At 45.1% G+C, this 61777-nt stretch overlaps 1 protein-coding gene across 1 annotated transcript; it reads right to left on the minus strand.

The window, feature by feature from the left end:
* Positions 1-12065: 12065 nt before the first annotated feature.
* Positions 12066-60568, minus strand: CAB39L (calcium binding protein 39 like; the record flags this gene model as incomplete). Its single annotated transcript, XM_084273736.1, has 9 exons — positions 60533-60568; positions 51345-51493; positions 37730-37894; positions 33412-33530; positions 27110-27278; positions 24130-24189; positions 22226-22291; positions 21420-21563; positions 12066-12245 (listed from the first exon to the last, which is right to left on the minus strand). Exons 2-9 carry the CDS (start codon positions 51444-51446, stop codon positions 12066-12068), a joined length of 1005 nt encoding a protein of 334 aa, XP_084129862.1. The 5' UTR covers positions 51447-51493; positions 60533-60568.
* Positions 60569-61777: the final 1209 nt, after the last annotated feature.

Raw genomic sequence — 61777 nt, forward strand, 5'->3', positions numbered from 1 at the left:
GCTCTGTGTGCTTCCTCAGATGTGTCCCATCTGAATTAACATAGGCAAAGACTAGCTTTGCTTTTTCTCACATTCTGGATGCAGGCCTAAAAGAATTTGTCTGTGCACATCTATCTCACTGGCCTCTATGTACTACGTGAACGTTGCTAGTGTTTGGGTTTTGTTAATCTTCACTAACAGGCTTCTGGGATTACAGAAGCAAATAAAGTGCCAGATGTCCTGTTGTTTCTTAGATAGGATGGAGCCAGTGGAATAGCCTGAAATTTTTTTCAGGTGCCAATCTCTTGGATGACTACACATGGAGCAACAGTGGCTTTAAAGCAGCCACTGAAACTGCTGGGTAATGCTGTTGATAGTTTTGAGAGGGTGCTGGGTAGGTAACGGTTAACCAGTACAGAGAGTTGTACCCAGAGGTCACTCTCCTTACTCCCATCTGTTTGCTGCTTTGAGTATGACCTCTAGCTGTTTGTTTTAGCTGATGTTCCAAGACTTTCTGTTCACTCCTCTGCTCAGTTCTCAAGTGCAAACACCTTGAACCTTCTCCTGCTGCTGGTAGGACATATAAATGGCCTTTTCTCAGTTCTTTCATGCATCTGTCATTGCTGCCCTCCTTAAAGTCTTAGAGGAGGAATCATGTCTTCAGATGCTACTGTAGGTTCTGTTTGGGAAAGGTTGGACCTAGGTAGTAAAGCTGGGATTGGCTAGTCGCCTTCCTTAACGTGGCATTAATTACATGGAGTCTGTTCTCACCCAGTTTGACTACTGGTCCTGTAACTTAAGCTACAGTTTTTGATACTTTCAGCTGCAGCAAGGAGCTATGATTCCTCCCTCATGGCTCATAGAATAACTTCATTGCTGACTACCTGGACATTGGAACTGGGAAATACTTACATCTTCTTCCCACCATGAGAATTCACTCTCACTGGAGCTGCAGAAGCTGCAGTTTCTCTGACCCTTGTTAAATTGAAAGCCATTCAAGGGGCTGCTGGTGGAGTGCAGTGCCTGCAGGGTTAGCAGCAGAAATGTCACCAGGCAGCTGGCTGACCTCCTGCACCACTGCAGTCTTGCTAAACTGGGTGCGGACAGATTTGTTTCCCAGGACCTGGTACTGAGTGAAGGAGAAAAATCTGACTGTTTGTCAGCTGAGGAGGGAAGGATGGTGAAATCTCTTTTTGCATCACACCACGGAAGAGTGATTTTTCACAGCAACTCAGGAGGAAGTAGCTGGACTGCCTCTTCACCAGGTCCTGCCATCTGGTGAGGAGGAACCCAAGAATTTAGGACCAGCAGATTCACCTCCAGGACCTCTGTGTTTCCCCTCTCAGATTCAGAATGCAGGGCCTGAGGAATACATTATTGGTCTGGATGCTGTACAAACCTCAGAGAGACAGTTTTTCCCTTCTCATCAAGGATTATACAGTTTTGTTGTTTGCAACTGACATATGAAATTGAAGTCAAATGTTGGTGTTTCATAAGAAAGATTATAATCTGGTTTTAAATCATAAATATTTTGCTTTGGCATGTTCTCCCCCTCCCACACACTGCTTCTTGTAAGCATCTCACATTAGAGTAATTACTCCTGGGTGTTTTTTTCTACAAGAAGAACACTGTCCAGATTAGAATAAAAAGTCTGCCCAACCCACTGAAACCTTCTTGTTTCCATAATCCATTGGCAATGCTTTACTACCTGAGGTAGAAGCAGGGGAAAAAAACAGGGGCAGGTCTCTTCAAGTTTTATGCTGATCAGTCAGCTGGAATCAAATCAGTAAAGAAATCTGTGTCTTTATAGGAACAGCTGAAATGGAAAAGTCCTGGAAGCACCGTAGGTGGCCTGTGTGCACTGAGAGATAAATCAATATACAAGTCAAATATCACACATGTTAAATAACTATGCTGCAGCGAATGCTGCTGGTAACCTGTGCTTCATGAGGAGTTCATACTTTACTTTTTATCATTTTTTAAGAAGAGGATTTTTGTACAAAACTTTCCATCAAATTTGGAATTTCTTTCAAGGCTGAAAGCTTGGAAGTCTGGCTTTATTTCTGTCTTGCTGTATTTCCCAGTTTCCTCCAAAGGCTCACAAGTTTCTGTAGGCTCTGATTGTCAGCATAACTCTACTTCTTTAATTCTTACTGGGATGACTAATTAGGGTCTGTATCCTGGCCAAAAGGAACAATGTGAATGGGGTTTCTCTCTCAAATCATGGACTCCATAGGCGCTACTATGCATGTCATCTGCCTACCAGGGAGAGCCCCGGAAGACTGGACATCTCCTGCAGTGCTTATTTTGCAAATGAACTCTTAGGATGTTTCTTACACAAAAGAAGCAATGTAATTAAAATCAAGAAATGTAAAAGTTATATATTTTATATATTGTAGGAAATTCCCATATGCATTTTGGGTCTGTTCCATTCATTTCAAAGCAGTCATTTTAATTGCAGGTATTAGCTATTAGTAATAATTTGGCCTCTTGACTGAGAATTACAGAAATTCTCTGTTAATTGTCTGCCTTACAGCAAAACATGTTTTCTGCTAATAAATTAATCCAACAGTAAGTACTAAAGTGTATTTTTAAGTGCTTTGGGTTATTAGAAACCTTACGGAGTGCTTTGAAATGCTCACAGCTTTACCAGCACAGTGCTGTCCTTGCCCATGAACTGCCAACTGTTTGCCGAGCTGTGTCACCTCCCTCTGCTCTGCCTGAAGAATTTGTCTCAACATGAGAATTTGCCTCCTGCCAGCCTGGGGGAAGGGTTAGGGTCTCTTCCCTCAGCCCTATGAGCATTAATCAGCATTAATTCCCTCCTTGGGACAGTAAGACCTGCTGCTGGGAGCATTGGATGAGCTGCCACCTCCGCAGCTGTGTTCTTGGAAGGGATACAACTGGGTGAAGCTTTGACCATCCAGAAATAAAATCGGTCCCTGCTGTGCCTCATGCCTTCTGCCCTAGGTTGCCTGCATGAGTATATGCAGGCATCTGGATTCAGAGTCACCACGGAGGAGGTGAAGGCCTGATCCATCTGGGGTTTATATCAATCTAGTTCCAGCATGGGCAAGTGGGCTGAAGGCCCATTAGCCAGTGGAGTGCGTTAGGGCTATTCCTACGTTTTGTCTTCTGTTTCACTTCATCCCAAAGGAATTTGCTCAGTGAATGCCAAGACTAGCTCATGTCACAGAGCTACACACAGTTTGTGGGGACAGATGAGAGATGCACTTCAGAAGGGCTCTTGAACTGAAATGTCTTTGTGGACACACAGCAAGCAGTCAGCGGGGCACGTTCAGCCGAGCTGGCAATGGTACAGGCTTCCCAAAACCATATTTAATTTCGGGCCTACTTTGAAAAGCTTTAGAGACTAAATAGGATTTTTTTGTTTGTTTCAGCTATTCTGCCTGCAAATCAGACTTCAAATATCTATTTGGCTTTAATTTGTTAGATCCATAAGCACTGCTTATACACTAGAAAAGGCAGCGGATGGTGTGTGCCGATTTCTAATAGATCTGTCTTGCCATATCGTTAACGAAGAGGGTCACAGTGCCACGTGTGCAGAGCTGAGCTCCATTCCACACTGAAAGCTAATTGCAGAGAATTGTTGCCGAACACTTGCTGATCTTCCTCGGGATCCTCCTGGTTTGCCAGACCTGCACACCTGCCTGCTAACGCACTGGGTTTGTGTGCTGCATACCTACACACTGGCAGCATCTGGGCTTAGGTGCTTGCAGGTGCTGGGCTGCTCTTTGAGGGGGTAGGGGGCTGCTAACACAAGATACTTCCCACTGGAACACACCTCCTGCTACTGGGATGGATACAAGTAGAGCCAAGATGGAGGTCGGTGCCAAAACACTCCCTTGAAACTGGGTGTACCCATGCGTGGGTCTCAGCCAGAGGCTAATCCTACAGCCCCGGGTGAGACGATAGGGGCAGGAAAGGCTTTGATGCGGGAAGAGAGCAGGCAATTTGCTGCCGTGTTGCTTTCCGTGGCCGGTTTAAGGAACCCGACTCGGACAAGCCCCCAGAGCGGCTCCCAGCTCTAAACGGGCTGCTTCACCACCGCAGCGGCACCTGCTCCTGGAGGGCGGGAACGACGGGGCTGCAGCGCCGCGACGTGGCCGGCAGGGGGCGCTGTTCTGAGGCGAATAAGCCGCGCTCGGGCTCCCGGTCCCGGCTCCGCAGCGGCGGCGGGCGGGGGGTGTGTGGGGCCGAGTGTCCGTGCGTCTGTCGCGGCAGGGATGTTTTACCATAGATACCGCCGGGGGCAGCCAGCACATCCCGCCGCTGCAGGCGGCACAAGATATAGGGTGTGCTGCCGCTGCGTGTGAAATGCCAGAACACCTGAGACGGCGCACAGCGCGTAACGAGGAGGAGGGGGGAAATGGGGCGGGCGCGTTTGTGGTGTAGGAAGAGAGAGGCCTTGCTTGGGTCGCAGCAGCAGCGCAGGCTTAACCGTGTTCGGGCTGGGCACACGCGGGGAAAGCGCTGCGCACCGCCTTTCCCTGGGGTGTTTTGCAGGGTGACGTTTATCTTCTGCCCTCCAAGCATCATCTCTGTGCCTGAAATTCCCCGTGCTGCTTTTTGGGGGAGCCAGGCTCTGCCCCAGCACTGGATACCCTCCTGAAGCCACAGGAGCACTGTGCGTTAATTCCCTTCACATGCACTGCTGAAGGGATAGGGTCTCTTCCAGCTGTAGATGGTGATTCGCACTGCAGCATGTTAATCACTGGCACTAGAGAGGTACATTATCGATAACGAAGCCTTTCCAGTCTGCCTGCGTATTTTTTTTCACCTTCATTGCTCAACTATCTTTACTTTGGCTCTGGTGAGGTCACCTCACTGTTTTGCCAGTGAATTTCCCCCCCCAGGGCAGCTAAATTTCTAACTTGTAGGAAAAATAAGAGGTTGAAGGAGCCTGGGGAAATCATGAAGCATTTGAACAATAACTTCAGCGAGAGCCAGGCCTTAGGGACATGTCCTACAAATGCCAGCATAGACATATTCCCTCCCCCCACTGCCCCCAGTGTCCTTCCAGAAATACCTGAAAGATGTATGTAAGATAGCATGAATGCCAGTGCATTCACCTGCAGTTACTCTTTCGTTCACATTGTGGGGCAAGACAAATTTAGCCAGACGAAACAAAAAAACAGTGGAAGCAGAGGAGCTTAGCTGCATGGCTAGAAGTGGCATTTATTAGCAGGAGAGCTGGGTCTTTTGTTGGAATGAACATATGTCTCTCCTCCCGCAATGCCTGCCATCGTCCCCTGGGACACGCTGCATTCCTGCCTGCCAGGAGGCCTGTCCCCAGTGTCACTTTCCTTTGGGCCTTTGTCAGGAAGCATGAGCCATTGCTGTCAGCCCACAGCGAGAACCTGCTCCGTCCCATGAGCTAATTGCGGCTCTGCCCTTGACACTCCTTGGGGCACAAGGCAAGTCTGTCTGTGAATATCATTTTCCCCCCCCACACCCAGCTTTAAAAGAGGGAGGAGGTGCCTTTCTCTGCTTCCCCCACGGAAGACCTGTGCCCTGCAGGCTCCTGCCTGTCCCACGCACACAGAACCCGTTGGGCATCTGACCATCTGCCTGAGCAAATGACGGGTTTGTTTGCTCCTTGCTAGCTGCCAGGGCAGGGCTGTGCCTGGGTGTGCCGCCTGCTGAAAAGCTAACCCTGGCTGCGTGTTTGCACAAAGCTCTGAACAGATGCAACGGGCTCTGCTTTGACAAGGGTATTTTTAAATGCGCTCCAAACCCTTGTCAAGCCAGCTGCTCTGCAACTGAGTTGAAGGGCATTGTCAAAGCCACGCGTTAGTAGAGGTAACAGTACCCGGTGGTTTGGAAATAAAGGGCCTCTATGCGTAGGAGCTGAGCAACACACTTCATGCCCCAAAGACAGGGTCCTGTCTTCTCTGTGCCCTCAGAAGAAGTAAGTCCATTAGCAGACTGGTAGAGCTCCCCAGGAGAGCTGCGCTGGGGAATTGGGTGTGTTGTGTTTCTTTAGCTGGGCTGTGGTGCCGTGACTTACAGGTGCTTGCTGTGCAGTCAGGTGGCTTTGTTTCTACTTGTCACCTTGGTGTTCAGGTGCTTGTTGTGAAACCTTGATGTGCTGGAGGTTCCTGCTGGCACAGCGTAACTGTTAAAACACATAGGTAACGGACACATCTAGCCATGGACAATGAGCCTTCATTCCCAAAAACTGCAGCAGGGGGAGCGGACCTGAAGGAAAGTGCCAGAAGAAGCACTACCAAGGAGCAAAACAGGCACACCAAGGGTGAGAGGAGGTTCAGGTGGCATGGGACACACATTGGGACAAACCTCATGTGCTGCTCCACAACAAGTAGCTGCAGTCTCACAGACGGCCAGGGCATGAGATACTTTTCCTGGGGCTAACGCTTGGTATCAAAGCCCTCACAGCTGTTGCCAGTGCCACAGGGTGATGTAAAACAGACACTCTTCTAGCCAAGGGGAGTTACAGTGTTTGGATGCATGGTGCAAGGCAGAATGATTTCCCACAGCCTGTGCTGGGACACCCCCTGTGCCCATCCCCAGTACCCCAGGCAATACCAAGCCCAACAGGTGTGGGTGTTTGGGGTGGGAGAACTGCCTCCCCATGGCGGCACGGCTGGGCATGGCCATGGCTTGGCCAGAGCCGAGCTGGCACTGCACCCTCAGCACAAGGTTTCCCCACACTGCCACTCACTGTGACACAGCCTGAAGTGGGAAAGGTTATTTTTACTGTGGTTTTTGCAAAGCCACTCACAAACAATGCCACAGGGAAGGGGTTGCTTGTTTGACTGTTTTTCCTCCTTTCACATTCCTGGAAAGAGGGGCAGGCACCATGGTGCAGGACCATCACTCAGGGACTGGGCTGGCCTCCTGCCTCTGGGGCTCTCCGGGGAGCCGGTCCAAGTCATAGCCCCATGAGGTGCTTGCATACAGCTGAACTACACGGCTCAAACCTCTAACCTGGGTCAGTCTGGGCTTTCTGGCAGCCTCCTCCCATGTTGCCTGCCCAGCTCAGAGCTGGCCCAGCTGCTGCTACTTCACGACTTCACGCACTGCAGGCTGAGGGGCTAAGGATCCACTTCAGCATGGCCTGGGGTGTCAGGCACTCGAGCTCTTCCTCCTGCCCAGGCCACAGCAGCTCTCACAGCAGATCTGCTTCTCTGGCTGTGGGTTTGGACCTCCTGCTCGAGGCTCTGAGACACCTCAGGCAGAGTCTTAACAGCTTGTGCTGCTCCACACTTGGTGCATGTGTATGGAGACAGCCTGAGCGAATTAACTCCTTAGCTCACTGGGCTTATCGCTCAGTGAGAGCAGACCCCTGGATTTGCTCTGAACAGCAAAAAGACTGTCTGAACTCTCTGTTAAGGTGTTGGCTGGAAGGAGGAACACGTGAGTTCCTGAGACTGCATCTGCATTTACACCAAAAACAGATGTAAAGCTTCCCTCCCTCCCCCCGCCCCCCCTCCCGACTTCAGCTTCAGCAGGGAAGGCCTCAAGGAACCTGCCTTTGTCACCAGGCATCAGTGAGTGCTGGTTGTCTCCTGCTCAGACCCCAGGAGCACTGCAGCCTGGCAGAACTTTGGCCACCCATCTGCTCTGACAGGAGAGCAACCGGTCACTTTAGGTCCATCAGCATAAGAGTTATGAAATGGGCTTTCATGGCTTGGCAGTAAATGCAAGGATCCTCATTGTCTATGCAGTCCTCAGCTGCTTGATGCTGCAGGTTGTATGTGCAAGTCCAGTGGGTGATGCTCAAGGCAAACATGGAGTAGTAGCTCCACACAGGGAGAGTGGCAGGTGCCAACATGTGCAAGACCAGAAACGGTGGAAGGCTGCAGAAACCTACATTTTAATGCCAGAGCTCTTAGACAAGAAGGGGGAGAGCTTCATACAATTCCCCTTCATGTAGCAAAGGCCAAAACCCCTATTGCTTCCCACCTCATAACAGCCTGCACCCCCAGGCATAAGGTGTTCTGCAGGAAGAGGCTTCCAGCCAAAATGTTGAAGTGCTTCTACTTCAGACAGAAAAATGAAGCGTCTGTTGGCCCAGAGAACTGATCAAGCATCACTGCACCCTGTGGAAAGAAGCCTGCAGTCTTAGTTCCAATTTCACAGACAAGACCAAATGGGATCCCCATCTCCTCTCCCTCATGCAAGTGCTTTTATCATTAGATTACAAGGTCCGAGTCATTCTTTCCTTCTGATCTTGTCCCCAGAGCATGGATTAAGCTGCTTAAGTGGCCTTTTCTTGAAGGCCAGAGTCCTGCATCCTCCCCCGGGTTCACACCTGCTGGCGTACATGCCATTACAGGCCAGGAAGGCTCTTCTGCATGTTCCTAGCCAGATTTCTCTTAGCAGAACAAGCTGCCTAAATCCCAAGACCAAGATTCCTGGCACTCTGCTGCATCAAATAAGGTTTTATGTGCAGGATAATGCATCTCATCTTGGCAGAGATTCATTCGTATGATCCAAACCCCCCTGAATGCTGGGTGGGGACTGGAATAGAGAAGCTGCAGCCTGAGTGTCCTCCAGCTTATTTCTCTCTCTCTGCAGACTACAATCTTCTTCCCTGTGCTCACTGATGAAGCATGTCCTGCAATCACACAGCTCCTCTAGGTAATAATTTCAGAGAAATTGTGAGCTCCTGGTGGGAGCAGTCACTTCAGCAGAAGAACCACCTTGATTGAATGCACTGAAGGCAATTAGGAGCTCTATCGTTATTTCAGTGTTGCATCAGAAAATACCTCATTTTCATTTAATTAGGGCTGTGTCCCCACCCGCTGTGAAATATCATTATGGTGCTTAATTTCATTGTCACCATGTCTTTTTGTTTTTTCTTTTCTAAGCAAGCTGAGCTTCGAGAAGACTGAATTCCTTTGAGGTGTGCTGCCAGCATGTACTTCAGGACTGGCTCCTGATAAGCTGCAAGGGGCCTGGCACATGTCAATTTATAGTAAAACCAATTCTCCCCCCCACCCCGGCCCCCTTTCTCTTGTAGACCCCTTTTGCACAAGTCCTCCTTACCAGCAGTGTGGTCTGTTGACTGCTTGCACTGGAAAAGGCTGCCTTTGCAGGGATGGGGCCCGTCGTCCGCGCAGCTCCCTGTTGGCCTGCCCCATCCCCACCTACACAGACACCAGGGCGTGGGTGTAACCTTGCTCGTCATGTTACAGACAGGTTTTGATGCCTTCAGAATGCTCCCCCTGGCCCAGAGCACACAGACAAGAGCGGCTCAGAGCACTGACCACCTTCATCCATGCACTGGGCACTTCTGCATGGCTTACACTCAGGTTGTACAGGGCAGGCATTCCCCAGCCATACACCATCAAAGACTTTTTTTCCATGCAGAAGGGGCTGGAAGCCCAGTGTTCTCATGTGACTCCAGAAGCTGAGGCAAGAGACAGGTGTCTCTGGAGACAGCTCCACCCCTGGAGCTCAGAGCACAGCCAAGCACCCTTCAGTTTTAGGCTCCATGTCTCAAAGGATTGGACTTAAATGACTAGCTCCGAGGACTGCAGCTCTGGAGACCGTCCTTTATCAACCCGCAAGCTACCACTGATGGTCAGCACTACCCATTGGGCTGGGGGGTGAAGATGGCAGTCAGGCTAAGCTGGATTGCAGCCTGGGGTGCCAGCCCCCCTGCCAGAAGGGGCTGCACATGTGATGCTTGCAGAGCACATTAGAACTGAAGAAAGTGATCATCTCACTCTCCCTCTCTCTCTCCATCTGCTGAAACGGGTTGGCAAAGGAGGAGAAGAATTTAGCACTGCGCAGAGTCTGGCTGTCCAGGAAGGCAAGGAGAAAAAAAGCAGAGCTAGAAATAAACGGTGATCAGTAATCATGCCTTTAATAGTTTGTAAATATATATTTTTTTTTTAATTCCAGGCAACTAAGATGTACATTTGTTGTGTATATCTGACATTTGAAAAAAAAAACCAACCCATGAGTCCACATTTTTGTCCATTGCATCCCTTTTCTAAAGCACATAAATTAAAGTGTCAGTCACCCCAATGAACAACAGTTTTTTGAAGGAAAAAGTCTTGTTCTGTGTTTACAATTCAGTCTCACCTTTTTATCTGAAGCATTAGCCAGAGTTTTAGCTAGATAACTGTCTTACAAGTAGGAAAACTCAGAACTTAGGCTGTCCAGAAAAATTCAAGAAATGTCCACTCCCTGCTCTCAAACTCCACTTCCTAATAAAGCATCAGAGTAACATTGTCATTTCCCGCCAGAAAACAGAAGACTCCAAAAGCTCTTCAAACACACCTTGGAAACACTGGACTTTAAAACATGAACAGTGCAATGATTTCCCCTCCTACAACTTCAACACAGAACCTGACTTCACAGGCGATGAACAAGGATAGAAAAATGCCAGACTACAAGTTGCCTTTGGTGCCTGGAGCTGCTGAATGGCCTCTCACACTTGATTTAGGTGTCCAATAAATGCTCTCAGCTTTGAGAGCACCTGCAGACTCTTGGACCCCAGGGCACTCGTCGGTTCAAGCTGAGGCCATCTCGGCATCCCCTTGCTGAACTCGGCTCAAGCCCGCCTCGCGCAGCTGGGGTTTGAATTCGGATGGGAAGCTGCTGACCACCTTCCTCTTGGTGCTGGGGCTTAGTGCTAGGCATGATTCAGACATGTAGCTCTGGCCACCACCCAAAATTATTCCCACCAAAGCTGGGAGCAGGCTTTTCGCTGATTTTAGTAGGTGCAGGATGACTTTATTAGCTTGGGTCTTGATGGAGGGGAGTTGCTCTTGCCTTCTTCCTGTTGGGGGGTACATGGGCACTGCACACCCGGGGCTGCTCCTCATCAGTCTGCTTTGGAGCTGGTGGGAATAGCCTGTGCTCTAGCACTGTCTTAGTTTCGCCAGGAATCGAGTTAATTCTTTTCCTAGTAGGAGGTGTAGTGGTGTGTTTTGGGTTTAGGATGAGAATAATGTTGATAACACACTGATGGTTTAGGTGCTGCCAAGCGGTCAAGGACTTTTTAGCTTCTCACAGTGGCCTGCCAACAAGGTGCGGAGGGGGCAAGAAGCTGGGAGGGGGCACAGCCAGGGCAGCTGACCCAAACTGTCCAAAGGGATATCCCATACCATGTGATGTCATGCTCTGTATGTAACTGGGGGAGCTGGCTATGAGGCATGCAGCTCAGCAACTAGCTGAGCATCAATTTTGGGTGGTGAGCAATTGTGCCGTGCATCACTTTTGTGTATTCTTTTATCAGTATTATTATTATTATTATTATAATTCTCTTCCTTTTCTGTCCTGTGAAACTGTCTTTATCTCAACCTACAAGTTTTACCTTTCCCTTTTTGATTCTCTCCTCCATCCCTCTGCAGGAGGTAGGAGCGAGCGAACGGCTGTGTGGTTGTTTTAGCTGCCTGCCGGGTTAAAACCACGACAATCACATACAGGAAAATGGGAGGCAGGTAGAAACAGCTCACCTGGCTGATGTCTTCATCCATTCCCTAGCTCTGAATAGAAAACCTCTCGTCTAGAGGAAAAGAAAGCTTAAAGATGAAAGAACACAAAAATAAAGCAAAAATGTGACCTTTACTGCTTTTTCATCTCCCTCTGCTTTGACTGAATAACCCCCTCTCTAAGTGCAGGTAACTCCAGAGACAAATGTACTCTTTCACAGTCTCATGCGTGTGCAGTGCTAGAACAGAGTCACAACTACAGGTGCAAAGGAACAACGTTACAGTCCTCGGAAGACCTAACTCTGTGCACTCACCAACAGCTTAAGTTTGCTGATAAAGTTAAGCAAAGAGGTTCATTCTTCTCGAGCATAAATGAAAAAAATCCATCAAACCAGCTTCTATTACAGAAAGATTCTAAACTGACATAAATAATTATTGTCTTGACTAAAAATAATATATTATTCTAGATTTTTGTGGTTTTTAGTTTTCATGTAAAACCCCCTATATACTCTTGACATCTAGGAACAAAGACAAAATAAAAACCAGGCACTTGCTGTGCCTTCTCGAGCACTATTGTGGTGTTTAAGGGACACAGAGGAACTTAACAAATGAGATAGATTAATGCCTACAGTGGAAAACGAGAGGAGCTCTTCATGCCGTCGGCTTTTTCAAGTCTCGGATTTGCTTAATCAGGTAGTTCTTCTCATCAGTGAATTGTTCGTCATCCGTCCTCTCTTTCTGGAAATTGCTCAAAAACTCAATTAGCTTGGGTTGGTTTTTCAACAGGATCTCCACAATAGGCTGTGTTTTGTTTGGACTGGCCACAAAAACCTAACATGCAAACAAAACCAGGCACAGGGAGAGAGAGGGGGTGGGGGGAACATCAGTCAGAATATTGCCGTAACTTATTTTCTATCAAATCAGTTGAAGGCTGGCAGGCGGATACTCTGCTGCTACACCCCTTGTCCCAAGGCGGTGGGGAGAGGGGGGTAGAAGGGAGTTCCAGACATGTTGGTTCAGCAGCAGACCAAAGCAGAGCTATGCCTGCCCGTGGTATCGCTTCCCTTTAAATTTTGCTCTTTGTTGATAAAAGGCTTGATTGCAAGTCCAGCTGTTGAGAGCAGTGATCAGTCCTCAGCCTCTTCAACAGGCGAGACTTAAACACACATCAATTAATTATCAGGAGAACGGAAAAGCTTTGTGTCACTATTGATATCATTTCCATACTAAGCCAGGCCTAAAATTAGACTTGCCAGCTTTGTTTTGGTTTGCAAAAATATGTCAGAGGCTCCACTTCCCTCTGCCTAATCCATTCACGGGGAGCATGGAAATTTCCAGCAGCAGCAGGAGTATGGCGGTGCACCCGGAACCTTCGCTGCCCTCGCCGAGCAGAGGAGGGTGGCAATCAATGCAGGGAGGTGCCGTGAGACACACATACTTGCCTGGCACAGCCAGCCCAGTGCTCTGGGCTTACTGCTCTTCTCAAATAGTAGCTTTTGAAGACAAACCTTGCCAGGCTCTGATTTTTCCTCCTGTAAGCCTAAAGCTGCAGAGTTTTCCAGCTCGGAACATGACTCCCTACACCACGACACTGTTTCTTTAACATTTTCCCCACGTCAGGCAGGGGCTGAGGACAGGAAACAAAGCTGGTTGTAAAGGCAGTCAGTGACAAGCCCTTCCCAGGGTCCTTAGGATGCCTCAGAGATGTGGCCCCGCGGATGTTAGTCATGGGGGGCCGGCGGTGGGAACACAAGAGCAGCACACCCCTGGTCACCCTGGGAGGAGCTCCCACATCTGGCTTTCACCGAAGTTACCATGGCTGGTCAACAAAACACCGCCCAAGCGCTTGTGTAATGACATAAATAACTCGAGTTATTCTCTACCCGATGAGAAGAAATTAAGGATGGACAGGACTGGAAAACATCCAGTTTCCCTCCAAGCCTGTTCAAACCAGAATGAAAACAAACATCTGCTGACAGTACAGAATGGCATGTTGTCCAGCCGAGCGCAAGCGGCACCACCACTTGCCCGGCTCTGGAGCTGCTGGCTCCAGACCTAGGGCTCTTCCATAGGTTCATTTATCCCTGCTGAGATTGTGCCTACAGGAAAACCTGGCCCACATCCAGCTGCACAAAGAGGTGCTGTAGTACATGATGAGGAAACCGTCCCGTCCCCCCCCGCCCCCACATCCTGGGGTCTGTGTGGCAGCCCCTTGCCCCGAGAAAGGACACCTGGTAAGGCCTGGGAGAGGATTCAGACTGGACCCATCGCTAGGCTTCATAACCCCCAAGAAAGGGATTTTGTAACAAGTTGTGTGGAAGATGCCACGCACAGGAAAACGTTGGGGAAGGAACAGGGCTCAGCACACATCAGCAGTGCCACACTAAGTACTTCTGCTCAGAGAGAGAAGTAAGACTATTTTTTTTTATTCCATAAAGGTGAGGCAAAGCATCTACTCTTAAAGCCTGGCATCCTGACGCCATAAGGGCCCTAATCTCTAGCTATGCTCTTGTCTCCTATGGATCACTCCTTCTCAGGGGGCTCCTCTTGTTTAACATCTTCATCGATGACCTTGATGAGGGAATAGCATCCACCCTCAGCAAGTACACCGATGATACAAAGCTGGGAGGAGTGGCTGACACGCAGGAACACTGCGCTGCCATCCAGCAAGACCTGAACAGGCTGGAAAACTGGGCAGGGAGAAACCAGATGAGGTTCAACAAAAGCAAGTGCAGAGTCTTGGGGTCCTGGTGGATGACAGGTTGGCCATGAGCCAGCAGTGTGCCCTGCTAAGAGATGCCAGTGTTGGCTAAGAGAGCCAATGGGATCCTGGGGTACATCAAGAGGAGTGTGGCCAGCAGAGCGAAGGAGGTGATCCTCCCCCTCTACTCTGACCTGGTCAGGCCCCACCTGGAGTATTGTGTCCAGCTCTGGGCTCCCTGGTATAAAAAAGACAGGCATCTCCTGGAGAGAGTCCAGTGGAGGGCCACAAAGATGTTAAAAGGGCCTGGAGCATCTCCCCTGCGAGGAAAGGCTGAGTGATCTGGGGCTGTTCAGCCTAGAGAAAGGAAGACTGAGAGGAGATCTGATCAATGTTTATAAATATCTCAGGTGTGGGACACAGAGGGAAACGGCCAGTCTCTTTTCAGTGGTCTGTGGGGATAGGACAAGGGGCAATGGCTTCAAGATGGAGCATAGGAAGTTCCACACCAATATGTGGGAGAACTTTTTCCCAGTGAGGGTGACAGAGCCCTGGAACAGGCTGCCCAGGGGGGTTGTGGAGTCTCCATCTCTGGAGATATTCAAGGCCCATCTGGATGCCTGTCTGTGTGATCTACCCTAAAGAACCTCCTTTGGCAGGGGCATTGGACTTGATGATCTCTCGAGGTTCTTTCCAACCCCTACAATTCTGTGATTATTCTCCTAGGAGTCTCTGCTTCAAGGTACTTCTCCCTCTTCTCTGGGAGAGAGCTTCAGCCCCTGTCTGAAGGCTCCCTAGCCAAGGCCCGAAGCCCTTTACAAAGTTGGCCTTGATCTACTGGCCATGCCTGATCCCTGCGTCAGTATGTTATCTACAGTTATTTGCACTCTTTTTGCACAGGCCTCCACATTTCCTTTCTCTGATTACTCTGAGCTATAATCTCAAATAGTTTATTTTTATGCCCACTTGCCTCCTAAAACTTCTGAAGAGTAGCATCAACCGCCCCAACTCACAAGAAGCCCTTCGGTGCAGCCACCCTAAAATAGCAGCTTTCCTGTACCAACCTCCAAGCACCCAAAGTACAACATCTAACCAGGGACACATCTATCAGTGTGTCATTCAGCCTGTTCACAGCTCTCATTACACTTAATGAGCTGTCAATAGCTGATTTTTCTGTCACTGCCTGCAAAATTTGAAAGAAATATCCCTTCCCATGCAAATAACTTTGATATGCTGCTCTTGGTGCATGTCAGGTCCCCATATGAAAAATTAAAGGAGCTTTTTATAGTCCCACGATGCAGCTCCCCATGTGCTGATCTACTCCAGGTCATCACAGATGGAGGTTGGATACTTCCAGGAGTTGGACTGTGGTAAGTCCCAGGTCATCTGGACAAGCCTCCTTTGAGAAAAGTAGTATGTAAGCCTACAACCAGGGATGAGTAAAGTAACTGCAACAGATCTTCACTGAAAGTTTGAAATTTTGGAGTTCAGTTCTCTCTTTGTGACTAGAAGAAATGAAGCGAATACACTGACAGGACCCACACTTTCAGAAATAACCTGATTACAGCCTGACCTTGACGTGCCAAACATCTTCCTTCAGTGAATACTGGGTTTCCTTATAAAGATAAGAGGTCTGATGCTCGAGCTGAAGGAATTTAAATCATTCTTCTTGTAAAAGCTACCTGGTTTGCAAACAGAACTGGAAACCTAGTAGGTGCCGGCGTTTCGTATTGGTCCTACAACTAGTATTACCACAGCGAAGAATAAAAGAACTTAGTTTAATAGAAGACATCACATCCTGTTTATCTTCCTGCTCAATTATTTATAGATTATAATCTTCCCCTTGCAAAACTGTCAAACCCAACATTCAAACAAAGATCATCTCGGCTGCCAGTCTTGCTCAGTGTCAACAGGGACTCATAAAGAGAAAATGCTAAAGGACCAGAAAATTCCTGAAATGTTATTCAATAGGTCGGCTAAGCAAACAGAATCAGTTCTGCCAGTATCAACTGATCGGCTTCACAAAGCCCAGGATTAGGACCACCACGAGACTTTTCCTCCCAAAAGAGTGCCCCACACTCAGAACTCTCTATTGTCACAGAGTAAGAGATAAAAAACCCCAGAAATCCTTAGCAACACAATTTCTACTAAAATGAAGTATAACTGAAGCTAAAACACTTCACAGGGAACTTTGTTTCACCTATGGTTTTATTATGAAAGGCTGTGTGTTCTAGAGCACTTAATTCAGATATCTGAGCTGGAGACCAAAATAAAGAGAGCACTCATACTGAAATTCCACCTCTAAAAATAGCCCTTTCAGCACAGACCCATTTTGTGAATATTTGCAAAAGGCCTGGAATGAAAATCAACCCTGAAGCTTCAAAAGCTGTCCAAGGTGGAACTGTTGCTCTCTTCTTCATTAAAAGCCAGGATTTCTTCAACCACAATACCACAAAAATCACTTGATTAGAGAATGTGACCAAAATCACTTGATTAGAGAATCTGACCTTGTTTCCTTTAACTAATAACCAGACATCACCACCCTCTGGGGCTACAGCAGGGCAAAACCCATTACAGAGGTTGGATACTCAGGATTGGGCATTTTAAGACTTACACAGTCTTCCTGTGTCAGTAAAATGCCCACAGAAATGCTGCCCAGTTCATGTTGCTTATAGCATAGTGCTTCATATAAACATTTCTTTTGCCCTATGAGCTAAGATACAGAGAGGACACATCCCCACAGACACGGCTTCAGCTCTGTACCAAGCAGAAACAGTCAAGTTACGTGCGCTCGCTTGGAGAGCAAGCTGCAGGAGGTAGCGCTGCAATGTGCGTGAAAGAGAATGGAAAAATGAAACTAAGGTCACACAACACCGTGTACCCATTCTATTTTTAGATTCCAACAGTAAAATGTATCTTGCTAAATGTCTGCTTAAGAAGAAGAATGTTGCATAATCCGAATTAATGGCTACAGGGTGTTTTCTTCAAAATAATCCACTTGTTTATGTGAAAGACAAGAGAGCTTGTTATTAGGCTTTACTGGTAAATGCATAAGGTCAGAGGAATACCTGCACCACGTTCACCTATGTCTGAAAGCTTTGCTCTCCACTACAGCCAAACTCTCTGCTAATAACTCTCACAAATCCATCAGAGGAGCTGAAGAGCACTGCCCAACAGTTGGTCACAGAATCACTGAATGGGTTGGAAGGGACTTCTGGAGATCATCTAGTCCACCCCCCTGCTAAAGCAGGATCGCCTACAGCAGGTTGCACAGGTTTTGAATACTTCCAGAGGAGACCCCACTACGCTCTGGGCAGCCTGTTCCAGTGCTCTGTCACCCTCAGAGTGAAGGCCTTTCTCATATTGAGATGGAACTTCCCGTGCTCCAGTTTGTGCCCATTGCCCCTTGTCCTGTCACTGGGCACCACAGAGAAGAGTCTGGCTCCATTCTCTCGACATCCACCCTTTAGATGTTTGTAAGTATTGATGAGCTCCCCTCTCAGTCTTCTCCAGGCTATACAGACCCAGCTCTCTCAGCCTTTCCTCATACAAGAGATGCTCCAGTCCTCTCATCACCGTTGTAGACCTCTGCTGGACTCTATCCAGTAGTTGCCTGTCTTTTTAAACTGGGTAGCCCAGAAGTTCCTCAAAGGGCACCTGCTCAAGACTGGGACCTTGCCACTGGAATCTATAGAAGAACTGGTGACTCTCAAAGCCCACAGCTCTAGGCAAACCCATTGGATTATTTGCAGTGGAGGAGGAAAGGGGTGAGGTGTGTTAGATTTTCTTAATGATTAAATACTGGCTAATCCTTATGCACACATTGTCTGGGACATCCAGCTTTACAAAGCAGCTGGAGGCCTTTGGGATGGTGCTGCAAGGCAGAAGCTCCATTTTGTTCAGGCAAAAAGAAGAGAAGGAGCTGGCGCTAGGAGGAAAATCAAGCATTTCCTCAACAGAGAATGGAAGAAAGCACTGCAAGTGGGTGCTCTCTTTGTCTTCTATTTCCCATCCAAAGCATCCTGGATGAGTGAAATGATTCACAGATCACAGAATTGTAGGGGTTGGAAGGGACCTCCAGACATTATCGGGTCCAACCCCTCTGCCAAAGCAGGTTCCCTAGGACAGGTCGCACAGGTAGGTGTCCAGATGTTGAATATCTCCAGAGAAGGAGACTCCACAACCCCCCTGGGCAGCCTGTGCCAGGGCTCTGTCACCCTCACTGTGAAAAAGTTCTTCCGCATGTTGGTGTGGAATTTCACGTGTTCCAACTTGAAGCCATTGCCCCTTGTCCTGTCTCCACAGACAGCTTAAAAGATGCTGGCTATTTCCCTTTGTCAAGAGAGACTGGCTGTTTCCCTCAGAGCTTGCAGGGGTACTGGGCATTTTCAGGCACAAAATGCTCCTGCAAAATATTTTTGTACTAGAGGTGCTCATCATTTTCCTCTCTTAACAGCTTCGAATCTTCAGTGATTAGAAACTGCCTCAGGGAGGTACGCGTCATCTGTCTTCCCTGGGGTGAGCTGGGGCACAGGAGTGCTGGAATCTGGATGCTTACAAAACAAGCACTTCTTCATTTCAAATGTCTAACTGGTGAAACATCTAAATCAGGTAATTTAACCCAAATCTTTTGGCACCTTAGGCAGAGCAGCAAATACCCACTTCTCAGCAGACCTGTGATTTCACATCACTGTGGTTAGTCTACTGTAATTCCAACCAGGACTGCACCAGTATTTTGCAAGCACAGTTTAAAAATGCAGGCATGGTTTAAAATTTATGAGGTTAAAAGCTGAGGAAAAGATTCCTCCCCCAGTTACATTAGCATGGAATTATTACAGCTGACAAGAGAACCAGGCTGAGGGACACTAACCCAGAAAAGGGACACCGTGGGACAGGGCACAACCAGCCCATAGTGGTTTTCCCCATTCTCTTGAACTTTTAAGGATTTTTTTAGTCGTTCTCAAGAAGTTAGAATTCCATTCAAGAAATGAAATGAGAGGAAAACACTCTTCTCTGACCCACTCTACAAATCCAATTCACGGTGCATCTTTTATAAGGTACCCTATACCTACCCTGCCCACTGGGGAGAAGCTGACTGCTTCTACACCCAGCTGACCCAGATCCTCGGTGAGGACCTAGAAGGGGAGCTCTGCTGCACCTCTGAAGCTACTCTAGTGTGCTGCCAGTGGTTAGAAACCAGCAGGTTTCAGTTGATCCAGTTCTGCTCTGAGTCCGTGGCTTCCCCACAACAATGTCCACATGACAGCAATTGCAAGTGGTCAAGCAAGGCTGAGCCTACAATGTCTCCACTCTAACTGGAAACGGGATGCAACATACTGGAAAAGGAAAGGAAGGGAGGAATGGGAAGGCAGAATGGGAGAAACAGCATTACGTGACATGGTTGCACACTGGAATCCTTTCAAGTTATTCCAAATCCTTTTGAAATGCCTCTTAAAACAAGGAAAATCAGCTTTTCCCAAGGCCTGGACCATGCCTGTCATTAATTTAGGAACAGCAACTCATGTGTTTCATACTAAAAACCCTGGCGCTTATTCACAGAGTGGCTAAGAGAGCCCAGTCCTCTCATTCCTCCCCTCCATAGGCATCTCAAAGCCTGCAAGTGGTTTGAGCCTGACTGCTCTCTTATCTTGGAGCCACATACCTCCTGATAAGGAGGAGGAGGAGGAGAAGTTACAGTGGTTCAGTTGACTGTGAAGGAAGTCAGCAAGGGAACAGCTTACAAAGCTGCTTATTTCGGGGTGGGGGGGGGGGGTGGGGAGGGCAGGGGGGAAGAATTCTTTTTTAATCCTCCTTGAAGCTTTATTTTTTTTAACTAAAAGCTTTTTGGAGATGCTGTCCATCCTGTAAACCTCCACGCTGGAGATCTGAAAGCTTTGTTTTCCAAATCAGAAATGGCAGAAGTACAAAACTCAACAAGTCACCCTGAATTTGTGGAGGGTGATGTAACCTTTTTTGCAATAGCACACATGCCTTTTGGTGTGATCTGGTATCTTTCTTAACCATCTTGGGGAAGGATATCCTTACAGGCTCAATATTCCTCTTCTGAAAATCATTAGCAACGCTATTTACATAGTTTGAAATTAATGTGTTCATTCCAAATTAAAAGTAGTTTTGCATATAACAATCCAACTCCCACTCTGTCACAGAGCAGTGAACTCTTTTGGTAGGAAAATGGTAAACTTTTCACTTATTAACATTAATCTTCATGGAAAAAAGGTCACTGGTTGGGCCTGGTAATTAAGACTGCATTAATAATAACTGCAAAAGGGCAGAAGGTTTAAACTAATTTCAAGCTCAGATTAACCACATCTTTTTAATACCTTTAAAGGCAAATTGTGTTCATGCTGATGCACAGCACCAGCACCATCTACTTTTGGTCTTCGTGTACAGCTTTAAGATTTCCTTTTTTTCTTATCTTTGCCCACAGTCACACAGTAAAATGACCTAAGAGTTGGGGGAAGGTAACCTGGATATTACCTAGAAGTTGTGTATCTTGTTACCTGTAGCATTCACCTCGTCACTACTTGAGTGACAACCCTCAGCCCAACCCAAAATGATGCTTCTTTGGATCTCAGCTGAAGGAAGTGTCCTGGTTTCAGCTGGGATAGAGTTAATTTTCTTCCTAGTAGCTGGTATAGTGCTGTGTTATGAATTTAGCATGAGAATAATGTTGATAACACACCGATGTTTTAGTTGTTGCTAAGTAGTCCTTATACTAAGTCAACTCCTGCCCTGGCAACGAAAAGTCTGGGGTTGCACAAGAAGCTGTGAGGAGGTGCAGTTGGAACAGCTGGCCCAAACTGGCCAAGGGGATATTCCACACCATATGATGTCATGCTCAGCATGGGGATTGCTGCTTGGGAATGGGCATCAGTCAGCGGGTGAGCAATTTCATTGTGCAGCACCTGTTTTGCATATTTTATTATTATTGTTGTTATTTTATTTTCCTTTGCTGTCCTATAAACTGTCTTTATCTCAAGCCATAAGTTTCACTCTTTTTCCCCCTCAATTCTCTGCCTCATTCCTCTGGGGCAGGGGGGAAAGTGAGCGAATGGCTGTGTGCTGTTTAGCTGCCTGCCAGGTTAAACCACAACAGGAAGGCAGACAGAAATGAAAGGCTGAATGATAGAAAGGTTTTCAATTAACACATTCTCAATGCTGGAAGTGACTGCATAAACCCCATTCTTCGCCATAATTTTCTGGGCTTTCTCTGGCCCACCTTGAAAAGCACTTTTATGAGGAAAAGAGAAAGTCTGCTACCTCTACAGCTCACACTAGCTCACCTTGAAGACGTGGAATGCTTCAAACTGAATGTTGGGGCTTTTATCTCGCAGCAAGTTCATCATCAGCTTCAGGTTTTCTGGTTTGCTGATGTATTTTGTCATGATGGCAAAGTTGTGTCGGTCTAGAATCAGCTCACCCAGCAGCTAGAAACATGAGTACAAAAAAGAAAAAATAATATTATTTTTTTTCCAGCTTCACATGTTAATTTCAATGCAAAGAAAGCAGCAAGATACCAGAATTCTTGTCTAGGAGATTTCATTGTCACTACCTTTAAAAAAGGAAGTAGCTAGACTTGTTACCATGCAGTGAGATGCTTAATGACCAGCAATACTCTCTAAATACTACAGAGAGGGTTCCCACATATTGGCTGGGTATAGTAGGACCTGGTATGAGCCAGCTAGGACAGAAGCAAGCGTAGCGCAGCGGTCCCACAAAGACACTTCCATTTCACTGGGATGTTACATTAACACGCCTGTCTGGTCCCAAATGCAGGTCATGTCAGGCTTGGTGCTGTAGCAGCACCAGAGACTATCATGTTACTCTGAAGTTTGCTCTGAACCAACGTACAGATTTGAGGTCAGGGGAAAAACTATAGTGCTCGATCCATAGAAACAGCCCAATGCTTCACCAGGGATCCAGGAGATAGAAGTCACGGTCAGCTCTTGTATATCCTAAGAGCAGCTTCCCCAAGCATTCTTTTTTGTTAGAAAGTAGGAGGTTGCTCCATTGCCATGTAAGCATCGTGGTGTTCTGCATAACATGGAGTTCAACTTGAGAAGGAAAGTGCTGAGAAACCTTACTTTACCTTCAAAGATTGTCTCTTTGTTACATAATTCTCAGAATGAAGAAGTTTTTCGTAATCCTCGAAGATCTAGAGTAACAAAAAAAACACAAACTCATTCGATTCGTGCCCATCCTTCCTCCTCCCAGCCCTTCCCACCCCAGAGGAGCAGCACAGACCACAACAAAGCCATTTTCTAACACATCTCTGCAATGCCAGGCCCACCTCTCATGGCCTTTTTTTTTTTTGGCTGGTTATCACACAGTGAATTACAGCCCAGGAATACTCCTCTTCCAAATACTGCAGAGAGGGATACCACATATGGACTGGATGTAACAGGAGCTGGTGCGAGCCAACTAGGACAGAAGTAAGCCAGTGCCTGTACAGCCTTCTCTCACAAGAGGGTGAACCTGCTGCCAGGGCACACGGGTCCAGCACGTAACATCCACTCACCATATCATGGTCACGACCTGCTTTGTGATTTAATGCACTGCCCCAAAATAACGCCAACGCATCCCATACAGGCGTATACCAACAGCTCCTTTTGTGATGTGCCACCTGCCTTCAGCACCTTCACAGTCACAGAATCACAGGCTGGGTTGGGTTGGAAGGGACATCAAAGATCATCTCATTCCAACCCCTGCCATGGGTGGGGACACCCTCCACTAGACCAGGTTGCCCAAAGCCCCATCCAGCCTGGCCTTGAACACTGCCAGGGAGGGGGCAGCCACAGCTTCTCTGGGCAGCCTGTGCCAGGGCCTCACCACCCTCACAGGGAAGAATTTCTTCCCAGTATCTAAACTAAATCCCTCTTTTAGTTTAAAGCCATTACCCCTTGTCCTATCACTCCATGCCCTTTTAAACAGTCCCTCTCCAGCTTTCCTGTAGGCCTGGGCATGTGCTGGCTTTTGTGGGATTGAGCCAATGGAATCTTATGGTCAAGAAGACTGAGTGAGAAGACTCCAGTACGTTCAGACCATCTACCAAGTAAGCAAAAAACCCAACACTGCTACCCAAGAATCATCTTTTTAAAATGCTTACTCTCCACAATTCATACTTAAAATTTTAAATGTTAAATAAGAGTAGAACAGGGACTGTTCTAATGCCAGTATTTCAGTACTAAGAGAAAAGATTAGCAGAGACACTAATTTTGCTCCAGTTAAGCTGCATTTGTGACTCAGCAATAATAAGCCTGATCTTTATTTAACCTTGGTAACTCTAGAATGAAAGAAACAGTCTTCAGCTTTTTCACTCTGGCAACGAAATAAAGAATACCTCAGGTAACATGAGAACATAGCCTGTAGTCTAATTCCATGATCCTTATCAGTCCAGTTTTAGTTGATTGCAATGGAATTTTTCTGACCCACATTTGGTTCAAAACTGAGCCAAAAAATCAAAGTGAATAATGGCAGCAAACCAAGGGACTAATTTGCCTGAGGATGGTAAGAAGAGCACTCATACCTCAGTCCCCCACTTAGGTACACGTAATTTCCAGTGATGTTAAAACTTCTTCCAGTGACTCTTCTCCTCTGTCCCAGAGTATTACAAATGACAGTGGTATGGTCCCATCAGTGCTGGCACACCAGAAAACTCTTTAAAAATCTATATGCTTTTTTCCCTCACGGTCTATTTACAAAGTTGACAACTCTATTCACATAGGAGGGGATAAGGGGCACGCAGAGAGGAATGCAACTTGCTCTAAAACTTGATAAAGTTCTCCTGAAACCTCGGCACGTGTCCCCATGTGTGTGCAGAGGGGGTACCTGCATTTCAAACACCGTGCGAGGATTCTGCTTCAAGTAAAAGCAAGGCTTAGCTTTGCAGTCCTGAGTGACTGTTTTGTGTGGACCATGAAACCCTACTGAAAGTGCACTTCTGCCCGCTGAGCACGAGCAGCTTTACAAATCTGTTGTATCCTTTACACTTACAGCATCGTAATTTTGTTCCAGAAATTCTGCTACCAACGATTTGTGTCGCGTTAACAGGTCCTGGGGAAGAACAGAGAAAGGTTACATGAGAGAGCACGCTCGTTTGATGTCCCTTGATTCTCAGATGTATTCTAGCTTGGGTTTTTTTTTACCAGGCCATCTTTTAGAAGGTATTTCCAACATAGTTTCTATAGGCAGAAAGCATGTACAAACCAAACTGCATTGTGTGTTTGCTAGGATTTTAAGGAGAACTCAGTTAACACTAACAGTATCAATATAAAACTATTCTAGCTCTTTCTTTATATTCCTGTTCCCTCCCACCTTTTCTTAAGGTCATTGTGCACTGTAATAAACTGGGCTGGGGGAAAGGAAGAAGGTAAATTAACCCTTTATGGAGGGATCAGCTGTAGCCCCAAAGCCAAAAGTGATCTACACACTACCCCACAGCTGGAAGAGTAGGTTAAATGTGATCATCTGCTCTCACTCATCTCCAGTGAAGACAACAGCACAGACTCAAATTCAACCACTATATATGTGCATTTATGTTTTTAAAGCCCTATAGTTAGGCACCAATCTAAGCAGGCCATCCAGGCTCCTTCCACAGCCACTCTCTCCCCAGAAAGGGATCTCAAGTAGGCAGGGTGAACCCTTTCTACCGTTCTTTTTCTGTCTAAGGCGGGCTTACTGACACAAGCCATAGCAGACCTTTTAGACAGCTGAGTGGGATGCTTCCCATGCTAAAAGGCCAACTAACTCAAATTTAAATCAAAGCCGCCTCTCCCACAGACTGGGAGTGCTGGTTCACAGTGACAGAGATGCAAATGTTCAGCCCCAGTGGAAATCAAGTCACTTTACTGGATGAATAGCTATGAAATGAAGTGGCCAGTTTGAGGTATTTAATTTTTATCTCACTGCCTCCTTTAAAACAGAATACTGATCACAATAAATGCCTGATGAAGCCCATTCAAATTGATATATTTTTGGTGAATCGGTTGCTCTCCTTTTCATCATCTTTTCCTGGGTTTCCTTACCCACAGTCAGAGCCTGAAGCTGATGAGCAGCTGAAGCAGATGCACAGGCACATCCTCTACAGCTCCACAAGAAATCCTTTACATACTAATCCTCTAATTTATTTTTGCCATCAATTATAAGAGGAAAGCAGAGTGCTGTAAAATCCAGTGTATGTTTTTAATCCATTCCTTTGTTTGGCAGGACTGGGGTGACAGCAGTTTCAAAAGCTGAGTGCAACAAACACGATTCACAAGCTTTTTACCAGGGCACTTGGGAGGCAAGTACACCAGTTTTCAATAGGGGGCACAAACGGAATATAATCCAAAATCAGGTTTTCATCTGAAATCGTAGGAGAGCAGGGAGCAGCAGTGTTCAGTTGTAACTCTTCCCAACAGCTGCTGGTACCCTCCACAGCTGACTGCATCTCTCAACACAAGCTGCCTTCCTAATTTTCAGCAGCTCCATTTCCTCTCTGCAATGCACCTGATGACTTTTAATTAAGAACTACATCTCCAGATCATAAAAAATCCCAACACTATAAATATCCCCAGACTTTAACGCACGTTTAATTAAGCCCTCCTCTGGTGCACAGACTATCCAGGGCTCTCAGCTTTGATCCAGACACCCCAGTGGCAACACTGCAAACCCAATGTGGGGGGAAACGGAACCAAAAATGGAAGTTTGGTAATCCAGCCAGCCAGCAGCCACAGCACTGATTTTTATGGTATTAGAAATGAAGTAACTCCCTATTTCACAATTCAATCACTTCCACATCACTTCTCGCTGTCCCAGCTCTTCAGAGTAACAGGCAAATAGGAGATGGGGTGAACAGAACTGACCTTGTATCAGGTCAGGCCATTTAAAAAGAAATGCAGTTTACAGATTTTCCCCAAGCATTTTACAAGGTGATTTCTCCCCTGTGTCTGAGGATGAACTGCCCTCATGCTCCTCTCATTCCAGTGCACGTGAGGATGTAGAGCCCTATTTTTAAATCTTGCTAAAAATATACTCAGTCCACAGGGGACAGAAGTAAGTTTCACAGCTGTAGATCCAGGAACGATATCAATACCTCTTTTTTTGGGAGGGTCATAGCAGCCTGTGGTCCTTGCTGAAGCTTCACTGACCCTTGTCCCCATCGTGCCTCCTTGCTGGGGCGAAGAATGTCCATCACCAACCAAACATTTCCCACTCATTGGGCTGGTGAAAACTGAGGCTGGGTTTCAGTATGTGCTGAATTGCTGAGCTGAACTCAGATATCTAACATTCCTTACAGTTATTCCTAAGGTCTATCTAATCATGTTTCTAATTAGCTTTCAGAGGAGAGAATGAACAACTTGTTTCTATGACAGCAAGGAACTCAATGATAGAAGAAAAAAAAGAGTTATGTCTATATTTAGAAGAGTCTTTACCTGAAAAGAATTCTCCCCAGCCCTCTTAAATTATTTTTCAGAAATAAATCTTTTCCTTGCATTCAGCTCTCACCAAATTGTTGCTCAAAGACTATCCCAGCACCTTGCAGGAGAGATAATGGTCACATACAAACTCCAAGAAATCTGGCAATTTTCACTCAACTTCAATCAGAGGATTTTAAAAGCTAATTTTAAGCGATTCCCCCTGCTTACTAGTTGTTGTCATGATGGGTAGAGGTTTTGTCTCCCAGGGAAGGTAGGGAGACAGAAAGGTTATGTATTTTATGAGACCATACATGATTAATTTGAGTTTTAAATGGTTGCATAAAAGCCCATGGGTTATCAGGATGAAAAACATTAGTGAAATGTATGGAATTAAAGATTCTCTGCAGCCTCGACCACCGTTTTAAACGCTGTTGCGAACAGACCAAGGATGAATTATACCCTTTACTGAACAACAAAAAGCCACCCAGTTTAAAGGCAACAGGACATTCAGTGGTGACTACTGATGGAGTGCCGGTTTTGACACAACACTAGGATGCAGGGATGGAATAATTTACCTTGAATGTAGCGAAGGCATCAGAAGCTATATCAAACGTTGACATTTCCACGTATTTAAAAAAGTCTCTAAACTGCTCCGAAAAAAGTATGATCTTGGCCAAGGGCTCGTGGCGGATGCACTCTCTCAGCATGATTCCACAGCGCAGGGCGATACTGGGGGATTCATAGCTGAACAATGGAAAGAAACAGAAACGATCGAAACCTGGAAGAACAACAATAAACAGGCCCTTTTCTAGCAGTGGGGAGCTCCATAGCACAGGGAGCCCCTGGGCCAGAGGGGACACGACACAGGGATGGCAGCTCCCAGCCACAGCACTGTACCCCAGCTTCAGGACCTCAGCCCAAAAGTAAGGAGCAGGCGCACAGACCAGGCTGGCAGCGGCTTCCATCGCAAACCTCTGCCTTCAGCAGCCAGAACACATTTGGCACCTTACACCTCCTCCTCTGCAGAAAGACTGTGGGGAGCAGGGAATGCTTCAGAGCTCCTTCACCCTTTTCAATTGATGAGGGAGCAAAGTCCATACAACATAACAATCTCCCTTTTCAGATTTGATCCTGAGCTCCTCAGTTTATCCAAGAAAAATATAACACCTCATGACCATTCATCACCTCCCACTCTTCTTCTAAAGAACGTTGCTCCAGAATATTAATGTCTGCCAAGGAAGGTAGAACAAATCTATCCAGGCAGTCTACACAGGGCTAAGCTTTCCATAGCTGTGAAGATACTTTTTATGCCGTTTAGGAAGAAGTATGCTCAATCCCTCCTCTGCAGAGGCTACGATTTTATTCAGGAGATAAGTATTTGTTCCTCAAGTTACAATCCCGTTAGGGCACAAGCATTGCGATAGCCAGAAGCCAGGACACTTCTCACTCTTGGAAAGGGGGAGAGGGGGGAGGCAATTCAGGTCATCTTCTGTTTCTGTAAAGTCCTGATTTTTTTTAAAGCTGAAATTAATCTGAAACAAAACTGTTAGAAACACAATTTAAAGGGGGGGGGGGGAGGAAGGGTGAAATCCAACAGTCAGGAAGGACTTAAACGTCTTCCAGCAATCTTCAGTCATGTGAAAGTGATGAAGTCCAAGGGGACAGAAAGCACGCTCTGTTTCAATAAACTGGTCATACTATATCAGAACTGTGGATTATCACCCCGAGCTTATCAGCATCATTTTTCCTTTGTACAATTAATTCCTATCGCTGGGCCAAAAAAAAAAGAAAAAAAAAGAGAAAAGAAGAAGAAAAACACAAAATGCCATCTGTGCTGTAAACGAGTGGGCCCTCAAATTTACCACCAGCTTGCAATTTAAAAGAATGGTAGTGTTTAGCGAGCATACCAGAGCTGCATACTTCAACCTGATGTCAACAATAGTTGGCTGAATGAAAAATGGGCTACTATTGCAAACGGGCAAATGAAACTTCCCACCCTCAAGGAAATGCAGACACTCAACCCCCTGTTTGTTTCCTCTCGGGAAACGTTTGCAAATGTGAACTTATAAGTCTCCAGACAATGGAGATTCGCTGCTGCTTCCCGTTGAGGCGTACCTCTCCCCGACTCCATTAACAGGAATACTAATTTTCAAGCGAAAAGAGGCGGAGTTGCCCCTAGGAGTACAGCCAGGAAAATATTTAACAGTTGGCTAAGGAATATTTTGGTTGGAATAAAAGCAAATTACATTGTTTCCAGCACAATAACTTTTTAGAACGTAAGTATCAACAGAATCATTCTTAGTCAAATGCTCCATTATCTGGAAGTGGGCTACGGACCTTTGGCCGCTCACATAAGCGAGGGAAGTTGGGTTTGGCTCCTGGAATATGCCTGGAAGAAGTTTACAGGCTGTCCAGTCATAACTGGCATGCTCTCTGCACCCACACTTACATGCAAAGCCACCAGGCAGGAATGATAGAGATGTGTTTCAAAATCACTTCTAACGGGCAATCGGTGCTCTGTGTTGACATACTCCCACAGCAGAAAAAAACACCAAGTTCTCTAAGTTCACCTCTGTTTGGATGAACTTAAAACCTAAAGAAATCCTCACATACTAACTACTGGGGGCAAGCAGAGAAGGAAATAACGGACTTGAATTATTAATTCTTGTTGTGTAGGCTGAAAGAGGCAAGAGTGAAAACAAAGGGAAACACAAAGGAACTTTTACTTGTGTGGCCAATGCAGAAGACAGTACAAGGTAAGAAGAATAGTTAAGAGATTATAAAGCCGGGGAGACACAAGGTCTTGACAGACAGCTGTATTCTGATCTGATTTTCCACTGACTTCTGTAGTTGAGTTTATCCTTGGATTAGGAGTTGGATAAACTCAAGGTGAATTCTGCAATTTCCGCCAATATACCATTAAGGTTTTAACTGCACTGTGATAGGAAGATTGTATTGATCACAAAGCAGATTAGGGGTGTGACTGAGTACATTAGATAGCTTATGGCATGATACATATTCACAAAGGAGCTTATAAATTTGTCCCACATGAGAAACAATGCAAGTGCTTCAAACTTCAAGTCCTCTACAGTCGCGATATCTGAAGCAAAATATTTTATATTACAAAGGGCCAAAGTTATTTCTGGGCTGATGCAATATGCTGAAAAAGTTTGGCCCAAATATATATGAGACTCTGTATACACCAAACATTGTATGCACCTGAAATCCTACTCACACAAAGCCTGCATGCACAGAACCACAGAGCATTAGGAGTGAGAAGGGACCTCGAAAGATCATCAAGTCCAACCCCCCTGCCAGAGCTGGTTCACCCAGACTAAATCATACAGGAACACATCCAGGCAGGCTTTGAATATCTCCAAAGGAGACTCCACAGCCTCTCTGGGCAGACTGTGCCAGGGCTCTGTCACTCTCACAGTGAAAAATTTTCTCCTTATATTCACATGGAACTTCCTATGCTCCAGATTGCACCCGTTGCCCCTTGTCCTGTTGCTGGCCATCACTGAGAAGAGCCTGGCTCTGTCCTCCCAACTCTCACTCTTTACATGTTTATAAACATTAATAAGGTCACCCCTCAGTCTCCTCTTCTCCAAGCTAAACAGTCCCAGCTCCCTCAGCCTCTCCTCATAAGGAAGGTGTTCCACTCCCACAGAAAACAATATACGATCAAAGCAAGCCTTAATGCTGCAGCGAGGTCCACTAACTGAAAAAAAATTAAAATAAAATAGCAAAGCATGTGCTGTATGTTTTCCTGAAGCTGAGAAACTGGAAGGAAGCAGCCAACAAGTAAAATGAAGCCTACAAGGTAAGAACAGTTATCTCAAGCTGGCAGTGCTGCTGGGACATTAGGCAGGAAACGCTGGGCGGGAGCTCTGATTCAGGGTCCTTCCCACTCAACATTCACATTATGCAATGAAAAAGCAACCTTTTGTTGATGCTGTTGGGAACTGACTGTCAGGGGGCAGAGGAAATTTTGCACCCAGTACAAGTAAAACAATGACAAGCCTTCACAATAGTCCGGGGCCGTTACTGTTACAGTCATGGTTGATTTATTTTTTTCTTCTTCTCTCCAAATAATGTCATATCAGAAACACTGAATGGTACAAGCTACCCAAATCTCTCCTTTCCTTTAAGTGGATTTTGATATCATGTATTTCATTCTGCTCATTTCATTCTGCCTACAATTACCTGAAAGGAGGTTGTAGAGAGGTGGGTGATGGTCTCTTCAGCCAGGTGACAGGAGATAGGACAAGGGGAAATGGCACAAAGCTGCACCAGGGCAGGTTCATATTAGGTGTTAGGAAAGAGTTTTCAGGGCCTGGAACAGGCTGCCCTGGGAGGTGGTTGAGTCACCATCCCTGGATGTGTTTAAAAGACGGGCAGATGAGGTACTTAGAGAGATGGTTTAGTAGAGGACAGGAATGGTTGGACTCGATGATCTTAAAGGTCTTTTCCAACCTCATGATTCTGTGATTTAACTTCATCCTCAAGTCACACTTTCAAGTGATGGTGTCTAACATGATGTGCATGCTTCTCAGCCTCATAGATGATCACACACTGCACCGCACGCTGCCTGCTCACACAAGCTGTGATTCCAGGGCCCTGCCCTTGCTTTAGGCACATATTTTAAGTATCACTTTTAGCCAGTCCTGGCAGCAGGACATGGGCAGGTAAGACAGCGTTGCATATGACATCATTACGCTGTCCTGCAGCAACTGCTTAGATACCATCCGTGCTGGATAGGACTGTCTGCTGGGCTACTGCTGCTGAATTCAACAGCGCTTTCTAACCAGGAACTCCAGAAACAGCAATTCCAATACAGTGCAGTCCTGTGGAGAGGTGACAGCCAAAAAATCAGGAACAAGAAGCCAGGGGCCGAAACTGACACAGACACGCGGTTGCACGCAGGAGCAGTCTCCAAAAAGCACATAGATGATGCCATTTAAATACCTCCACTGGCTCAGGTCACCTACAGTAAAATGTCTGTCAGCAGTACATGTGCATAACATAAAATCTTTGACATCATCTTAATATTCTTGGTCGTTACAGATGCCAAAGAATATCTAGGACGTGATCCAAAAATCTTCTTTAGCTTTAAATAAAGCCCAGGCATATGGTAGCGATAACACACGCAACGTGCAGAAACAAAGTGAGGGGGAAAGCAAGAAAGCGAAGGCAGAGCAAAGGGTAGAAAATGATTGTATCTGTACATGAAATTGGAAACAGTTGGATGACTTAACGACGACTGAGGGAATTATCATCGCTGTCCTGATATGCCGAGTTTGAGGTCTGTATAGATGGTGGAACGAGCGAACCCAAAATTCCCTTAACTAGCTTACTGGTTCCTTCTCTGAGGAAGACGGTGCTTTGTAACACAGAACAAGTCAAGAGTTTTGAAATGAAAGCTAAATCACAACAAAACCACTGTACTTGGAAGAGCAAGAAATAGCTCTGCCCAGCCACCTGCCCAGGCTCCCCACCGCCCTGCCTGCCAGGAAGGCAGTGGGTCCAGACCTCCTCCTGTCGTAGCAGCCAAGGGCTTGGCCACCACGTTCAACCACAGGCTCACAGTTCTTGAAATTCCTGGTACTGACTAGTTCTCTTGGTTACTTTCTTCCCTGCTCAGCTGTGCTGGCTTGTGGCCAATTTTGAAGGAAATAATTGTTTTGCAGGACACCCGTGCCTACTTCCTAGCTCAAAGAGTGGGGAGACTGAAGGGAATGTTACCCTTGGGAATGAAGCCTTGTCATGCATGAACCTTAGATGGTGTTTAAGTATCTTCCTAACTCTGGCTGTGGAGCAAATGGTAAAACTGATAATTCTAAGCCTCAAGAGCAAGAAAGATTTAAAAAAATTTCATTCTCTTCAGAAACATCAGTGTAAAGGGCTTATGTCATGTTTATGAATGGCTGTTGCTAGTGTGACCATACAATGACCATGAAAGTCCACGTTGTTTCATACTCATCAGCTAATAAATTAGCTTATTTCTACATCAGTTCTTTAATCCCAATCACAGATGTGCTCCTTATCTCAGGAAGAAAAATAGTCCGAAGTTTTGGCTTCTGTGGTTTAGAAAGCAGTAGACTTCAAGAGTTGGAAAAGCAAAGCTTCTCACTGAACAGAAGGTGCCTTTGGCCAAAAGTAAAGGGGACAGAAACCTCAAGAGTTTTAGGCCAACACGTAACAGACTGCTGAATGCAACTACAGCCCATGTTCTCTCTACACAGCAGTCTATTCTGCCAACTTACCTTGGAATTGCAGGGTTACAGCTGAGCACTGACTCCCTCAAAGAGTAAAAGACCAAAAAAAAGATTTAACCCTGAAAGTTGTAGGGTTCATTACTGAATTAAAGTCAAAGTTCACACATGTCTACAAGTGTTGGAGAAATCTGCCCCACAGACACAACTGTTCTTTTGATGCCTTTCTCCTTCTCATTGTTCTACCACATGGTGACCCAGCATTTAACTTCATTTATTTATTTAACAGACACTGCTGTAAGTCACCCCTGCAATGCCAAAAGGTCTAAATGAAACTCAGTGGTCATCAACAAAGCTAACCAAGAGTTAAGGGCAAGAACTGAAGTACACATCACAAGGGGAGCAGTCAAAAATAGTCAGAACATAATTATTCCAACATGAAGCTTGCTGAAGATATAACAGCCAAGTATAATAGTCCAGTCAGTAACAAGTACACAGTTAAGTAGCAAGAAGATCAATATGAAAGAAACAAAATAAGAAATCTGGAACAAAACCTGAAAAATCCTTTTTTTTTTTTATCTAGAAGTGAGAAAGTAGATCAACTGCAATGACACTATGTTCCAGGCAGTATTCTTAAATGAAAATCAAATTAAAACACCCACCCTTTTAGAAGCATGAATAGGATATGTGGATGGGCACTAATGTATTCCACAGTAGGGCTGCGGGTGCCAATTTGTCTTCTCAAGATGTTGTTAAATATCTGAGAAACGTCCTTTTTACCCTGTTAAAGAAGCAAAATATACATTCAGTTGGAAACAACATGAACAAATGACCATTTAGTATAATCTCTATTTAAAGCAGAAATTAAATTGAAAACAAAAGACAGTTTCTTTTGGGGGGTTCTCCACAGTCCAACCACCTCATACTTGCTGTTTCTTCAACAGCAAAAGAAGACTTCGTCTGTCAGGTGACTCTGCAGACTACTGATCCCCCACTCCCACTTACACCTCTCCCTCTCTGAAAGAAGATTTGCAGCCCCCTTATTCTGTCAGGCAAGTACTTGGTTATCTTAAACATCAACAAAAATGCAAACCTGAGCCAAACAAGTTTTTGCAGCACGTACTAATTGCTCTCACAGCCTCCCAATTTACACTGTCAAGTTAGTAGCAAGTACCAGGGCCCCACAGCTTAGACTTACAAAGCTAAAACTTCTCCTTGTTCAAATGCAGCCAACACCAAGTGTGACTTTTGAAGATCAGGGTGAAATTTAGAACTGCTCCCACTGTTGAACCATGAGGAATGAATAATTGCTGCTGATAGAAAGGCTGCAGCACATACATGTCTCTCCTTCAGCCACAACTACCATCCTTCACTTTATCCTAATTTTTTCTTATATACACACATCTGTGCTGTCCTGTTTTGTCTTCAAATGCTTCCCTGTGCAAATAGCTTTTCAGAAGGCCCTTCCAAAGTATGTGCTATTCAGCCACGGGGTTTGCCAATACATCTTGCATTAGAAGGCCTCTTCTCCCCCCACTGCTTTCTCCCTTGGCCACAGGAGACAAATTGATTTCTGAAATTGATGGAGGGGAGACACCACCACACTAATGACCAGTAACCAAGGCACTGAGTCAACAGCGGGTCACTATGCACAGGGCAAGCTAAAGCAAAAGGTTACTTATAATCTGCTCATTGATCTGTCTCAAGAGGACAAACATTCCTTGGCGGAGAACTTATTGAACGTTTGAAGCCAAGGAGCAGATAGTTTCACACAGAGGGAAATTCCCTGGTTTCACCTCTACAAATAAATCACTGCTGAGAAACACAAAATATTCTGCTTTCTTACTCATTCCAACCCAGCTGGCTTGGAGACTCAGGAACTTGGGGAATTAAATAGGAGAATCAAGCCAGAGCAGGCCTTTGTCTGCAACACATTTGACCCTTGGACTCTCTCAACTAGGCTAATTCCTGATAAAGTCATCCCATTCTCCTCTATCTTTACAACACCTGTAATGCATGTCTGGAATCCTGGGATCCCCAGTGGCTTCAGCAGTTACTCCAAGACAAAAACAATCCAGACAGAGAAGAGCTGTTGAAAGGGTGAGGTGAAAATGGCCAAAAATTAAGTGATTCTCTCTTCTATGCCAAATTTTTCATTAGTTACTTAATATTAGGTGCACTGCAGCATTATATCCAATACAAAGAGAAGATAATGTATATGTATATGTGTGTGTATATATGCAATGCAATTACATCCAATTTTCTAGGAACCAGCAATGGTGAAAGCCAAAGGAGTTGGCTTCTCCTCAAGGAATTGAGGCAGATGGGAGGGAATCAAGGCAGACTTCCCTCAACCCCAGACATCTATAAAAACTGTAGGAATACTTTTGCAACACTTCTCACTTGGATCTGCAATTCGATTTTGCCTTATAATGAAGTACATATGGCCAGGGAAGCACAAGATAAGACAGCACAGACAGCAAGTGGCTAGACAAGAACAAAAAAATCTGAAACAACTCCTTTATATAAGTAACAAATTGCATGATACCTATAGCATAATTTAGTTTCTGTTACAAGGCAAAGCAGAGGGAGGTTTCTAACACCACCAGTCCTGAGCTCATGGCTAGTTACTTACTTTCTGAGTAGCTTTACAGTTTGTCAACCTTTAGGCTCTCATGCACTTAGTAACATCATTTCTTCTTTAATTAACTCTTCCTCTGTGCATACTTTCTTCAGTTCTTCAAAGTTCAACAATAAACTTAATAATTTAAATAAAAAAAAAAAAAAATCTAGCCTGGCCTTGGTTCTGGGCTCCTGCCCAGACCCAACTTTAGTGCTTAATAAACCTGTGTTTTCTAAAGATGTGTGATGGACATACACAAGGTCATGTCAGTCTCCCCTACGTGCATGCCCACACCCAGCCACATGTGTTGTATGTGCAGATGAAAATACAAACGAGTTAGGAATAGAGTCAGCTTCTGCCTTTTCCTTGGTGGGGGCATTAGGTCTGGTCTCATTTTTCTGAAGAGCCATCAAGTGCCATAAAGTCTTAGAAAACACATAAAATTACAGAATGTGTAAGGTTGGAAGGGACCTTTAAATGGCATTTAGTCCAACCCCTGCAGTAAGCAGGGACATCTTCACTATATCAAGTCTCTCAGAGCCCCATCAAGCCTGACCTTGAGTATCTCCAGGGACAGGGCGTCCACTACCTTTCTGTTCCAGTGATCCACCACCCTCATATTGAAGAACCTTTTCCTAATATCTAACCTAAATCTTCCCTTTTTGAGTCTAAAACCATTACCCCTTGCCCTATTGCTACATGGCCTTGTGAACAGTTCTTCCCCAGCTTTCTTACAGACACCTTTCAGGTACTGGAAGGCTGCTACTAGGATATTAGCGGGTTGGGTCGTTTGGTTGGTTTGGGGTTTTTTTTGTAATTAAGACATTGTAAAATTAACCAGGGATAGCAGGGAGAAGACAAATGAAAGCATCTGAAGAAATTCTAGCGCAAAAAAACCCACCCCAAAACCTGCTGTACTTGAGGGCTGAGGAAGAGAGAACTCCACTAACAACATTTTCAAAACTTAACACTAAAGAAGTAAGTCAGTCCCTTGAATCCTGGCTTTACTGGGGGTGGGAAGAAGAGAGGGAGAAAGAAAACATACATCTCTTATCATTCTTCCCCTTCATTCATTTACAAAATAGAAGGAAAAGTAAAATAACAACAAACGACTTCAATATTGTGAAAAATCTTCCACAGGAAAGTAGGTCCCAGAAAAGGTGGCTTTGAGAGCATCAATTTCTCCAGGGAACTGTTTTTTAAATTCACTGGTCCCCCTGCCCTATACATGGAGTACTGCCCTTGCTTCAGACCGCGGTGGTGGAGGTTTGGTTCCTGGGAGCTGGAGATTTCTCACTGCTCAGAGGTGCCTGCACACTTACAATGATTTGCCAGCACCCAGGAGCCATAGAAATCACAGAACTCGTAACAACAGTCCCTGGGGACCAGTATCCCAGCTGACTGCAGACCACAGGAATATAATGACCTGCCAGTGATGAAGTTTCTTTCCAGTTCCTGCCAGTCAAAGGTCAGTTAAATTGTTTTATATTTATCCTGGATTACTGCAATCTTTTCTACCATAACTCTTCCTCTCCTTAGTTGTAAGTAAATTCAGTTTTCTTAGCAGTTGTCTACTAAGTTAGGTCAGCCTAGTAGTCTGATCTAGTTAAAGATGTCCCTGCTTACTGCAGGGGGGTTGGACTAGGTGGCCTTTAAATGTCCCTTCCAACCTAATGCATTCTGTGATTCTAAGTTCTTGTCTTTAACAACAAAACCAGTGCAGAGTTCCATAGAATATATAATTATCTTTATATATACATTTTTCCCCATATTAATCTTTTTCCTAGCAAAAAACAATTATATGCCTTTCCTCTTTTAATCCAAAGAACTGAAGTGGAGGCTACTCAATTTACCTTGCCACCATGTGTCAGTTTTTAACATCTTTTTCAACTCCTTTCCTCTCAAATAAAATAAACCATCCCAATTTTTTTCCCCCAGTCTTTTTCACATGAGATTTTCCCATGGTTCCAGTTATTTTTATTCCATGTCCCTGGACCCCTTCTAAATTGGACACACTCTTCAGAGACAGTGGCTGACTCTAGTTGTACTATCCCAAAGTAAGAGGTTAATCACTGCAGCTTACAAGGTCAGTCTCAGCATCATTTCCTATCTTTCTTGGATATACATGGCAATATTTCTTTCTTGGTTTTGTTTTAAGAAAAACAAGAGATTTAAGTCAGATACATTGCATTTACTTCCAGTATATGAGCACAAACCTACAGTAGCTGCCTGCTTCACCACACAAAAAAAAACCCCAGTTTTGAATACAATAAAATTATTTATGCTTCAGGAAACTACAGTGATACTCACTGACAACACTGAGACTGAGATGAAAGGGCTTATGGATGCTGACCTACCTCAAAATCTATCAGCTGCAGGTTGGCAATAAGTGTCACTAGAAGGCCACTGTTGTAGAGCTCTTGCGCCAGCTGAGCCACAATTTCTGTAGGTGGCTCCTTGTCTGTGGTCCCACACAGAATCTCCTTCATCGCCTGCAGTGATTTTGACACTTCCTCCGATGCCTGTTCAGCAGCAGACAAGGGTTTTGTTTAAAAGGAAGAAAAAAAGAAGCAATGGTTATTTTTAAAAGACAGTTCAAAACAAAAGCTTCCAACTGTACTTACAATGATCAGTATCCATTGCAAGAGAGTTTAATAATTTCATGTAATCTCTGGGGCTGGGGCACCCACACTGCATCCTGCAAGTCCTACATAAGCACACAGCTGTATTAAATTTAAACATTCCATGCCATCACTTACAGACCATGGGAATAAAATAGGGGCAGGAGTGCAATTACCAACTAGCATCAGCAAGATCCTTCACAGGTTTGGAGACAGATACTGCCCTGCAGAAGCGGCAGCACTTTCACCATGGCCTCCCCTTTCCTCTCCAGTGGGATCCAGCAACACACAGGGGGTGAGAGATGGAGATACCCAACTGGCTTCTCCTGCTGGCAGGGTGCCTGCTATGCTGCTTCCCCATCAATTACTTTCTGATGGACTGTCCCCGCTCCTCTACTGGCAACCCAAATAAACCCTTGTACCTCTGCCAGCTTTGCATTGCCACCACCTATTTATCTTCATTACATGTGGTCTGAGCCAGCATCTTCCAGGAGGGATTTGCTGACTGACTGCACAGGCGCTTTAGTCTCAGGATGGGAAAGGAATTAAATTAATCAATTTGCTTTAGCAAAGTTCCACAGGTGCCATCAAGCAAACTAAAGCAACTCTTCTGTTTTTACTCCCACCTAACACATGCTAATTCCATGCAATGTTTCAGGTACCTAATGTAGGGGGAAAATCAGGAATTACTTTACAAAATATATTGACCAGATGCTTACAACAGGAAAATGAAAGAGAAACATGTATAAACAGGCAATAACGTGGTGTTCATGGCAGTCAGCAGGTTTAAATCAGATGTGAATGATCACATCCCACATCCCCCCAAGGGAAACTAACCCTGGCCACAGTGCAGCAGCTGTGGCTCCCACTGTCCTCCCAGGTTTGCTCCACTTTGTATAAATGTAGACTCTGTGGAGCAAAGGCTTTATGTTTTCAAGTGTCTGCATGTGTGTGTGTGCTTTATATCCCACCTGCCTTAGCCATGGGGCTGTGGAGGTAATGGCTCTCTCTGGGTTAAGGTATATTTAATACAGGTATGACCCGCAGCAAGGGTGGCTGGATTCCTTTGGCACACAGTGGAAAGGGAGTAAGGGTGGGGTTTGAAAGACAAGCTGAGGATGACAGGGAAAGTGCCAGGCAAGATGGTTATAGATGCTGAAGATAGGACAGCATTTCACATCTATATTGCACAACGTTCATTTGAAATAAGTGTTTCATCAGCTCAGTGGGGAGGAAAAAAAAATTATCAAGGCACACACAGAAAATCCAAGAGTCATTTTTAAAAGCTAACTGGACATTAATGGATGTTCAAAGGCAGATCAATAATTCCAATACATCTCTCACGTAAACTGAAAGGGAAAATGTCATGCTTTCAAATACCACCCCATCAATCTGCATAAAATAACCCCACAGAGCTCTGGGGAGGCATCTCTTAACTGTTGCCGCTCTCCCAACACTTTGATACTGATTTAAACCATAGATTTTATTCCCATTAGTGAATAAAAATCCTAGAAAAAGCCTAGAGAAATCCTAAAAAACCAACCAAAACCCAACACACACCCCCTGCAAAAAAAAAAACCCAAGCATAAAGCCACTTTCACATTCACCTACCCGGAAGGTTCAGGCATTGGTCTTGCACAGCATAAGGAAAAATTCTCCCCCAAAGTGTACCTACTGCCCACTTCCTGCTAGATGACAGAGGTCAGCATGAGGGGCATGTAAATGAATACAACTATGTGATAACTTCCAACAACAGAAGTCTCCTTGTTCCTTACCATCGCTCAGCAAAAGAGCCTATTTTTACCTCAAACGTTAGTGGCATGTCACTAGAGATATCCCACAGAGTACAGATGGGATTAACAACAGGGTGCTATATTGGAAACTAAAGCTCTAAATCTTTATGAGAGTTGTGCAAGTATTTTCATATCAAAGGAAAAACCCATACGTTTTTGGCTCTTTACCCATTCTGCTGGGCAGGGTGTGAATATTTCTGGCATTCTGTTGTTAAAAAAAACAACCACCACCTTTTCTTTCAAGTAGTCCTTTCTGATATGCAGAAAAATGCCTGCAAGACACAGCTTTAGGTTTAATTCTCAAGAGGGAGGCTGAAAAGGATTGCAAGAGGGAAAAAAAAAACCCTACAGAACACTGGGGTGTTGATGGGCACAACTGGGCACCACAGCTGTTATTTCTCTAATCATCTGCCAGCCCATTCGCTCATCTTCTTGGCAAATTTACTTTTTGTGTTTAAGTTCCTCCCTGTTCACATCCTCTGGATAGTCTGTGGTTTGACATTCAACCTGCCAGCTAGAGCTATTCCTGGTCAAATCTAAGGTTCACTCTTCTGTGCCTATCCCTCATAATCTACCTGGAGGAAAAAGACAGATAATACTGGACACAGATCCTTAAATTAATTGCCACTTCTAGCCTCCACTTTGACATTTCCACATAATGTCACAGAAGTTTTAGAATAATACCCTAAGTACACAAGCACTGTTTCTGGGATGGAAATATGCTCAAGACTCAAAGGAAAAAAAAAAAGAAAAAGGAAAAAAAAAAAGGGGGGGGGGGAGAAGTCATTCCAAGATCCAAAGACCCAAGATCTGTCCAAAATAAACAACAAAGCAAATACATTCACTCAAATGCATGGAAAATAGAAGGCGACAGAAACATAGCTGCAGAACAGCTTGTAAGAATCCAGACTGGCCTCGACCCCCTTTAGGAAAATTTGCATAAACCAACAAAAAAACCTCAGGAAGATTCCCTTCCCCCCAACAATGCCACGAACAGAATTTCAGTGACCAAAAAGGAGAGATTTGATAGAAAATCTGTTATGGCTTCCATACTATTATTTATTCTCCATCAGCATCAACAGCAACAATGGCAAAGGGCTGCATCTGTCAGTTCAGCAGGAGTCACAGAGCAGAAGTTTTAATGAAATATCTGAGCACTCTAAGCCATTTGTCTTGTCCTTGCAATTAGACACAATCTTCTTTCCAGAAGATTTTCCTTCTCTCCTCTAGCTGTGAGTCTTTTACATCATGACTGAATTTATGCTGTTATATTTAGAGAAGCCAGTGCGAGCAGAGGGGAAAAAGAGGGAGAGGAGATAACTGAACACAGAATGCTAAGCAGAACAGCTGATGTATATATTATATACAAATGGCAAAAGTGAGATACACTGAACTTTGGGTAAGTAAAGCTGCAGGCAGGGATCACAAAGCAGAAGATGAAATGCAAACCGATTCCAAGGAAACACATCACTGTAACACTTGTGTTGCTGTCACTGTGCCAACGTCAGGATCTTGACCTCCTACAGCAATTCACAGGTTTCCAGTCTACGGGCTCTCAGTTCACAACATCCAAACATGGGAGGATCCAATTCCACCATAGAACACAAAAGTTCAGGGTGGCTACATGGGTACATGACAAACGAGTTACAAGGTTGATTTACAGTGGCTGTGTAAGAGGAGTGAAGGAGACCATAATTCAACCTGTGGACCAGTGCAGTGAAGGCAATTTTTTCAGTGATACCCATTCTTCTCTACTTTGGCCCAACACAGGACTAACAAGTTATTTCCAACAAGAAATAACTACATATCCACAGAACATAATTTATAGTAACTGGCAACCCACAAGAGGTTTCTGGGTCCACTTTGAAAATAAAACATTTTCTGTAAATGTTGAAGTCTAAGAATTCTTGGATTACTTTGCCATCTCTACTGGACTAGATCATCTACTCCAATAGCCTTGGATCTTCAGAAGCAAGAGTACAGATAAGCTTATAAAACTTCTCTAAGTTAAATTATAAACGTGCCCAATCATCCCTGTTTGCAAAGTTGGGAGTTCATCAGCATTAATGTATCTCTCCAAACCTAGCAACAACTTTGGCTTGAGAGCTATCTGGGGGTGCTGATCAACAGCCAGCTGAATATGAGCCAGCAGTGTGCCAAGGTGGCCTAGAAGGCCAACAGCATCCTGGCCTGCATCAGGAACAATGTGGCCAACAGGAGTAGGGAAGAGATAATTCCGTGGTACTCAGCTTTGGTGAGGCCACACCTGGAGTACTGTGTTCAGTTCTGGGCCCCACACTACAAGAAGGATATTGAGATGCTTGAGCGTGTCCAGAGCTACAAAGCTGGAAAAGGGTTTAGAAGACAAGTATTTGAGGAGCAGCTGAGGGAGCTGGGATTGTTTAGTCTGGAGAAATGGAGGCTGAGGGGAGATCTCATCGCGCTCTAAAACTACCTAAAAGGTGGCTGTAATGAGGTGGGGGGTCAGTCTCTTCTCCCTGGTAGCTAGTGATGGGAGAATTTTAGGTTGGGTATTAGGAAAAATTTCTTTACTGAAAGGGTAGTTAGATATTGGAACAGGCTGCCCAGGGAGGTGGTTGAGTCACCATCCCTGGAGGTGTTTAAAAGAAGAGTAGATGTTGTACTTGGTGTAATGGTCTAGTGTTGGACCTAGTAGGGCTGGATAGATGGTTGGACTCAATGATCTTGAAGGTCTTTTCCAACCAAAACCATTCTATGATTCTATGATTCAGCAAGAGCTGGAAACTTTATGAATGAAGATACTTGATCTCAAGGGAGTGTTTTTCTCATAGATCAAAGTCTTGCTATTGTTGACTTAATGGCATTATGACACAAAGAAAGGAGCTTATGAAGGCATTATTCCCTGAAATTCTATGTGAAAAAAAATCCTCCTTGAAAAACCTCAGAACTCTCCACAGCATAATGCACACAGGAAGATCTGCCAATTCTCTTGCAACGATATGGTCTTTATTAAAGAATGGGTAACACTACTATGCCTATGCTGAAATCTTTAGGGCTGATCTTCCTTTCTCACAGTGCTCATGTTGGGTTCTTTAGTTTGACTTGTTTTGCCAGGTCTAGAAGACAATTTCTGGGGTTTAGCTAATTTTTTTCACTGATCTCTACAGGAGGGCCAAAGAGCATGACAGGGGCTTAGGGCAGTAATTTAGAATTATTAAGGAATGCTGCAAAACAGTTATATTTTTTCTCTATATTCCACAATTATGCAAGAGAATTCAATTAGGAGTTTCCTGGGTTTTTTTTAATTAAAGGATTACAAATAAATCCTCCAAGTCTTAATTTTTTTCTATTCTTCTAAAATCTTCTAGAGAAATTTCAGGGAGTAGCATGGAAGGGCAAAACAAAGGTCTTATCTGCTGTCCACACAGAAAGCTGAATTTTTATTTCCATAATTACATGAGTTGGGACTTTCAATATTCAAAGCTGTTTTATCTCCCACACTGCTTGTCTGTGATGTAGCAAAACAAACAAAGCAGATCTTCTGCATCAAAAATCAAAACTTTATAAAGGCAGTTTTTGAAAAACCCTATTAGCACACCACAGAGATACTTTGCCAAGATTCCCCAACTTCAGTAACTTACATTTCTATTGATTCCAACTGGCTTAATAAAAATTACCTCAACTTACAAACCTTGTCCTTCCCCTCTCCTTAACTACTTCATGACAATTTCACATCTGTGTTTAAAGTGCCAACAGTAAGTGCTCAAGATCCAGACCTATTACGCTTTCAAGAGAGACAGAGGGACAGATCTCCTGTTACTCAATGCAGATTTATTTCACCTTTTTAGTCCTCTCCAGGGAAGATGGCAAAAACATAAGGAGAAAAGTACCAAGCCTGGAGTAATCAACCGCCTGAACTCCTATATCTGAACTACAACTTTTCAAAGCTTTCAGTGGGTTGACTCTCTTTTACCCCTTTTCACCACTAGGTAAGAGCTTTCACATGTTACAGGTCAGAAGGACTTCTTCCTAAGTTTATTCATCTGGGGACTTATTATAACATTTATGATCAACCAAAAACAGGGAAGGAAAATTGCACGAACTTTTCCCAAATTCGGAAAACAAATGTACATAAGAAAAATACAGGATGCCTGGCATCTGCACAGCAATCAGGGAACCCTCAAATGTTCACAAGAATATGGTGAATAGGATGGTACAACTTCTATTTGGGTACCTAGCATATTTTCAGGGCAAAAATATCTTCCTATACTGTTGCTATCTTGCACAGCAGCAGACAGTAACACACACAGATGCCTGCCAGTGTGATGTTAAATACTCCAATGTGTGACTCAGTGAACTGCCAGTACTCCACACTATACATTACAACCAAAACCATAAGGCTCCTTGTTTTGGCTTTGTCTTGTTTTAGCTCACGGTCCCACTTGAAAATATGTGCACTGTGTGATTTAAACTGATTCTTCTCCTAAAAGAAAAGCACCAACACAACTCTCTCTATTTGCATCTGTGTTCATGTGTGATTTAGTCTAGGTGACCCTGCTCTGGCAGGGGGTTGGACTAGATGATCTTTCAAGGTCCCTTCCAACTCCTAACACTCTGTCGTTTTGTGATCTGTAAGGACACCCAAAACCCACCCATTATCAGAATCCAACATTTATGTAGCTTCAGGATCATCCCAACTGATGTATACAATGTAATGCTAAACAGATATATAGGAACAAATTGTGGGCATGTTGGATCAGGAGGTGTGAACTCTGTTCTTTAGAAAAATATTATGTTCTAGTACTCAAGGAAGCTGGCAAAGGCAATTTGGCCAAGCAGGCGCAACAGGGAGACGCCTTTTAAAAGGCCATATGATTAAATGGAAGAGACAGGTTTGCCCCACCTGGACATAAATTCCTTTCCCACTGTTAATGCTGCATTTAAAACAGAACTAAAGGTTGTCAGGTCCGTAAAAAATTTTTAAAAAAACAAAACCAAAGCAACCAGATGAGGCTGGGTTTAAACTCTTGGCACCAGCACCTGAAAGTATCTGGAACTTCTCCCATCTCTAGAGCAGTATCAGGCCTTAGGACAGCGGGGAAGCTGAAACATGAAACGCTCTACAAAAGCCCAGGACACGCAGGGCTATGGTGAAGGGGTGCCAAGCCCTTCTTATCTCATTCCCTCGGTTTCAGTGCGCAGCAATGAAGTCAAAGGCGATTTTGCAACTGACTTTGGCAGCTGCAGACTCGCATCCATGGGTATTCGTGCTCAGAGTAGTCACGCAACCGCTCCTCCATGCAAACGCGCAGCATGTCCTCTGCACGCACTTCACACACCTCACCTCACCTCACGCACCTCACCTCACGCACTTCACCTCACACACCTCACCTCACGCACCTCACCTCACGCACTTCACCTCACACACCTCACCTCACGCACCTCACCTCACCTCACGCACCTCACCTCACGCACCTCACCTCACGTGCCTCACACACCTCACCTCACGCACCTCACCTCACGCACCTCATCTCATGTACCTCACCTCATGCACCTCACCTCACGCACCTCACCACATGCACCTCACCACATGCACCTCATCACATGCACCTCACCTCACGCACCTCACCTCACGCGCCTCACCTCACGTGCCTCACACACCTCACCTCACGCACCTCACCTCACGCACCTCACCTCACGCACCTCATCTCATGTACCTCACCTCATGCACCTCACCTCACGCACCTCACCTCACGCACCTCACCACATGCACCTCATCACATGCACCTCACCTCACGCACCTCACCTCACGCGCCTCACCTCACGTGCCTCACGCACCTCACCTCACGCACCTCACCTCACGCACCTCATCTCACGTACCTCACCTCATGCACCTCACCTCACGTGCCTCACCACATGCACCTCATCACATGCACCTCACCTCATGCACCTCACCTCACGCACCTCACCTCACGCACCTCACCTCACGTGCCTCACACACCTCACCTCACGCACCTCACCTCACGCACCTCATCTCACGTACCTCACCTCATGCACCTCACCTCACGTGCCTCACCACATGCACCTCATCACATGCACCTCACCTCATGCACCTCACCTCACGCACCTCACCTCACGCACCTCACCTCACGTGCCTCACACACCTCACCTCACGCACCTCACCTCACGCACCTCACCTCACGCACCTCATCTCATGTACCTCACCTCATGCACCTCACCTCACGCACCTCACCACATGCACCTCACCACATGCACCTCATCACATGCACCTCACCTCACGCACCTCACCTCACGCACCTCACCTCACGCACCTCACCTCACGTGCCTCACGCACCTCACCTCACGCACCTCACCTCACGCACCTCACCTCACGCACCTCATCTCACGTGCCTCACGCACCTCACCTCACGCACCTCACCTCACGCACCTCACCTCACGCACCTCATCTCACGTACCTCACCTCATGCACCTCACCTCACGTGCCTCACCACATGCACCTCATCACATGCACCTCACCTCATGCACCTCACCTCACGCACCTCACCTCACGCACCTCACCTCACGTGCCTCACACACCTCACCTCACGCACCTCACCTCACACACCTCACCTCACACACCTCACCTCACACACCTCATCTCACGCACCTCACCTCACGCACCTCACCTCACGCACCTCATCACATGCACCTCACCACATGCACCTCATCACATGCACCTCACCTCATGCACCTCACACACCTCACCTCATGCACCTCACCTCACGCACCCCACCTCACGTCATCACACACACCTCACCCCTCATCTCACACACCTCACCTCACGCACCTCATCACACGCACCTCACACACCTCACCTCACGCACCTCACCTCATGTACCGGTCCCCAGCTGCTTTATCAGTGCAGGAGCAAAGCGAACAGGAGCTGACAAGGGCTTTATTGTTGCTGTGTAAAAAAGTGGGATTTCTTGATACAGATATTTGTTCTGGAATTCTTGTGGTCTTTTAACTGTAGCTTTACTTAAAGGTGTCTCTGCTGGCCCTTCTGAACAGTACCAAATTTGTTGCAGGGCACTGAGATGAAGCAGAGGAGAGACACAGTGACCTACCCAAGCAAGCAGTCTCGTTAGATGCATTTAAGTGAAAGGGGTTAGAAAGTAGACACGGTTATTTTAAAACTAGTTCCACTATATCTCTGAATACTGACTAAGGGCATTGCAGCCTGTGGTTCTGCCCAACGAGAAAACACTCAGCACAGCACCCTGAACCAGATCTAACTCACTTGGGTTCAGCTACCACCACAAAACCCAATTCTTGGGCCAGCTATACCAGAAACTGCATATCTTTCAGCCCATCTAGGACAAATGCAAAGGTTGGCCAAGTTTCAACTGACCCCATATCTGTTTGCTATTCTAAATTAAAAGCCTGTGATGCTCTGAAGGCTTTTGTTGCAGAACAGATTCAGAAAACGTTACCAAACCTGTAGCACTGCAGATGGCACTGACTCATGGGTGCAGTGCCCAGAGGTGTTCGGTTAGCAGCAAGTAGGTGATGTGTTCAAGGACATCCTTTAGTGACATACTGGATGCCACCTGCACTACTTTGTACTGCCCAGGCTCAGTGGCTGAAGACTTTAGGAAGTCAGGAGGTCACCCCCTCATCGTTTTTGTGAGATAGGTCAGGTATCTTTTCTATTTTAATGCTCTTTTACAACATGCATCAACAAAAGATATGGCGGCGTATCAGTACTAAACACAGCAGCATGGCCAGTGTATCACATGACAGACGTTCTTCCTCAGGTTCAACACCAGGGTTTCTCCCCTCTTGCTCCCTATTTATTATGGGCATCCTCTAAACACTCTAGGAGCTTGTGAGAGAAAGAAGGAAGAGAGTCTAAGCTCTGAAGGCTTCATTTTCTAGGTATTTAAATACATCCCTGCTTTTCTAGCTAATTCCACAATGGGGGTTTCTCATTGAATACAAGAACAATTTGGTTCCACATGACCAAAATTAAATTGGCATTTATAGAATTCTGTAATAAAACTTAATTAATTGTTCTTCACCACATCAAATTCTGAACAGGATGTCAGCAGTTGTACATGTCACAAGAACACCTTATTTATTTCAGATGTTGGAAGAGAGGAGGACGCTTCACTCCAACTTCCAGCTCTGTCTTATCCTTCTTAATCCCTCAGTTGTTACATTTCATTTGCCAGTGCTGCAATACTTTATTTTAAATACCTATTTGGGTGGTTGTTTTTTTTTTAAAAAAGAAACCCAAAACATTTAAAAAGAAGATATTAAAAAAAGCACTTCAGAGGAAGAACAGCCACATGTGGTGGCACTTCTCAACCTATGGTCTACCATGCATCAGAATGTAGCTGAGACAATGGCAAAGCTTTAAGCAAACATACATTCAAGCAAGCAAACAAATAAAAAACTAACCTATAGTATGCAAGTAAGAACCTAGCCTATTTTTCAGCTGAGGGTGTTTAAAAAGCATTATGGCAATACTACACACTTTAATAGGTTTTAAAAATAATAATAAAAAGAAGACACATGGAGGAATTGGGTCAAATTCAATCCTTATCTAAGAAGACAGATGCTAGCAGAGTCCATAGAGTTTAGTCAAAGTCTGTCTGGGTCCCACTCTATGCCTAGCAAAAAGCATCATCATGGAGGAGTGCAAACTTCTGCATATCAAATGTGTACACGGGAACGTGTCTCCGAAAGACGCGAAATTGCTTCTCTGCATCCTGTGGATCAAGTTGTATCCTTCTCCCTCTTCCCATTACTCAGAGTCTTAACTGGTCTGCTGCAAGGCTCCCTGTACCTGCTTCCTGCACAGGATGGTTGGAACGAGCGTTCCCGCATTATTTAAAAACAGCCCCTCCAAGGCACAGACGGTTCCTGCTGGAAGTTGCACAAAGTTGTATTAAAACCACCAAGCCTCTCCCCATCCAACCTCCCACCCCCAAACTCCCAGCTGCCCAGGGCATCTTCACCTTGTACTTCTGTTTTCTCAACTGGGAAAGGAAACGAGGAGGTTCTCCACTAGCCCTGCAGTTAATTTAGGCTTTGCCACACTTCTTTGCCAATTCCAGCAGTATTAGCAGCTTTTAGCTGTCTCAGCCCACATACCACATTGGCTGTACTACAATAACAGCTCAATTGTCACAGGATAAATCTTCTTGTTTAAGCATCTGAGGCGAGCCCTAGTTGGAAGCTATTCTGCATGCAAGCAACGTCAGGGACTCTCTGGAGCTGCACCCCAGAAGTCCTTAGAACCTCAGTTTTATGGTGAGGCACAACAGTACCCCTCCAGTTCTTGTAGCAGAGTAGAAGGCAGAAATCTGAAAGCGAAGAGTCCTGATTTCCAAGCTTCAGAATTCACAGTCCCACGGGGTTAAAAACCAGTCCTTGCAGGAGCCAGACTAGTGTCCCTTTGGAAATTAAGCCGGAGATAAGATATTCCACATGATTTACTTCCCTAAACTCAGGAATCCTCCTACTGAGGAGTCTCATATCTCTACTGAAGGGAGAAGGGCCTTACAGAATCACAGAATTACAAGGTTGGAAAAGATCTTTAAGACCATCGAGTCCAACCAGCCCTGTCCTGTGCTAAACTACATCCCTAAGTACCTCATATACCCTTTTTTTAAACACATTACGTGCTGCTTCTGCATGGGAGCGCCAAGTCCTGAGTCACTGAGTCACGTAAAGCCTATGTATAAATAGAGTGGAAAAAAAGGCTGCTTTCTTCACTTTCTGCCTTGCTGATGAAGCGACTGCCTGGTGTGTTGTGTGTGTGTCCCCTCCCTTCCTCCATCACCCACATTCACCCCAGGAACAGCCTCCATCCCACAGCGATAACGCACCACAGAAAACACTGAAAATCAGCCTCCCCTGTAAGAGAAGTGTCGTCACTAAATTCACAAGCTGTTGCCATCCTAATATGCTAGGGGAACACGCTCGTATCTTTTGCTTTGTGAGGCAAACACAGGCCAGCTGTGCTGACTTTCATGAAAAATTTACATTGAGTTCTTGATTTTCTAAGAACTCTGAATTTCTCATCCTTTGTCACTGACACCCAAATAAATAAACCAGCTCAAAGACAAAAATCCTCAAAACCACAACCCAGAGGAGTCGTGCTGCAAAGCAAACCAAAGAGAGACCCAAGTCTAGAGCTTCTGCTTTGAATGTCTTCTTTAATCAGGTTCCAAAGGATGAATTCAGCAGGGGAGGGCAGACTCTGTTAGTTTATTTAGTTACTTATTTTAAGCTTTAGTTCGGAGTCAAATTCTCTCAGTGCTTTTCAGTTAACTTGAAGGTATTTCGACATGAGACATCAAATACCAGAGGCCTCCCTGAGCTCCCGGTGACCGACCTTACGTAATTAACACACTCTGCGCTACCTCCTTTGAAACAAAAAGTTTCAAGAGGGTTTCACTAACAGCCAAAGGGCTCGTGCTTACCTTTTGGGTTGGGTCTGTTCTAATACAGACTTCTGCACAGGGTGGGGGAAGCACAACATGCACACACACAAGCATCAGCTGCAGGAAAACTGTTAATGTTACCTGCTCTGCTTCCACTGACATTCTTTTAACCTTAAAAGTGTGTTGCTTATTAAAATCACAGAATCACAGAACATTGGGAGTTGGATGGGACCTTGAAAGATCATCTAGTCCAACCCCCCTGCCAGAGCAGGACTGCCTAGAGTAGTTCACACAGGAACACATCCAGGCAGGTTTTGAATGTCTCCAGAGAAGGAGACTCCAGAACCTCTCTGGGCAGCCTGTGCCAGGGCTCTGTCACCCTCACAGTGCCCCTCACATATGCTCCAGCTACAGAAACAGAGAGGCAGAGTCTCAGATGCAAAAACAAACAAACAAAAAAGACCAAACCCAAGCAAACAAAAAAAAATTGATCATTTGTTTCTCTGTAAGCACAAGGTCCCAGTCGGGAGCGTTCTGTATGCTGGGGTACATCTGCTCAACTGGTCACTGGAAAAGTGGCAAAAGTAACTCAGGTCTGTGTCACCGAGTTAGAGGAGAGCTACAGTATTAGGAAAAGTGAGTAGCACAGCTCATTTAGGAAGTGCTGGCATCCAGAAGACTGGAAAGGATCCATAGAGTGAGACCTCCTTTATATACATCTGAATGCAGGCGATGAATGCATACAATGCGAACGCTCATCAGAAATAAGCTTTGTTCTGTGGGTACCTGTGCATTACTTTACAGTCTCATTTGCTATCCTGTGAAACAAATTAACAGGATAATAGTTTTCAAATAGCCTTCCAGGCTGTTTTGTTAGATGCATCAAAGGGTTTTGGCCAAGGCTCCTAAATCTCAACATTTTCTGTTTGACCCCCCCAGATCTGTTGTACTTTATTTATGCAAAAGCCCCCTGATTTCAGCAGGATCATTCAAACACAACGCTATTTACATGTGCAAACACAGATTCATGACAGTGAGTGAACACAATTTTATTCCCTGTATTTATCCCCCTGTCTCCCCGGCACAAAAATCTTATTGGCCTTCTACAACATTGCTTCATACCTTGTCTGTCTTTTTGTCTTGTTTCTCCAATATGGCCATGTTTTCTTTCAGAATTTTCACAATCTCAGCAGGATTTTTGTGTGATTTACTAAACAAAGGCATGTTTTTTCTTCACCTGGATTTCTTCCTTCAGGGTAGAAGAGGGCCACCTTAAACCAAACAAGAAAAAAAAACAGCTTTTAAGGATTATACAAAAACGCAACGAAAAAACCACACAAAGACATTATGAACATGAAAAGGTTATGCCTTGGGTACTCTATTTTGCTTCAGCTACACAGCAGAGCAGTAAAAGTTCTCATAAACCACCATTAGCATGTGGAGAGCAACTACTCTGGCACCTGCACGGGAGCTGGATGCTTCTTAAAGCCCCTGACCGACAAGTCAGCACTCCGACGAGTCTACACTTGAGTGCAACATTTTTTGGGCACTGCATATCTGACAAGGACCACTAGATTTCTGATAGAGGTTTCTGCCAAACTTCACTGGCTCCATCATGATGCAGGTAGCTGTAGATGCTTGCATACCGAAAGCGCCCTTTGTTTAGAGCGTCACGAGGTAAGCTCCCAGCTTCTCCATCATCACTCCTTCTGCTGCTTTTCTTTTACAGCCCAAAGCCTTGTGAGGAGGAGCAGCTAAAGCTACCCCCTAAATCTGAACAGACTTGAAGAATCCGTGGGTCAGATCTCACTTGTAAAAAACATTGCCTGAATTAAATAAGGGGCAGAGGATCAGGCCCAAATACGGACACAAATGTTTTCATGACACTTAAATGAAAGACAGCATTTTACCAAAAATGGGCTGGTTTGTTTAATTTAAAACATTCTTCCTCTGTATGGTTAGAAAGGCAAATAACACATCTCTGCATTTATACATGAAAGAAACCAAATAGCTTCGTTTCTGATCCTACATAGCATTAACTTGTGAATTTACAGGGGGGCTGCTGGGATCTGATACAAAGGCCTACTGAAGTGAATGGAAATATGCTCTGGTTAAGGCAGTGTGTCTTTCCAGGGAGAGCACAGCTATTCTGGACTGCATTCCAGTTTGTACAGTTAATGAAAAAGAGGTAAGAAAACAAATTCCAAAATAACATCAAAACTTTCACCTCTTTCCACAACAAAAGACAACCATCACCATCCCTCCATACACACACTTGCAAGAGTAGTTGTGAAACCATAAATATGCACACAAACCACTTCAATCTCCTTATTCTTCTTTAACTTTCACAGTTAAAAACCCCTGACCAACCAACCAAACCCAAAAAGGTTTATAAATGAGATTTTAAAGGAGATGATTAAACAAACACAATGCACACAGTATAAAGAAGAAAAGAGGACAGTGCATTATTTTCCCAGTGGTCCCAAAGAACCCAGTCCCCTCTTGCTTCATTGTTTCTACTGACATGCCACGGAGTCCACCATGAAGTATGACCCCATTTGTACCATCCACCCATATGCTCCTAATCCCCAAATATCCTATGGAATTAATACCCAGATTTTATATGCATTCTATTATGACTATAAATAGCAGAGAGCCAAGCACAAAATTTGAAGCATGCAGATGTAATTTAAAATAAAATTTTAAAATGAAAAATATATGTAGGTTCTGTCCTAGCATCTTATTAAAAACATTTAAAAACATTTTTGCAGATTACCTTTTCAAGAACAGTTTATATGAAACATAGGAAATATTTTAAAACGTCTCATTTAAAACAAAAGTGTCTTTATAGTTTCCAGAGTAGGGGAATTTGTATATAGCTCCTCCTTTGCTGCTAGGTCAGTTTTACAGAATATTTGAAACCTCACCTCTTTCAGATTTCCATTTTCAAACTCCTTCTGGTTCCATTCAAACTCCTTTTTATTTCTGTAGTTTTGGCTATGTAACCTTCACTCCTTGGCTGAGCTCTGAGCTGGGAAGTCCTGCTCCCATGGAGCTCACAACTGCCAGCTTTGGCAGTGCCATCTGACCAGCAATGGGGCAGAGTCATGCCTCAACTTGCCAACACGCAAGTCTGAAGACTGGGTATACTAATGACTAAATTATTTGGGCACCTTCAGCTACACACAACAACTGGGAAAAGATGGTGCTGCCAGTGTTACACAATCAATCTGTTTAAACACTGCTAGCAAAGGCCAAGCACCCTGGTACTGCCACACGTGCTGCAATTAGAAGATTAGAAATTCACAATGTGCTTTGGGAAGGACCTGATTCTGCATGTTTTTATTAGCTGTGAAGACACAGCATGAGGATGTGAAGGTGCAAGAGAGTCTGACAGCAGGGGCTTAACAGGCACGTTCCATTTCAGAAAAGAAGTATATTCATCCAGGGTGGGGTAGGTTTGATTATTTGATTTTTAAATTGAAAAGATAATTTTATTTTAAAATTGAATAATAATAAATAATTTTATTTTTAAATTGAAGTACTCATGAGCAAAAAATTCTGAGATTTAAAAAAAATTATGTCCATATTCGTAACTGAAATGTTGACTATAAATTGTAAACACATTTTCCTCCCAAAAAGTAACTTATATAGATGTCTAGAATATGGCAAATGCATTTAAATAAGCACTATTTTTGCCATAAAACTCCAACAGCCAGGTGAGCACTCTTCCACTGTATAGTTCCAGTTTCCCCACCAAGTCACCACAGCACTGCTCGGTGATAAAATACCATTTCTCTTCACTTCATACCCTACCTGCATGCCAATTGCAACAGCAAAATCACCGATAATCGGGCAGGGAGAGACTCAAGAGACTGTTTAATTTCATCCTTCCACTGAACAGAGTCAAGTTTCTGCTTCGCTTCATTTATCAGTCTTCTTACATACAAAGCAAAGCATCTGCTATACGCAAGCAGATGAAGACAGAGGGGAAAAGGAGAAGAAGCCTAAATGTGCACTGAAGAACGCTCCTGGATTTCCCCCTTTTCAGGACACAGTTTTCAACCCATCAGCATCTGGAAAAAGGTGTTCCATTAATTTAAATTATACATACTGGCAGTTACAGGTCCTTTTTGCTTCTCCATGCAGGAATCTCTTAGAGGGCACATGCTATTCACCATTACCAGTAGAAGCAAATGGGGGGTGAATTCACTTTCCTGAGATTTGGGAATTACACTCCCCAGTGTGGTTGACTATTCCATAAAGCACAAGGAAAAACAAAGATGCCTCCCCTCCAGCTTTGCTCCTCATGATTAGATTCTCTAGCATCAAAGAAAGCATGAGCTCTTGCTCTTAACGCAGCCAGGGCATTTCTTCCCCGTCCTCCTCCTTATATTAGCCCTCTGCTTTCTAATCTTTACTTGGAAGGTCTTCTCTTCAATAGAGGCACTAATTTGGTTCAAACTTTCTATTCCTTTCATCACCTATTCTCAGTTTGGGTTTTGGAACTCGGTATTTTCAAAGTGTTTAGCCTTCTGTCAAAGTTGCTTGAAATCAGCTAGCAAGTTCAGAAGTTACCACACAATAAGAAGTAGCATGAGAGACAGGCAGCATGACCACATAAGCTTTGTTTCCTCAAGAAACCAGACCAATATTAACTGAAAATCAAAGATGAATAACAACTAACAAAAAAAAGCATCACAGGCTTACCAAAGGTAGCTGATACTGCAATTCCTTATTAACATACTTTTTGATAGAGAAAACATTGTAAAACCCAGGCATCTGACATGGAAATACACTAAATTGAATATAATACAAAATAAACTAGTTAGAAGGAAAATTACTGTGTAAAGGGAAACTGATCATCTGAGAAGATAAGGACAATTTGGAGACAGGAGTTTAGAGAGGCATGTGAATAAAGAGCCTACTTCAGAATTGTGGTGACTCAGAACGGGGAAGGTATTATCAACACAGAAGAGGACTGAAATATCATTACCTGAGAAACTGGATGGCCTCAGGGACTGAGATAATAAAAACAAGATAAAAATTAAGCGTAGAGAGTATCAGGTAACGCTGATTGGGAGAAAAGACAGAGACACTGTACATGTCCCATCCCTGGAAACATTCACAGTCAGGTTGGATGGGGCTCTGAGCAACCTGATCTAGGTGAAGGTGTCCCTTCCCACTGCAGCGAGGATGGACTAGGTCACAGAATCGCAGAATACCCTGAGTTGGAAGGGACACATAGGGATCATTGAGTTCAAGTCCTGGGCCAGCCAGGTCAGAACATGTGACTGGGCGCATCATCCAGACACTTCTTGAACTCAGCCAAGCTTGGTGCTGTGAGCCCTTCCCTGGGGAGCCTGTTCCAGTGCCCAACCATTCTCTCGGTAAAGAACCTCTTCCTAACATCCAACCTAAACCCCCTCTGTTGCAGCTTCATACCATTCATACAGTAGGTGCTTACTGCACATGCTTCTCTGTAGATGACCTTTAAAAGGTCCCTTCCACCCCAAACTATTCCATAATTCTATGAATATCTGTTGAAGCTGAGGACTTACCATGAGAAATGACAAATACCCAGTGACTATGCTGGTATTTTACAGACAGACCCAAACCCACAACAAATTAAGAAAGTAACCAGTAGAAATATGAAGGTACACGTCTTCCTACAGAGTCTTGGTGGAATTTCATATGGAACATTGTATACAACCCTGAACACTCCCACGGGCAAGTAAAACAGAGATTAGAGCAGGTGCAGAGAAAGACTCTAGGCTGGCCAGAAAAAAGGGAAGACCAGCATCTCTAGGAGGCTAAAAGTGCTCACTTTGGTAATCTTAGAAGAAAAATACAAGTTATTTCAGCTCAAGTAACAATAACACTTTTCTTATGCAGAAGCAAATGGCTATATACCATGTATAATGTGTATGAATAAACGTTAGCTGAAAATGTAAAGGTTTCCAACCATTGGAGCTTTGAGATTTTGGAATGACCGGCTCTACCAGGCACATTACAGAGCATCTGTTCATAATTTTTTGACACTGCTGTCTTGCAGCAAGGGACAGGGCTGAATGAACCCCTTTCTTTACTGCTTTCTAGGAAAACTTTTTCTATGTAGTGGTTACTCCACAACATATGGTTTTCTAACATCAGAAACACATTGTGGACACTCCTGAATTTGTAATGGAGGGATCAGCCAACTCCTGAAACATTTAGTTGTGATGAGTGCTTTTGTGAGGAGCTTACAAGACTTGAGTTAAAAAGCAGCTGTACCTCACCAGACTGACTCTCCCAGCCTCAGAGGTTGTCTCTCCCAGTCATGGGGGAATGCCCCAGCAGCGCTGTAGGAGGATCAGCAGTTTCCAAAGCCTGCTGTTGCCATCAGTATGAACAGGACTTTTCAGCAACCAGAGATGGAGAGTCCAGCACATTTTGCAAGCCACACTTTTTTACAAAAATACTTTCAGGAAATTTAATTCCATGTTTGCTTGGGAGGAAAAAAAAAAAAAAAAGTGGCATTAATTTAATTTTGGTAAGTGACCAAAACAGCAAGAGGAAATTTTAAAGCACCAATTTCTAAATGTTTGGATGTTTCTGTTCAGGTCAGGAAAAAAAAAAGAAAAAATAATTACACAGGAAGTTTAATCCAGGGGTGGCTGAGGTTTAAAAGATATGAGTTTCAGGGTATTCAGTAGCCTGTCAAAGTTAACATAACACCCCTTCATACTCAAGGAATGTCTTCCCTCAGAGGCCTCCAACTCCACAAACATTTAACAAAGATGGAAAACACACTTCCAAAAAACCCCTATATACCTACTCTGCTCTGCCCCTTCTGCTAAGGGAGAAGCTGAAGCACAGAAAGATTAGAAGACTTGCCCAAGGACACACACCAAAAAAAAAAAAAACCCAAACCAAACAACAAAACAGCAATGGTTGTGTCAGGAATGAAAGCATGAAAGCTAGATCATTGAACACCAAAGCCCTTATTAGTCTTCAAAATACCTCTTCTTCCACTCTATCTGCTCATAAAGGGAATACACTAAAAAAAAAAACTTAATAAAAATTTTTAATCAGTGTAACTTGAGTTCTTTAATATTAGTAGAAAGTACACTAAAAGATCCAGTTCTGTTCATACACACTATCCCAAATTTCTTTGCTCTTAAGCGTGATGAAGGAAAGATGCAGGTGGCAACATCCCTGTACTCTCTGCCCCCTCCCACCGTGAAGTGACTCAGTTAAGCAGCTCGGTAACAAACGCTGCCTCCCTCCCCCAAAAGAGACAGGGAGATGGGCGCATGAGCCCATCCAGGCACTCCTTGCAGACGTTCCTCCAGACAGTCCATTTGGACTTCAGAAATGAATGAGTGGAAAAATTCCCTTCCTTCAAGCATCAGACATCTGTCTTGTCTCCATTCCTAGCCTTCATCAACTTACTGATCAGAATCAAACACTGCAGGAACTTGTATTGGGTGAGAGCTTCTTTAATGGAAAAGAAGACCTTCCTTTTCCCCCCAGTGTGCCAGAGACTCATATATTTTGGCCCTGAATGAGCACACTTTCTTCATAATCGGAATGAGCACAGTTTGCCTGTGTAATACAAGAGATGCCTTATTCCCTCGTCTACCTCTCCTGCAATAGTTGGGAAAGCTGTTGCAATTACAGAGTCACATACTCAAACCAGGGGACGGAAACCATCTCATCACCTGGAGAAGTCCAATCCATCCTACTCCATGCAGTCCCTTCTCACAACCCCCATTTCATGCAGTGCTCAGAAGGAACCAGGACTACACAACAAATAATTTCTCTGCAAATCTACACCAAGTCGCAGATTTTGGAACGTGCATTGCAAATGAAACAAGAGGTGACCACGGAGTGAGGATGGTTTTATGGTTAAGGTCAATGAATGGAGCCTCTGCTTGGCAACAAAATTATTCCAAAAGCTCACAAATTCACTTGTCATAAACCTTGCTGTTGGCTACTTGTTGCTTTACCTGGAATGAAGGCGGATATTGGCTGAAACTTCATCTGAAGACACAAAACATTGCAGTAATGCCTTTTTTTAATAGGTGGCAAGCATCCGGAGGCTCAGATGTGGACAATAAGTAGGCAGCTCTGCCCGTAATCTGACCAACTCTACAGAATGAGAGCAATAAAAATACCATGTAGTTGTTCGATACTGTTATGAAACCGAAGGCTTTCCTGGTGATGGTCCACTCAAGTGCTGTGGTGTAGCTCTATGGAAGCACTCAAAGAAATTAATAATTCTACTTTTAATTGAGTTCTTGAATGCCCATTTGATAATAAACAAAAAGCCTATACAGCCTCTCAGGAAACATGGGGGATAAAATGAAACACCCAATAGCTATACCGGTTATGGAGGCCGCAGTTTGATAAACACTTTGTTCCGTCATGGTGCCACAACCATTCACATCACTACAGCTGTTTGCAGGGCCACAAGGTGAGCCAGGTCAGAAAAACGAGCTGGGTTAACAAAAGATAGGCTGCTGGGGGGAAGAAAGGTCACAGGGGGTTCCAGTCCAGTTCTCCCCACAGCCTTACAAACAGTTGTGCCAGCACAAGAGTGAAGGAGAACACTTGGAAGGAGAGTAGAGGGACAGGACTGCTGGAGCAGATGCTACAGCTCCGGCGTTGACCAGCCAAACCCAGAACGAGGCAGTGATGATGGGAAAGGGGGTACAAATGTGTGATGACACAGAACAAGGCTGAAAGTTAATAAAAGTATCCTGAGTGGGGTACAGAGTGCAGACTACATTGGCCTGGCAAATGTCAGAATTAAGGTTCAGAACTTTCTGAGTGTTTGACTCCGCCTCCCTGTATCCTTTTTAGTGCAGCAAGTCCTGGGCTACCACATCTGTTATTATTACAGCATATTAATTATAAAATAGTATTTGCATACTGCAAAGATTGCCAGATAATCAGATTCTAAATCCATGACAAGCAGCATCCTGTAGCACCATGCACACACCTACATCAATTATCTCTGTATCGCAGGATTATCTGTGATACAGAGATGCTCCCACTCATGCTAACAAACTAAATAGCAGTAATGGGTTATTATTTTATGTTAAATAGAACTAGAAAGATAAGAAACGAGCAGATTTTACAGCCACCAAATATGCAGGACTGATGAGTCAAGAACACTCAGGCTCCTTATTTCCATTTGTCACCATGGAAGTCTTTCAAACCTAAAAAAATTATTACTTCAGTTCCATGCCCAACTGTAGTACACAGCAAAACTCCCACGGGCTCAGTCGTGCAGAAAGAGGTCTCTCAACTCATGTCTCTGAAGTACGCAGAATTCCAAGGTAAAGCTCCATAACAGCTTTTCACTTACTTAAGTAAAAGGGAAAGCAAGTGAAATTTCCATTCCTAGCAGGAATAATCACTGAAGAAATAATGGAAGCTGGTAATATAATTTAAATAACATAGACAGCAGCCAAGAGGGAATAGGATTTCCTCTAAACCCATCAGAGGGGAACATGAACACTAGTTTTGCTTTTTGTTCAGCATTACCAAGAGCTTCCTCTCTACACAGCACTCAGCTGACCATGCCTGTAGCAAGCCTGCTGTGTTACTTTCGAGAGCTTCACAAGGCATTAAAATAATTTGCTAAGGCTGTATTTTCACTTCACTGCTAACACCAGCCCAAGAAAGGGTCTTTCCTCAGGAAACAAAAAAAAAAGACAAACCCAAAGCCTTCCCTTAGGCTCAGTGAAAGTTCTGCCTGATCACAGCTTCAGGAACAGCAGAGGAACAGCGTTTCAGGTTGACAAGACTATCAGCTCTAGATTCCAAGACGGTTAGTTTACGTCCACCGTTCCTTGTGACAGTTCCCACACACGCTCTCCAGCCGCTTCCCGCTGCCTTATGCAAGCGGCTGCGCTCCCATCCCTCTCCGCATCCCAAGCGCCAGCCCCGCAGCTGCGGGCAGGCAAGCGGAGGGGGGGCGAGGAGGGACGTGATATATTGCAGATATTTTATTTTTGGAAACCGCACTGTAAATAAAGCCATTTCCAGAGAGATACTCCACGGACGCGGAGAGCGCTTCGGTGGGGGAGCCAGCGCCTTATGTAACAAGGAGGAGTATTGTTTAGGGTTGCCTGCTTTAAAAAGCCACTCCTGGGAACGCAGTTTACGGAGCTATAAAAAGCTAACAGTGCTAACTATGGAGAGCGAGCAGGCCAGCGGGGTATTGCTAACCGGGGAGGAAAAAAAAAAAGGAAAGAGAAGTTTTATTAAATCGCTGAACTTTCCGTCCCTGGCAGGACATGGTCGCGGCTGACACTTACTGCGTCCGGGAAGGTGGGGGCTCCTAGGCAGCCCTGCGCAGCCCCATGGCCAGGTGCTGAAGACAGCTCTGCCGGCAGCCGCCTTTAGTTCTCTTCCATTGCACTCCGCTTTATTCCCCCCCCTCCCCCGAGACGCGCACAGGCTGCCCTGGCCGGTGATCGACACGTGGCAAAGACAAGGAAGGGATCCCGCGACCCGGCCTCCGGCTCTTCTGCCGAAGCGTCCGTCAGTCCGCCCCGGGCACAGGCGCTGGCGGAGGAAGGGTCGCGCTGGCGGAGGAAGGGTCGCCCCGGTGCGCACAGGCGCTCGCAAAGCAGCTGTAAATTTCCACTCCCGGCCTCGCTCCTCGCCGTTCCTGCTCTGACTAGCTCCGCGGCTGGGTGTGCATTCCCCCCCCCCCCGCCCTTCCCCGCTCCCCACTCCCTCGCTCGTCTCGCTCGCAGGCTCACACACACCCCCGCGACTCCACGTCAGAGGAACGCGTGGAGAAGCCAAGGGGAGACGTCGATCGCTGCTCGCCGGGAGCCCTCTGCGGGGTTAAGGGAGGGAGATGCGCTGATTTCGCGTCGCCTCTGTAAGTTTCCATTCCCCTCCGAAGCCCGCCGGCGGAGGGGAGAGGCATCGCGGACGGGTCCTTGCGTCGTCACGTGGCGGGGACTGATGGGATTAAATTATTCACCTTGGCTCCCCGCTGCGAAGGCAAAGGAGGGAGCCCAGCAGCGGGTTCCTGCCACGAGATAATCATAAAATCAACATGTTCGCACACCGCAGGGTCCTGCCCAGAGAAGCCGAAGTTAAGCTGCTTCCTGCCTGACTATAGATTATAATGTAAATATTAGAATATTTTTTCACAGTAATACTGGGGGGGGCAGGAGGGGAGGAGGGGGGGAGAGCAACACCACTGCAGTACACTCTAAGCAAAATTTAAAATGCCACTGAAGAAATGCATTAGCCTGAAGTATCTTTTTTTCCAAAGGCTAATGCGATGAGGGGGAAAAAAAAATGAATCATACAATTAAAATATTGTGAAGCAAGTGCTACCAGCCATTATCGAGCACATACATACACCAAAATGCAATTAAAGGCATTTTTAATGCTTCACTCTTCTTTCTTGGCAGCTATTGCTCAGCAAGCGCCGCATATTCCCACAGGGACTATTATGTGCCTTCCCCCTCCTCACTCCCCCCCCCCCCCCCCGCCCCCTCCCCAGCTGACTAACAGGCATTGAGAGCAGGGAAAAGAGG

This window comes from Gallinula chloropus, assembly GCF_964237585.1.
Source record: "Gallinula chloropus genome assembly, chromosome: 1".
Lineage (NCBI taxonomy): Eukaryota > Metazoa > Chordata > Aves > Gruiformes > Rallidae > Gallinula > Gallinula chloropus.